Below are 72089 nucleotides of genomic sequence, written 5' to 3' on the forward strand. Positions count from 1 at the left end.
ATAATTTTTTTAAAAAAAACAGCGTGTAAGCTATAGGTTTGAATTCTGCATGTTCTCGTGTTTTGCATGGGGTCCCCCAGGTGCTCTTGTTTCCTCTCACAGTAAAAAAAAAATTGTTTCAAGGAAACTGGTGACAGTAAGAGATCCTTGGTATGTGTACAAGTGAATGAGTGTGTTGGTGTAAGTTAATGAGTGTATTTGTCCATTGATGGACTAGTGTCCTGTCCAGGGTGTACCATGCCGTAGGCTCAACGCTTCCAGAATAGACCCCGGACCACCGAAACCCTGCATTAGACAAAGACCACTTGATGATGGATAGATAACTAAAAGGCAGAGTGAATTTTGACAGAAGAGGGGTATAATGTTCCTGGTGCCTCCAAAGAACGTCACTGTCCTTTCATGTGACAGAGTAAAACCCCTGAATGTCATCCAGTGGCATACGACTGCTCTAAAAGGGGGGCAACTAAAGCGAGATGTGATTATTATCCATCAATCTACGGTAATATCACAGCAATCGGCAGTTCATTCAGAGCCACCCAGCCAACATTTTCAGAAGTGTAGCACATTAAACCAAAGTGTCTGCGATCATTTTCTCTTTTCTTGAAGAAGTTTGCCCCGAAATGCAGCAACAGCTCAAAAGGTTGAGCCGCAGTAGCACTGGGGTGAACACTACGACAGCGGTTTACGTGTTTGTGGATGGCGTGTGATCCTGCACCCCCCCGGCTGGGTTCCGTGGTGCCGGGTCAGGACAGGCAGACCACGCCGGATGGACATGTTCCACCGCGCTGAGCGCACTGTGCAGCGGCAGAGACAGTGATGGACAGTCCAGGAGAAAAAAAAAACAGACTGCTGGAGAATACAGATTGAGCCGTCACCACTGCACCTCCAACCTCCTACCCCCCATTGCCCACAAACCATGTTTAGGAAAAGCCAGTGTAGGAGTCTCCTGCTGTGTGTCTTGACAGGATTAATCCTACACTGTTTTCTTCTGTTAAGGAAAAGGGGACATATTTCTACTAACATTTTATGTTGTTATGCCGTGCTGAAGCTATTTGTTCAAGTCCTCCTCCATCCGGCGACTGAGCTCCGAACTGCCATAGGAAACGATGCAGTAAATATTGCCTTTTTTTTCTTGCTCAACTGATATACAGTGGAATGTTGCATAGCAATGTTCTCCATTCCCAGACCCTATGATTGGCTGTACTTTTTTTTTTTTTGCACGCATTAAAAATATTATTAGGGAAAATTCTGAACGTGTGCTGTGACGTGTGTCCGACCTTTTCGTTAAACCACCCCCACCGTAACCTCTACAAGGAGCGACAAACGCATTTTGTAAATTATCACATCGCAGAGGCATATAAACCACTTTTCTAACTCACTGTTACCAATTTACTGCACTTTTTATTCGCTCCAGCAGCCGTTAGTGTTTAGCCTCAGTTCACAAGGTTATGTCTCTTTACATGAACATCCTTGTCTACTCATTCATTATCGAATGTCCAATGCCAGTTTTGGTGGTCCTAAGCCTATCCCAGAAGCAATGGGTACAAACCAGGGTACACGAAGCAGGGTACACCCAGAACGGGATGCCAGTCCATCTTGCAATCACACACAGATACAAACACTACGGGCACTTTAGCGTCACCAGTTGACCTGAAACATGTGCTGGACTGAGAAGAAACCAGAGCACCATAAGGAAACCCACACAAACACAGGGAGAACATGAAAACCGGTGCCACCCGTCGTACCTCCACGCTGCTGCCCTTCCCCAGGCTAGTACCTTACAAATTTACCGCAGTAAATCAACCCCATTTTCCGCTCGCATTCACATCCACTCCAGTCATCTTTGACTCCAGTGAAAGAAAAAAGAAATGTACAGATGCTACATGTGTGAAAAATCAGAGCCCCAAAGAAAAATTCGGTTGAGGTTACATAAATATTAAAAAAGACATCATCAGCGACTTTGTTACAGGCACAGCAGGTCGGGACCTCCTGACTGGCCTCAGATGCTGGCAATCAGCACTGATGAGCTGCGTCCCGACTAGCTGAAGGAGGCTGATTACCTTGTCCTGATTGGCTGTCATCACCTGCCACCTATTTCCAGCCCTCTGAAAAGAGCATTGCTTACTTCGTACAGCTCTCCTGGAATAATGAGTGATCTGTTGACTCTGAAGGCCTGTAATTCATCCCCTTCTTTGTTCTGGTGGCATAGGGTACCTTGGCGTGCTCTCATGACAGGAGTGTAAACTACTAGGTAGGCAGGAAGTCTCGTTGCCTTTATCGCTCGCTTTTTGTTTAGCATCCTGTTCATTAGTGACCAAGAGGGTCTTGTCCTTTCCTCAACATTAGGTTTTGCCTTACGGAAAGCGCTGCTAGATGTCGCCCCCTGGAGATTCCACTTCCTGTAGAAACACCGACTTCACGCTGTGTTTCCTGTGCTTTTCTGGCTTTGGGTTTCTTTCCCCCCCTTAGAACTAATTTTATAGAACACCTCTGTATTTTCAGCATCTCTTGCAAACTTTTGTTTATCTTCTCATGTTAAGCCCTGAAGGCCCGTTTAATTGAGATTGCCAATGCTTTTTCCTTGAGCATTGCGGAGGTCAATAAGCCATGAGGTTTTCAGTGTTTTAAGGGAAGCAACTGTCACGCTGCTGACGCTTAGTGACTGACAGCACAATATTGCTGCCATTATGTGGAATGCGAAAGCTATACAACTGCCGATTTTCAATTATCAACACCTTCTGTTGTGTTTTCACTTGGAAAAATCCTCTCTGCTTATAATACATACAGTTATCCGCTTAGCTGACACCTTTGTCCAATGTCAGGGTTGTGTATTAAGCTACTTACACTGATTTACCCATTTATACAGGGGAGTAACATTTTTACTGGAGGTATGTCAAACATCTTGACCAGGAGTCCTACAGTGCCAGTGGAGATCTGAACCCAGGTCCTTTGATCAATGCAACACCATTAACCGCTACGCTACATGCTGCCCTCCCGTCTACTGTAACCCTAACACATCTTGACAAAAGCTGACCGTTGGATGATTTTCCCATTTTAAAATTGGAACATTGATCCCTGGCTGTGTGTTATACCATATGGTGGGTGTTCCATGGTGTCCGCTGTTCACTTGCACTGTTTGACAGAATGACTCCTACAGTTTGCTGCTGACATCCATGTTACACAATGTCTGCATGGCTGTAGACAATGAAACTGGTCCTCTTCCATTGATACAGTAACTGCCTCAGGATTTTGAAAGACCTTCCTTAAGGTTTCTGTGCTACACCCACAACTGAATGGAATAAGTTTGTACACCCCTTTATTTAAACTTTATTTCATCAGGACATCTGTCAGAAGAGATTGCTGTATTTTACCGTCACCTGTACTTCCTGATGAAGAACGGTCACTCAGACTATAATCACTTAATGCTCGCCAGGGAGATTAAGTTTGTCAACACCATGAGAGATCAATCCTGGAACACCTATGGCTGGGACCTACACTAGAGGATAGGTAGGACAGAAATGAAGATTACATTTTCTTGGAGTTGGGATACCGACACCTTGGATGATGCTTTTAGATGTTTATTGCTGAGATGAACCATTTCCAAAGCAGGCATTTCTACGTCATGGATTCCTAGTATGGGGATCTCTGCACATGGGTTGAACTTTTCCCAAAAGCTGCTATATTTACAGATGAGACTGATTTTTCTCACATCTGGGACACCTTCATACAGGATGAAAATTTCCCAAAGGGAGGATATCTGCCTGGAGAATGAACTTTTCCTAGCGTGAGGTCTCCTATATGTGGGAGGACGTTAGAGTCCATGCCAGATGTGATGGCACCTCTGTCTCACAGATAATTTGATGTTCTCCAGTCCCAGGAGAGGTCACAGACCACATGATGCTCAGAAAACTGCCGCTTTTTTTGGAGCGCACGCATCACCATGGTGAATTACAGCTCTCAATATCTTGCTCTCTTCCTTGCTCATACAGCAAGTGTACTTGGGCACAGGGAACCATAGATGCTAACTAATAGATGGAATCCACAGGCCCTGTGGCTCATTTTGTTCCAGAAAACCCAATTGTTTCCACTGAGGAAGTTCAAGGAACATTTTGCACAGGTTGTTCTGTAATGCTGATTTATCATGTACTGAGTCTAATGGGTTGTACGATGCGCCTTCTTTCTAGACACTGACATCGTCAGCTCAAAGAACGGAGCATTTTTAATAATGCAGTTTGTTTTTTTCTTGACTGTGTGTTTTGCTGCAGATCAAAACTGTACGTCCTTGCAACTCCATAGTTTGCATTTCCTCGCTCAAGATCAGGCGCACGCACCCGGTTTCAGAATAATATGCCCTTGATGTAATTTGTAGGTTCACTACGTGTGCCATATTTCCCTTGAGCAGTCACGGTAACAAAAGCGCTCACACAAGACACACTGAATCATCAGATTTTGGTGCATTACAGCAGCTTCCCTTGAAGGAGCGTGCCTGTTGCATAATTATAAATACCAGGCTAAAGAGAGCTTTCTGTCCACCACTGGGTTTAGCAATGAACTGTGCCGGACTGAAGGCTGAAGATGCTAATATATGAATTGCAGCAGTGCAAGCTGGTCACAGTCAATCCATGGACGACATAAAGTATGCATGTAGCATGTATAATAAATGTATAATCTGCAAATAATTCAGTGACTTATTTTTGTATGCTGCATAAGCACCCATGCAGCAGACCTGCTCTCAGTGCTGTTCTGTTTTAGCTTTGCAGCAGGCAGTGGATGGAGAGCGACAGTCTAGGTCGCCCTCCCCAGCGCTGCAATATTGATATAGTGCCACAATGGGTGAGGATATGTCTGGCACACATTTGCAAGATGGAGCATCCCAACCACGTCCTGGAGGATTCCCGTCACGCACACGGACAGCGAAGTGAATGCGTGTGGCACACACTGAGAAATCTGCCTGGGAGCAGCAGAGCCAGTGTGTATCCATCTGAGCTTGGAGATCCTCGTTGCGCTGCAACAGTGTGATTATACACTGAAACATATAGAATTGTGTTTGTATACAGATATCTAGAGCGTAACCAGGGTCTTAAAGCTCACATATGTCTCAGTTAAGCGTAACGAATGAATATGCCATTCGGGAGCTACGCTAAGCTGTACGTCATGCCTTTGCACTCTATTACAAATGGAATCGTAACACGTTAATAGAAAACATTGCGCAGTCTTTAAAATCCTTTTAAAAACAGTTCATGCATTTTATCACTGGCTGAAAGAGCAGTTGCAACGATGTCTTCATATATCTCCTTTTAACATCTTATTTTTACAAATAGAAATAACATCTCCGTTAGCCTTGAAGCTCAGCTTGATGAGGGCTGAAGAGTTTTAAAAGAGAAGAAAGGATGAAGAGATAACAAACGTCTTGTCAAGGCACTGCAGATGGCCTCGCTCATCTTGAGCAGTGGTCAGTATGTTACAGGAGCAAAGATGTAGGATTTTTAGAGGAAAATAAATGTGTTCTTCTCTTTTATGAACAAGATAGAGAGGATTCTGGAGCTCTCTTGTTGACGACCTACACCCCATGAGGGGGGATGGGGTCTATCTGACTAAACGTTCTTTTATGAGCTGTGGAACAGTTTATCACCCAGTGCCAGATATGGTTTCACTGGTAAACGCAGAATCTCAGACCTGCCACAAAGGACATTCACTTCCTGTGTCCGAATGATCCGCTGCACGTGGATCCGGCACACACACACACACACACACACACACACACACACACACACAGACACACACTGCTTGAGCTTCTCTTCTCACAGCGAACACGCGTGACACGACACAATAACCCACAGAATAACCGTGGAAACCCGCACTACTGGAAGCTAATTTCTAACGTCCCATCGACCTGCGTAAAAGTCATTCGAATGTGATAATTACCCCTCAACACCTGGAGCGGCTCGGCTGGAGGTGGATCTGTGCGTGATGGACCGCCAGGGGTCAACGGAGTCCTAGTGTCAGGCGGTGCTTGGCATCCGGAGACCGGAGTTGCTTTCGAGGTCACCTTGTTCCGGGCACGTGTCTGTGCTTGGCTGAATTTCTCCTCTCAGGATTGCAGACGGATGCTGCAGCAGAGAAGGGCGGCTGAGCGCAACCGACAATGACAAACTGCTTTATTTTCACAGGCACACGCAAACCGTCCGGCAACATGCGACAGAGCCCTTACTGTACATCTGCACGTGGTTTTTTTGTTGCCAGCACTGCACTGCATTCATTCAAGACATGAAGGACCAGCTGCTGTGACACTGCACTTGTCCCAGGATGTGGAACAAACAAGGGCTCCTGTCAGGTGTGCGCACTGCAATACCCTGTCCTGCACTGCCGCTCAGGATGCATCTAAACTAATGGTGTACACTGCATGACAGACAAATCAAGGTAACTTCACTTTGTGCTGCTATGTGAGGATCATCCGCACCCACTGCCCTTATTATCCCTTACTTTGCTGTCGCCTTTGCCAAATGGGAAGTTCGTATACTTCTGAACAAACAACGATGTGCCCATTTACACAGCAGGGTCATTTTTGCTGTATGAATTCAGGATTCCAGTAGGAGCAGAGATTCAAACCCAGGTCCTTCAGCTGATGGCGCCAACCACCATACTACCCGCCACGAACCGTGACTAGATCACATAAGACAGCAGCATGGTACCACAGCAGCTACACCAAAGTGCTAAAAACACCTTTAAAAGGCACCTCTGTGCACATATGGCTTTTACACCACGCTAAAAGGGCATTGAGGCAACGACCAAGGGAATCAATGTTTCAAACTAAAAAGACACAGGCAGAAGTCTTTTTGTGTTCAAGGTGGCCACATGGCTGCAACAAACAGACCAAAAAAAGCATCTTACATTGAACACCTTACCACAGGTTCCCCTAAATGTGTGCTAATGTGTCCAGACGTGCGTGGGTGAACCATCATGAATCATTTTGAACATGCCAATGAACCATGAGCAGCTGTGCTTCCCCCACACTTTGCATGAATTCACCATTTTTTTATTTTTTTTTTGTTTCTCTGCAGAGCGCTGTGTGTCGCTTGCCCGACAAACCAACCACTCCTGTCATGCCAATTACGGAAGGAGAAACAAGCCCGTGACTCACTAACAGTCAGCGGGTTCGCATAGCTGTGGACGATAACTTGCTCAGACAACATGTTTAGCTCATGCCGGTTGAGGATAATTGTCCGCGGTAAAGGCTGTGTCCGGCAGCTGCATCCCTGGGTGCGTGTCTGCAGGTTCGCTGGGTAGGAGTTACCCTGCCTTCACGCTCACATGCATGTCTTGAGGCTGCTGACGTCACGATCGTGGGCCATTACCACAAGTCACAGGAATCCCCCGTTTCGGGTCGCATTAAATTAAGTGATGCTGGGAGGCATGTTTTACAACAGACTTTCACAGCTACAGTTACCATGAACGCTTCATAATAATCCTTCAGCATTCAGCTTCTTCATAATACGTTTTATAAGTTCACACCCAACATGAGAGCGAAAATGGGTGCCTGCAGCTTCATGATGCATAAATTAAGTTTAAATTTTTTAATCAACACTTTATCGATGTCTTTATTGAGAACAGTCATTAATGTAAAGCCTTGTTTAATACACATGGTAATAAAACATAGTCAAAACCAGATTAGCGCGATTGGGCCTAATGTGAAATTCCTAATTCCTTTCCTATTAAAAGAATGCTTCCCATCCACTTTACAGAATTGTCAAAATCCGATTTCGAATCCGTCCACCTTGTACCGCTGTGCCTGATAGACACCTTCATCTGAAACTATATTAATAATCTACTTTTGTCTCTTGTTGCTCATTGTTTTAATATAACTAGTCAATAAGACTTTGAATCATACCACTGTTTCCTAAGGCAATAAATGTCTAAGACCTGTATAATTGAAAAGGCCAAGGCATTTGGAGTGGTTGGGTTGTGTACCTCCAAGGGTGCCCAATCAGCTGCCCGGCTGGGGGCTACTCCTCTGGGCCCTGTCACTACAGTCACCCGCCCATCACCACTCACCACGGCACTTGTACCGCGTTCCCGGTCGACCACACTTCCAGCTGCAGGGAAGCTGCTTTTGGGGTTGGGGGGGGAGCTAATGGAGGGGTGACGCAGCAACCAGCACTGCTTATCAGGAAGGGATGGGCTAATTTAGGTATTTAGCACTGCGGCAGATGCAGCCAGAGAGCTCCACAATGCAGGGCCTTTTTGGATTTATCATATCAATAAGTTAGGGGAATCCCCACACCGACAATATTTATTAATGTTAATAGTAACAGTGATTCACAGATACATTTATTCATTTAGCAACTGCTTTTCTCCAAAGCAACTTACAATGAATACTATGTAGTATCTAGCCAGACGTATTTTCACCCAAGGTCACTTACAATGAAAGATACAGTACAGTAGTATTAATAGGAATAATAATTAATAGTATTTGACTTGCTGGAACATATCATGTTCAAGGAGTGCTGCAGTGGTGGGTGAATTTATATCAAGTTTCATTCCTTCTTCCTGTAATCCTGTAATAGTGACTAAACACTGAAACCTCAAATAATACTTTCCACAATAACCAACAGCTTTTAAGGTTTTAACAGCTGTAGAAGTCAAAGGTCACCAACAGACACAACTTAAGGCAAACGTTAACACAGAGCTTCCCACGAGTGACATAGAATATCCCAGAATTAAACCTTGTACTCACAAATCAGTGTTCTCTCAGCCTCTCTCCACCAAAGAAACAATGCTCCTCTCCATTCTGTCGTTGAAAGTCCTCATCCTACAAATTGCCCATTTTTGGTTCTCGTTATGTCCTAACTAGTCTCCCCTGGTGCATCTGTGAGTCCAAGTAGGGCACGGACATGGACAGATATGTCTTCACCCCATAGTAATAGTAGCAATACTACTCACTCTCGTGAACCATTTATGCTTTTCAGGGTTGTGACAGTCTAGAGCCTTTCCCAGTATCACTGGGTATTAACCTAGACGGGGACACCCTGGACAGGACGCCATTCCATTCCAGTCACACATGCACACACTACAGGCAATTTAGTGTCGCCAATCCACCTGAAACACGTTGCATTGGACTGTGGGAGGAAAACAGAACATTCAAAGGAAACCCAGACAGACATAAGGAGAACATGAAACTCCACAGAAACTGAGCTGGATTCAAACCTATGCCTAAACAGCCTTGCTGCTGCGAGGCATCACAGCTACTTGCTGTGCCACCATGCTGCTTAGTAACGATAATAGTTTTTGCCAGCTTCAGAACACGTTGACATGAACACAACAGTTTCCCACCTATACACAGGTAATCCTGAACATGCAGTTAGCCTATTATCCCCACGACACACCAGCTCCCCATATTTATCGGGACAGTGACATCTACCTGAGCCCTCCATCCATCCATCCGTTGTCAACATCTGCTTGTCCCGAATGGAGCCTAACCCGGCAACACAGGGCACAAGACTGAAGGGGGAGGGGACACACTCAGGACGGGACGACACTTACCTGAGCCCTTAATTTGCTAATGCTACTTATTTTACATGTGTAGAGCAGTACTCTGAATCTCTCTTGGTTTACCAGAGGTTTTTCGAGATTCTGCCACATAACGGTGGAATGTAGCAACGGATTTCCATTGCAGTGAGCAGTATAAAAACTCCTCTTTGAATTGATATTGCTGCTTCCCAAACCTCCTTACGTCAGTTGCACCTTCACCAGTTGGAACTTGGCTTTGAATGCAACAGGAGAAATGAGGCACTAAACAGCACGCATTATGGGGATGACGTCAACGATTAAAATACACACTTTGCTAGAAAAAAATGGTCCTTACTGTACAGGTTGAGGAGTTATACTGTTATGACTTTATTACAATAATGACTGTCTGCATATTCTCATACCTTTTCACACATGAGTAAGAACTTGATTGCAGTCAGGTGATCAATACATTAATGGTCCCCAAGTGCTATTCTTGTATTTTTCTGACATGAGGAAATCTTATGTCACTTTTAATTTGATGCGTGGTGGGAGTTTTTAGACTGGCAGGTACAGTCATGTTTAGAGCCGCTGCCTTCCGAGTCAAAGCACCTGAGTTTGAATCTCATTCCTGGCGTAACATCCTTGATTGAGGTACTTACACTGAAATGGCACATTAAAAGTGACCCAACCTTATAAGTCACCTTGGAGAAAGGGGTCCAATAAATGATGATTAATACTAATAAAAATCTGACATATGATAGTCCATTAGCAAAAAAAAGAAGCAATACAACTGGTAACAAAACATACTGCTTTGGCCCTTATTACTGCGCAGACAAAAAACACATTGTATTCTTCAGATTTCTTTCTGTCTTCTTTGTCATGGAGGAGACAGCTTTTTTCCTTTCACCCAGAGCCAAGCGCTAAGTGCGCCTGGCTCTGCTGAGCCAAGGTGTCCAATTTCGACCCAGCAGAGGATGGGCAGCTTGTTATTTCAACTGCAGAGGGAGTAGCAGTCAGATTAGGGGGCCTTGTGTCTGAAAGTCCCATTCAGTTTGAAAAGAGTCTTGACGTCTCAACATTTTCCTTACTTACCGATGTTGACAGAGGAGCGACAGAGGTAATGGAGGAATTCAAATTCGGCGCATGATCTCCTGCTCAAACCAGGCCTGGGATGCATCATCCATAAATGGCAAAAGTTTGCTCAGCTCTGGGTGACAGCTGGATTTTTATAAGGGTTTTGATTCAGATTTTTTGCTGCAGTGGTTTCTTGCCCAGAGTTTTAAGCTGAAGACCAAGTACCTGGTGCAGTAGCATTTTTCCAGCTTTACAGTCCCTGGCAACTCTGACATAGCAGATCATACCTTGAGCGTGGTTGTCTCATGTGCACTTACAACATGGTTGGGTTTTAGTCACCCTGATTTGCAAGCTACTTGGATCTAATAAAGGGCTTTATGTACTTCTCACTTTCCAAAGGAGATGTGTGAAGACTCACAACGGGGTACTCATTGGGGTTGCTGTTTGCTGAAGCTTAGGGTGGGCAAATGTCCCAAAATGGCAAGAATCTGATTAAAATTTAATTTGACTGCGACACCCCCACCAGTCCACGGTCCACATCACCAACATACCTGGTGTTTCTGCATCCTGTTCTCCTTGAGATGGAGGAGAAGAGAAGGTGACTTTCAAAAAGAGTGGACCAAACAACCAAAACGGGATCACTTAGAGAACGGCACGGCCACTAGGTTCCAAAGATCGACTCCCACAGTAAGTTGTCCGTCTGTCAGTTCCTTCTTTTGATTCAGTACATGTTCAGTTTCACTGCAAAAAATAGTGAAATGAATCCATTCACCATCACTCGTTATCACCTTCCAGCGACAGGTGCCCCAGAACCTTCATGAATGGCTTTTCTTCCTGCTAAGTGAGAGATGTTTTTGTGCTTTTCACCAACTCATTCTGGCTCCACCGGTGATCGGGTGTGTTTTTCACAAAAGGTTCCGTTCCTCTTGGACTGCTGTTTTCTTGGCTGAAGTTTGAAATATACCTTTTACAACCTTTTCAAGCCCGAGGATACGAGTGGAGGACAAAACGTTCTGGAGGCAGTTTTTATTTTATTTATGTGGTCACAAAGAGTTGAAATTTACATTTACATTACAAATTTACTCAACAGTATCTGACAACAGCAACAGCAGGGGAAGACATCACCATTCGTTAGTGGATAAGGAACTTGATTTAAACCCCATAATACGTGAAATATGCGTTCGTGCATTAACGCTTTTATCGGTGAAGCACAGAACAAATTTCATCTTGTAATCCAATATTTTAAGGGGATCACATATTGTTATTACATTCACACAAAGTGTACGCTTCCAACAGAGAACCTAAGGGGCATTCAAGTAACCAAAAAAGTCTTCAAAGAGCTTACTGAAAGGGTTATACTCTACTAAAAAATATTTAGCACATAATGAGAAGATACAACACTACATTTTTACACACCAGATGACTTAATGTAATGGTCCATACCGTACACTGCCCACCACACTGAAACTCAAAACAAGTGCACAGAGGCAGTCAGAATCATGCACATATTTCGGTTTATCACTGGGTCCATATATTTTATGATTTCTAATGTTTTGCAGCAAAGCACCATTAATGGCTATAGCTTTAAGCCAAGTACAAGTTAGCAAAACAAACCTGTATTAAGAAGTCATTTTAGCTAACTATATTCTTATGGTCATTGAATAGAGCTCAGTCATAAATTGAAACACACAATCTACAGCCATAATAACACTTACAGACAACGAACCACAGAAATAGAATTCATTTTGTACAAAAACTCACAAGAATGCAAACCCCAGCGCATTGTGAAAAACATGATATTTCCATCATTACGGCACTGATGGGCTGGAATCAGACTCCTTTGATTGGTCTATCAATCAACTGAAAGAGGATTATTACAATGTAAATTCAAAATATATTCAATATAAATTCAAAAATTGTAATTCCATTTACAATCGACATGGGCTTTTGAGTGCTAGACATAATGGTCTGACAGTGTGTGTTGTACATTTTAATGATGGACTGTAATCTGAACAATTTCTTAATTTAATAGGGAGAATAGCCAACAGGTAATTTATCACCTCAATGGGATGGTTCCTCCATTGTCTGATGACATTATTAAGCAAAGCATGGTATTTTTTAGCTATACTAATTGTTTAAGGGAGCCACATCTAGCTCTTCCATTGTCTGTTCAAAATATGTGAATACAAAAAAGTGTATTACTAAGCTGGGAAAAATATAGCATTACTTCTCTGCATTCTGAAATGGAATTTGGGCTGTTGTGTTGGCAAATCACATGCTGAGGGGCACCTGGGGGCCACGAAACCCTGAGCAGTCACTTACTTTGCCAACGCCTAGGGCCAGCCTGGAGTGAAATCCTTTAATTGGTAACTGTCTAATTTAATGACTATTTAATAACACTCAATGTGCATTCACAGCACACAAAAAATATCTAGCTTCGTTTTGTATGTGTGTTTAATATTATTTTCCAGAGTGTTGCATAAGATCGAATGGTTTACAACATTTATGCTTGAATACTCACCGGTCAGGTCCATAATTAATGATAAACTGCCTTAAGGTAACGTGATTTTGTACCTCACTGAATCCCAGACAGAAATTTGGAGACTGACCTCCAAACACAGTGAAGGTCACCAAGATGCTGCACTGTGGCAGAAAGCAGATTAGTGACTGTTGCCTTGTAACCCAAATGTCTTGGGTTTGACTTGTACCGTGGATCAAGGTATAAAAGAGTAAATCAAGGGTTCGTTTCACACTGTTCATTTATCTATATTCTTCTTTCTGTTTTCATAAATTCCTCGAACCTTAATCTAATCATGTAATCACATGAGCGGCAGATGTGGACATCAATGCTTGTTCAGCAGGTTTAAATCTCAGATGATTTTTGTTTCTTCCTTTGATCCCTCCTGCATGCATTCATATGGATTTGTCAAGCTGTCAAGGAGGAAGAGGGATGGGTTCATGTGCAGTGCTGCTTTAAATGCACCGAGGATACAGCAAGATGCCGGAGAAGGAGCGCTGCAGAGGACTGAAGAGGAGTAAGGGGGAAAGAGAAGGACGGAGGAAGACTGTGTCAGGGCTGCCCGTTCCACAGAGGTCTGCCTCTTCACACCTAACCAGGAGAGGCAGGTACCCAGCAGAAGAAAAAGAGCTGATGCTGCATCTGAGGACAGAGAAGCCTTGAGCAGCAAGATCCAGCCTCCAACAAAGCACGCAGTCAGCTATGATTTTGCAGAGAAATAAATAAAAATAAACACATACGGACCAGAAGAGGATGAGACAGGATGCGGTTCTGTATCACAGGCAGGCGGTAGATGGTAGATGCGTGCTGGGCTCCAGAACGATGCTCTCCTGCGCAAAGGGAGAGAGGGAAGGAGGGAAGGAAATTCCATTGCAGCGAGATGGGGGGGCCGTGTGGGGGGGCGGCATTAATAATTGATCTCTCTCTCTCAGTCTCTCTTCCTCTCTCTCTGTCAGGACGTGGGACACGTCACAAGGTGGAACTCCGCTGTGATCCGCCGAGCCGCAGCTCCACGCCCCCCCTCCCTCCCCCTCCCCCTCCCCCTCCCCCCACCGCCCCGCAGCCGGCGTGCGGGAACCAGAGAGGAGAGAGGAGAGAGGACGAGGACGTCCTCCAGCCCGGCACGACGGAGGAGCGCCGTGCAAATACCAGGTTTTTACCGCAGCTCTGCCTGCTTTCGGAAGGTTGAACGGAGCGCTGCGCATCCTGCACGTCGGCACAGGTAACGTTATCATTATTATTATTATTGATCTTATTGCCGCTATTATGATGATCGCCGCGGCTGCCGACGGGGAGGGGAGGGGAGGGGAGGGGATAGGAGAGCTGTCCGACGTCGGCGGTGCTGAAACCTCCGGGCGCTCGGGAAAAGGCTCTCGATCCGTCCCCTGAAGGTGCAGGGGCATCACATACAGATGAAGGAGACTCCGGGATGCTGGAGGTCAGCGACTAGCAGCCGATGAGCCGCAGATGCGCTTCTTGCGTTCACGAGAAGCCGGCTGTCCCTCCTCTGCACACGGGGCTCAGAACACGGAGACAGGGAGGGAACATCATCACATGCCATGCATGGGATGTGTCTCACCTGGACGCTGAAAGTTTGCACGTTCGGCAGGATCGCCGGCGCTCCCGAAGTCCACACATCATGCGTTCCCACCCCCCGCGCTGAAACAAGTCCCGCAAAACTTGACGCCCTTCTTCGCCTCGGCGGGCAGAAGAGAAGGAAGGACGCCGCCGCGGACCGAGCGAGATAAAAACTCTCCTTCAGAGTGGAAAAAAGAGGAGCGCGTGCGCTGCTCACATGATAAAAGCATCTTTACCGCGAGTCCTGTTTGATAATCCATCGCCAGCCTCCGCAAAACCACCGCGTAACCACACCACAACGTTTTCATAACGGTATTTTAATATTCATTCTTCACGAGCGGATGCTGATGTTACGTAGAATGCAACATTTTTTTGAGTCAACTTAGCAAGTCGTGCCCTCGAATCTTCCCGTCACGTTTCGGATGTGTGACCTTGGGGGGAATGGTAGCGCAGAAATGACCTTTATGATCTGACAGAGTAAGAAAAAGGAAAAATACCCACTTAATATATTTAGCGTCTCGATGGTGGAAGTTAGGGGAGAAAAGCAGTGTTAAATCGTGTTTAGAAGTTTTACGCCAGACTGTTGGAGATGTTCATCTCTGCAGGGTCCCAGGGGTGAAGTATTTCACTGATGTTTTCAATGGCTGTGATTTTTAGCTGTGGCACCCAGGGACCCCATCCTCGCTCACCCTGAATGTGAAATCATCCAGAACCTGAAGGCAGGAACTCAAAGCCATCCACCACCATGGATTTTGTCATGAAACAAGCGCTGGGAGGTGAGTGTCTGAGAGACCGTGACCGCAGGTCGATTAAAGGGTTTTAAATTGCGCCGTGCAGCAGCACGGAGCAAATCCATCATTTGACACCTTAACAAAGGAAATTATTATAATCTGGGTTTCAGTATTTGTCGCCGTTTGAAGAAGCTAGCGATACCTGTGGGCTTGTGTGCTTCTGTCTCACACCGGAACTCACGAACATCCTTTATAGTTGTAATTTCTTCTCCTTCTTCTAAATATGCAACGCATCAACAATGGTTATATTAAATGCTTTTAAAAAATAAATGTTCAAATCTAAGATCATTGCGTGTTTAGAATTGTCTTGAACTTTTATGAGAAGTATTTCTGTGTGGTTTTATGTTAAAATTAAACGTGTTATACATTACCCTGAACTGAGGCAGCGTGCATCTGAAGCTTAACCCTGACTTCATAGCCCTAAACCTTCAGCACTACCCTCCCGATTCCAACCTCATAGCCTTAAAGCCAAATCTTAACCCTAACCCCCAAGCTCCTCGTCTAATTTTAATTTGTTAACCCTGAACTCCTAACCTTACCCTCCTCGTTGTAACCTGCCAACACCAAACCCCCAGCTCTAACTTCCTCAAGGGACAAATGTGCAATGAATGCAGTCCAAAGCGTTAAGTTCAGACTCAGCCAAGCATGAAACACGTTCACTTTATGATGAGCCCCCCCCTCCCAACTTATACCACAAATGTCTAGTGCTCAGTTCCACAACCGAAGCGTTTGAAAGAAAGAGTCTGGACATTAACCACGATCTTTCACCTCATATCTCCTTCCATCAGTCAGCTTCCTGTTTGCCTGCGTGCTGTGGCAGGGTATTATGATACGCTGCAGACACTTCACCTACGGGGGGGTGGCATTTTTGTACTGAACTTTAACGTTAGCACTCAAACGTCTGAGCACCAGTCCACTACTTCCAATGAAACGATGAACAAACAGGGTGATCTTCCTGGACGGGGGTTCTGTCTTCACTCAGTACACTCCGGCTGTCTCTAATTACGCCCCTATCATCCGCACCCGCCCCTGCTCCATCTTAATTGAAGATGACAGCTGCGCCCTGTGACAAGATGGATACCCGGTGGGGGGGTTTGCACAAACAGGAGGGATGGGATTTGATTCATTAAGCAGTCGTGAGATAACGCGGTGAATTGGGGTCCGCGGTCCGCGATCCACCACACGCAGCACATTGACGAAAAAAGCAACTGAAATCCACTGAACTGCGCGCGAAGGATTTTCTCACCCCGGAGAAAAGGGAGCCGCAACACGGTCAGCGCCCAAGGCCGTCGTTACATCTTTTCAGCCCCTCTTTTCTCTTTTTCTAAAACAATCAGTTTGCCATCCAAGGTGAACGTCTGATGACAGAGCAGCAGGATTCCCAGGACTGGGCTCCTCAAGGTTTTTGGCAGTGCGGCAGAGCCAGAGCGCGCGATTAGCATTCTGCATTGCCGCACATCCACCGCCCGCCCTGTCAGTACCTTAACATCTTAAAAGATGGATGTGGTTTTTCCAAGTGCCCTCTTTGCCCACTGTGAGGGATTTTCTTACATGGCTATTAGTCAAAATGAGCTGCCAATCAGCCAAGGGTCGCATTAACAATCTGCGGGTACACATCAAGCTTCCGATATGCATTATCCCAAAAGATGCATACGAAAGCATTTCAGGATGAATAGCTTTCTTTATTGCTGCAGTGATGGCTTCCCTTCCTGTTCCTTAAACAATATTCCACCTGCTGCTTTTTACTGGATTTACGGAGGCCAGAAATGAGCTCTAATGGCTTGGCTGCTGTGATGTGCACATCGCAGGAGAAGATACGGATTACGAACATGTAGCACACGGAACCATGAAGCCAAGTCTCGTATTTAAATCCAAGTATAAGATGGTCGAAACCTCCGTCTGCAGACCTTCCCATCAGAATTCCAGTTTCGCCCAAACCAGGGACAGTCCTTCTGCTAAGGACTGCCCCCCTTGCGTCCCAGCATCACCACCATGGAAAGTGAAAATGAGGCCTGGAGTCCGCAGCTCTGTGGTCGAGTGTGGACATGATGGCTTTATTTTTAGAGAGCCGGGAGAACAGGCCACCTCCAACGCTCTGGGTCTGGCCCATCGTCTGGCTTCTCCAAACGCGTGGAGTGGGAGATCTCGATAGCACAGATGAAGCAGCACGCACACGCAGACACACGCACACGTGCTCCCCCTTCTGCTGTAGCTCCTGTCCTCTGTTTGCACTCGTGCTGTTGCACCACCATGGCGTCGTACAGATCATTATACTTTCCGGATGCACTTTGCTGATTGTGGGAATGAAAGCGGCCCACCTGCGACTTGAGGGAGAGAGACTCGGCACCTCGTGTGACTTCATGCTTATTGATTTATGCACTGACCTAGAAACGGCTAATAGCTTTTGCTGAGCAGGCGTGATCTCGAGAGGACACTGAGAGCGAGACGGAGTCAAAGCAGCCGGATCGATACAGCGCCCAAGACATGCCGCGGTGGGGGTTGGGACTGGGCACTTTGATTCCCGCAGGGGTTATCGCTGCTTCGGGAAGCATTGGCATCGACTCTTGCTGGGATGTCTTTGACATATTTTCATTTTTAATGAGCGTCGGGTTTCTTCATCAGGACATGATAGGGTGACTCGCTCTTGATCGAGAGTGTATAGAGAACATGTATGTAAAGCACACAGTGTCATGTGCATACCTGACATGGCTAGCTGTATATGGAATTGGTAGAAAGAAAATATTTTAAGACAGATCAACATTAACTGTAACTTTAGTTAAGTAGCAGCATATAGGAAATACAAAGGTATTTGTGATAAATGAGAACATAGGAGATCCAGAAAGAAATGAGTCTGAAAGAGATGTTCTGAGACCATTCTTGATCATTTCGAGGGATTCAGCAACTCTGAGTGACAGAGGAAAAGTGAGCACATTTTGACACACTGGAATTATAACCTACAACTTGCGGGTTGTTGATTCTGGAGCTGTTGTGCATGGCAGCACGAAGCAGTCACAGATATACAATCAAAGACACACACACACTTGAACACAGACATGGCTAAGGGCACCACACAAACACACCAGACTCTTTCCTATAAAGCATCCCCTAAAAAGATGAGTGCAGGAAGGAGCTAGTATGAGTGGGCCGTCTCTGCAGATCAGCGAGCTGTACCCTGCGGGTCGAGCTGAGTGGAGCAAACACTGGGGCCAAGAGTCTGCCCCCTTCGGCACCGAGTTAGGGGTTGGTTTCAGCTCGGGGCACACACACACAGACACACACACACACACACCCTGCAGATGTGCTCGTGCTTCTCTGCTGCTGTGGATTAAATGTCTCAGCTGAACTGCAACTGGGATCTGCGCTGTGAAGCGGGGAGGCACTTGGAGCGCTGGCACTGCCGCTGTGCCATGTTGCAGAGCCCGGCTCTCATCTGCGCATGAGAGAGTCAGGGGTTTGCAGTCGAACAACAGGCCACTCCCTTCACAACCGCAGCAAACCTTACAAAGTCTTTTTGGTGCTCATTTCATACGGGTTTAACATCAGTGCAAAGGGAAAAGCTGAGTTAGTGAGAAGTACGCTACCAGTCAAAAGTTTGAGTACACTTGCTGGAAATTGATTTTTGTTCATGAGGCATTTGGTGAACATGTCATGTCATTGTCTGAACCGCTTGTCCCACCTGGGGTCACGGGGAGTGGGAGCCTAACCCGGCAACACAGGGCGTAAGGCTGGAGGGGGAGGGGACACACCCAGGACGGGACGCCAGTCCGTCACAAGGCACCCCAAGCGGGACTCGAACCCCAGACCCACCAGAGAGCAGGACCCGGTCCAACCCACTGTGCCACCGCACCCCCCTTGGTGAACATGTTTGGTGAGGAAATGAAGAGTCATGTCTTCCCACTCCTCTGCAGCAGGTCCCAGAAATGTAGGATGTGTGTATGCTGCTTTGCTTTTACTCTTCTGTCCAGTTTTTCCCACACAGATGTTGGTCTCAAGGTGCCCAGGTTCGCATACATTTTTCACCGGATTGTGCATTGTAACAAAGAATTTTGCTCTACATATTTGCATTTAATTTTTTTCAATTGGGATCGTGCAGTTATTGCTTTTAGTTCAGGCCTTGATAAGTCCATCACTGAGCTTTAGAAATGGTATCAGTTGGTGCCATTCCTGGCACACAGTTGTGCAGAGATGGATTATGGACACGGGTTTTCCTGTGGATTAGTGTTCCCCCCAGGACAGGTTCTTGTATGTCGAGTTGCCAAACACCACACAGAACAGGAGAGCCTGTGAACCGGACTTAAGCAACTTTCCGTTTAAGACCGACAAATATTTGCGCTCGGAAAGCCGAAGGTGTTCGTGAGTGAGTCATATACACAGAAGAGTTTTGTGGTTTTTATTTGAAGCACGTCGTTCCGGTCTGCGGTACCGCAGAGGACAAGATGAGAGATGCGGGGAAATTCTGCAAGTTCTGTCAGGGAGAGAGATGCATTTTTCATGGGGCGCTGCATCGCGGTCAGGAGGGAGGATGCTGCCACAACGAGGTCACCCGGCTGACGGGGAGAGCAGCCGCGGACGTCTTCACCATTCGCTGTCGCTGGGCAGACAGGCTGGTGCTGCGCTACGCCCCGGGACCCCCCTCCATCCGAGCAGAACGGCACGCCGTGTTCTGTCCCAAGACTCCTGGAAGGTCCCGGAGCTGAAGGTTGCCAGGTGGCACCGGAGTGAGCCGCCCGCTGCGTAAAACACGAAACTGGCTTCTCTCCAGCCCGTGACAGGCTGCATAAATGCCGAGTGCAATTCAGCAATCTTGTTGCTAAAGGGCAAAAAAGAAGCTGAATTTGGATGGTCATTATCCACATCACTGTCGCTGCCCTCTCAAGCACAAGCGACAATTGCCACATCACTACAGCTGGCATGAGCAGAAGATGGTCTTGAAGAGTGGTCTCTTTTGCAGGGTCTCACTTAGAGAACCTCAGCCATTTCTGCTTTAAAGCAGTTTAAGCGCTTGTTGGATTCCGGAGAGGTTTACACGCCCTTGCAGACATACCTGGGGTAACCTAACAGCGAGCCACCCGGACTTGAGAGTCTATTACTCGTGCCTTGCATGCCTTCCTCTCATTTTAATATGCTTGACATTTCATTAGTTTGACACGATTATCGTCTGCGGTTGTCTGCTGTTATCGCGGTTCTGCTGAGTTAATGGAAACACTTCAGGAAGCGGGAGTGACAGTCGGAGGAGGACATGTCGCAGGAATGCCTGTCGGGACATCAGCCACGTGCTATAATTGCATCCAGGGATGCAGAGAGGGGTTGCTGGGCTTAGGATTCCACAGATACACTCTTATACTGTACATTGTTACAGGTCTTCTGAATATTGATTCTCCAGTTCACATGACGCTTTAGGTTAAATGTCGATCCTCTTCCTTCGCTCAGCAGTCTAGAGGAAACCAAAGGAGCTCCATTGTGATGGGAAATTCAGCAAAGACAAGAGTAAGAATCAATCGATCAATAAAAATATAAAACCTTTGCCCTTTCGGAACTCCACAGCGCAGGAACCCACTGTGTTGGTTTCCTGTGGTGTTCACTACTGTACAGACAGTACTACTATACTAACATAGGACTGCCGCTGGCGTTGTAGGGGTTCGAGTCATCGCCTTACACCTCTTGGGTTCAAATCCCTGCTCCTGCTGTAGTACTCTTGAGAAAGCTTCTTACCTTGAACTGATACTGTAAAAATGACCCCCCCGTAGGTAAATAGGTAAATAACTGAGTATCTCACAAACCGAACATTTTACGTCACCTTGGACGGTTAAACAAATACATAATTAAAATAACAGAAGAATTGTTGACAAACTTGAGAGCAATGCGACCCATTTCAAGGAGGGTTACTCCATAAGTACAGCAACACAGAGCCTTTGGGGAGCAAACTGAGAAACTCCAAATGTCTCAGTGGAGCTGAAATGTGATTACCTTAATTAAAAGATGATTACCTACGTTAATCGTTTCTGATTTTATACATAACATATTTCATGTTTGGGCAAGACACTCTTTTCCAGAACAATTTGCTTACTTGGGAGGCACTCGATGAATATGATGTAAGCAGGCATTTGCAGTCTTGGCCAAGCATGGCTGGGGAATTGTTGTTGTTGTTATTCTTGAATCTGAATCCATTATAACTACTATGCTGTATACAGGATGCTTTAATCCAGTCTAATACTATTAATACAGTTCAGTATTTTTACCTGACCGATTCATGTAAAGTGCCTTCCTCAAGGGTACAACAGTATGGTCCCAGAAAAGGAAATCTTCAAGTTACCTGTTCTTCTCCCTCTTCAATCCAGCGCCTGCTCCACTAATACTTTAAACAGCCAACCGTTCTCTGCATTCAGTGATACCTGTGCTCACTTGCCTGGGGCGTAAGCATAGCAAGAAGAGACAAAGTGTGTGTGTTTGTGCTCTCTGAGCCTAGCGAGTGTCTGAAGAAGAGTGCTTTCTGTATGGAAATTGAGAGCAATTAAGGCGCTCTGGCAGCGTCTGGGAAACGGTTCCATCAGGACGAGGAGCACGGAGGGCTGACGGAGGTGACACAAAGGCGGGGGGGATGCACGTCGTTAGGCAACAGCAGGTCACCAGGGCGGAACCGCATTGCTGTCCTAGAGGAGAAGTGCGTCATCCCACTTGGCCGCCAAGCTCCTGCCCTTGACGCTCTCCAGACCGGAGTCCCAGGCGGCTGCCCCCCCCCCCCCCCCATTTTCCACCATCCTCATTCCCTTCAAGGCCAAATATGCCGTCCCTGAAAGTCAAAGCCCAGCTCCTGCAGAATTAATGCACCCCAAACCGCACTCCCTGGGATGTGCTCATCACTTTCTCCCTCTCCGTCATATAGCCGCAAATATTTACTGTCAGAGACGCAGCCTTTGCCTGAAGGTCAGTTGAACAGATCAATCCTGTTTACGTGACTGTTTACCATTGCAAGTGAATGGGTTGGGCTTTGGGGTCCAATGAACCGTGTGAGGCCAGTGGCAAGAGACCGGTCTTGGCTTCTTGGAGGAGGTAAAGAGATTAGTGCATTGTTTTGGGGAGCGTTGTCTTCTTGCATCAAAATCTCAATCAATCGGCATGAGTTTGATCTCCGCCTTAACCTGGATGTTGTCTCTGTGCCAGAAATGCAGTACTGTGTTGGCCATAGTTTGTGCTCTACGTCATTTGCCTAAAATTAATATGATTCCTTACAGCCCTTTTAATACTCATTGCTTTCGGCATCATTCAGCTTTTACATGCATTTTGAAATGTGAGTACATGTGAGCACTGTGGGCAACACCTGAATGGGACAAACTGAATAGAAGAGTGAAAGCAAAGCAACCCACGAGTGTCCCTCATCTTTAGGAACTGCTGCGGAAGAGCTGGGAACACATGGTACCTCATTCTCCTCATCAGACTCCTTCACCGAATGGCAGACCTGAACAGAAATCAGTTTCCAGCAGATCAGTTCAAATCTGTGACTCATCATGTAGGTTTTGAAACAAGATGACTACACTTTGACATTTGTTTGTCCACGGCCTAGCCCCTAAAATACATTACCGATATAGAGTATACTGTGCATACGAGCACTGTATAATCCAGCTTTTTGAGCAATTAATAACAACCATACACGCATACACCCCATGGCTGTGTGGATTTGCAGTGATGTCATCACGTGCCGCACAGCTAACTGCCATATGGCTCCCAGCTATAGCAGCACCTGGGCCAGCAGGTGGAATGCACGGATGACAGCCGGTTGCAGACTGGTTGTGGGGCTTTCATACCTGGCTGGGAAGCTCCTTCAGGGGTCCAGCCATACCTAGAGCCCACTCAGCCTGGCAGGGGATGTCACGAAAGACCCTTTGGACATCGAGTCATGAACACATCACTTGCCATCTGCTGCAGGGAAATTCCTTGAGCGTAAACCAGCTAAGGCAACCCATCCTTTTTGTGCTGAAGGGAACTGTCAAAGAGTGGATTTGTTGTAAAAATAAAAAATAAAGAATAAAAGGTTTCTGTCACAGAGGCAACGCCTTCGTGATGAGACACCGACAGGTTTTCCCAGGAGTCACCACCTGTTCCCTCTCAGGAAATCGGAGTGGGTGGTAATACTTGTTTAACCTTCTGCGCCGTGCTGAATTGCGATTCCTGTTTCGAGCTGCCTCCCGCATTTAGGGCAGGGGGAACAGATCTATTGTTGCACACTGGGTGAAAAACCCATCTCTGGACAAGATGACAGAGCTATAATGGAAACATTTTTAATACTACCTCCCAGACCGTGGTGAGAAGTACTTCAGCAGAAGTACTCGCTACACCTATAGACGGCTGCATTTGGACCAAGGACATGAGGAAAATCAGCTCTTGTGACTACAAATACACCTTTTCACCTCCATTACTCTTGGATAAGTATTTCTGAGTGTTTTTCTTTTTTGACCCAGAAATAACTGGAATCTCCAGCTATTGCTGTCCATCAGCAGAAACCGGATGACATTGCCAATAAGTAATATTAGACTTCAGCTGTGACTGATGCCAAATCCTACCTCAGGTCTATCTTGAACTTACCACCATGTTTTTCAGTTGTCTTGTTTCTGCTTCAAGTTTGGCAAGACCAGGAAGACAGCAAGATGACACTTCAGAGCCTGTGATGAAAGTTTCCAGTCTCTCGTTAAATTGGAAATCAGCCTCACTGATATTTCCATCTGATTCACTCTTGATGTGGTAAAAGTTTCCAGCCACCTGCTCTCAGAAAAGCAGCTTTCATGATACCATTCATAGCTTAAGATACTGCGTATCGTCATAGCTACTCTCATTACATATTTTCCTGAAATGTTCAGAATTTTGCCTTCAAGTGTCTGGTACATGGTGTCCTTGGCAACACAAACGGGAGAGACCACACCTACGCAATCCTCTTCATTTCAGTCAGTAATGTTGGGAACACCTGCGTCTCGTTTGGGTCTTCATTTAAAAACCATTTGCAGTGGGAATGAAGAGAGCAGTAAGGGCCCACAGCTACTGATGATCTGGAAGTAGGAAGGCCTCTTAAAAACTTTGTAAAGTCCTTTATTACTAGTGCTGGCTGATATATTTCATGGCATAGCTTTTGAGTTTCTTTCCCATGTCTTTGAGCTCATATTTACCCTATTTCTGTTGTTTTACATTTCTTTGAGTTCTACAGACACAGCATGTAAAAAAGGGGTTGCTGCTCTGGCTACGACTCCCACAAATAAAATCCAACTTGTTTTCCTTTATAGTGCATCTCTGTGATAAACAGAGGATGTGTTTTTGTCATAACAGATATTTGGGAAAGAGAACTTTCATTGAACTACCAACTGTTTTCACCACCTTGGGCAAACAACTATGCTGTACAGTACTTAATACCAGCAGGTCAAGGTTCCATCCTTGGTGATCTACTTTTCCTCCACGCCGTACCTTTTTAATAGTACATTTTATTGCACATGTGGGTTGTGTCATGATAAAAGTCTATAGAGCATTGCTTTCCCGGCAGTGAATGTTGATTAGTCTTTGGCCTTTGGCTCCCTGACTAAAGGAAAAGCGCCAACCATTTCTCCCACATTCCAAGAAGAATAATGGAGGCCCCAGAGAGAGTCGAAGGTCCTTGGTCTGTGCAAACAGGTTTTCTATTGGTGCCATTGAGGTATTCACTGTAGGATGTGGGAGTTTCTGTGGGAGTTACTGAGGGGAGATGTAGGCACCCCAGTGACACAACCAAGCTTTATGGATACTCCAGTTTCAAAATATGTGGTAAAAGCTATTACAGCAGGGGAATGGGGTAAAAATTCACCCAATCTTCCATTTGGTTAGTGCCTTAGATTCAGCAGCTGCACCGGTTCTTGTATCACCAAGAGATTTGGCAGGAAATCTTAATAATGTATGCAGCAAGGTGCATATTTTGGGCAAGCAGATGTAAAACTGCATGTCGTTTCAAGGCTCAAGAGGACAGTCTCATTTCAAGCAAAATGCAAGAATAAAACTCCAAACTCACGTTGTGAATAAGGTGAATAACAGATGGATTAAAATGGCAATGCATTCTCAAAGTGCCTTTTTTGTCATTTTTCAAATGACACACTCATTTTAATGAAAACACTCCGCTGTGACATCTCCGTGTTAAAATGGTCCAAATTGACTATTTCACTTTGACTGCTTAAAGTGAGTAATGAAGCATCTAACCAAATATATCTGAAACATATAAACAACAATTATTTTTCTTGACTTGCTTCAAGATTCGTTAAAAATTTCATGAAAGCAAAATCAGACAGAAATTGTTTTAATTAAAATAAAAAAGCAATTTTTGCAATTGGGTTTTCTGTCCTCGTTTAACGTGTTGCTCCAAAACCCCAAGAGTCTGGATCAACACTTGCTGGTGACCCCTTTACCTTCAACTCTGTTGCTGGATTCTACCACACAGCATACATGTTAACCATGTGATTTTTAATTATATGGGTATCAACTATAAATTAATAATTATGATCCTTATATGATATTGTTTAGCTGATTCTTTTATCCAAAGTGTCCTTTTCATGCCCGAATACTTATCTAGAAACACTTCACGGACTTATGTGACCCTTTGGGTTAGAGGTCAATTTGTTTATGTCCTGTGCTTCCTGCTACATGTATTAAATAAGATCAGCTCATCTTCATCCAAACAATTTTTTGCAGTGTTCGTGCTGGCAGGTCCCCAGTAGCCATGGAAATGAGACATTTTTATCACTGCTGCAGTTAACGGTTTGATATGAGTAATCACATGCGTGTTAAGTGGAGCCACTCGTGATTCAAAGGTGCGCAGAGTGATAAAAGCCCATGAAAACACTCCTGCTCAAAGGAGCGTTCAGAAGAGGCCAGCAACGTAAGTCAACAGCACCTTTTTTTTTAGGACAACCAAAGGAAGATGCCATCCCTGTTGGGGGCTCTGTTGCTCTGCTGGAGACCTGGCGGATGGCTGGTCTGCGTTTCCCTGCATGATCACACCTTATCTGAGTCCTGCTTCGTCACAAAGCATTCAGTCAGCTCGGTCGGATCACCTTGAAAACCTATTGACCGAATTCATGTGAAGGAAAAAACTGCAAATACACAACACTTCAGTTAGTCAAAGTTCCATGCTCACAGGTGCTTACACCCTTTTCTTTACACATTGTTTTCATTACTATTGTTACTTAGTTGAAACACACTTTTTATTGCTTGCTCAAGAATACAATACCAGAGCCCTTTGTGGAATTTGAACCAGCAACTGTCTGGTTACAAGGACAAGTCCTTAACCACCTATTCTACCAGCCTCCCACACTAAAAACATAATGGTACTTTGAATTTGTCAAACAGATTTGAGCGATGAAAACAATAAGCTGCCCGGTACCCTGGTGTTTGTGCTCGGATCACATTTTTTTCATTTAGAAATGCCAGTGAGATGACTCTCAGAGCAAAAACATTTTTAATTTGCAGGAATGAAAATTCAGAGATTTTGCAAAGACAGGGAGGGATGTTTTCAGGATTAAAGGAAGCTGGTGAGTGACTCATTTCTGGGCACACTGGTAATCTTTTTGTTTGGTCAGACTGGTTTCTTAGACTGACGGCTGTCAGCCAAAAATTGCACCGCAGCCAAGCAGCTCATTAGATGCCTTTCTGTGGCTGAGGGGCAGTTTTGGTAAATTGAAGTGGCACTATGACAGACATGCTAAATTAGACCATTTCATCACCGGCCCAGGTCCCAGTTCCTTAGTCTTACTGTCACAGCAGGCAAGAAGTTAAATATATTCAGAGAGGGGCTGCACAATTTGAATATAGACTTTCCCAGTCTGTTTCAGATGGCAGCAGCGGAATTGGAAATGGTGATTGAGAGAACAAAGAATCCATACACAGCAATACGCAGTATTTGAGGAAAAAAGCAAAGGAAAAATATGCACGACACAAAGGAACAGCAGGTTGAAAGAACGGCAAATACCAGGCAGATGGACTCCCTGGGGACATTTGTCACTGCAGAGGGCGTTTGTGCTATAAGTCAGTGACTGAAATTCGAGGCAGTGGCTCTAACTTTTTCGCTCAGAGTGCAGCGCAAGGAAGCTGCCCCATCTCCATGGACCGCTGCCTCCTTTCCAAAGTGCTTAAATTAATTGTCAAATCTTCACCACCATCCTGGACCTTAATTTAGCCATAGCAGCCAGGGAGCAGATTATGGCCATCTAATTCACAGATGCGACTGGAGTGTCGAAGGCCGAGGTGCGACCTGCGCTGCCTGCAACAGTGTGCCTTATCTCCGCTGCAGACTTTGCAAAAGTGTCGGTGTAATACAATTATCCCATGGAACTTAAAATATTCCTGTAAAAATGGATGGAAGCCAGTAATTTGAAATGGCAAATTGCTCGAAGAAAACATTAATTAATGCTATATGGATGAAAGAGGAACAGCCCACTTTCTGTATCCAAGTGATAAAAACGATCAATCGTTGGATCAATTGAGTACAGTAGTTCCATCTCAGAGTCTAATCTCAACAAAAAATATTAATCTGAGGGGCCAAACCAGGCCAATTTTGTGAAGATCAGACTGCTAATGTGCTTGTTTGCTGTGTACTCTCATAATTTACACTTTAGTACATCCTGGCAGCTTAAAGTCCAGCTCAGAGTTTCCTCCAACAACTTCTAAATGTGCCACATTAAATAACACCATTTAAAATAAGGAAAACTGTTTTGTATGGGGTGCGGTGGTGCAGTGGGTTGGACCACAGTCCTCCTCTCTGGTGGGTCTGGGGTTCGAGTCCTGCTTGGGGTGCCTTGTGATGGACTGGTGTCCCATCCTGGGTGTGTCCCCTCCCCTTCTGGCCTTATGCCCTGTGTTGCTGGGTTGGCTCTGGTTCCCTGTGACCCTGTATGGGACAAGTAGTTCAGAAAGTGTGGGTGTGTGTGTGTGTGCACAGCAGGCTTGGCTTGGTCCTGCTCTCTGGTGGGTCTGTGGCTCAAGTCTAGCTTGGGGTGCCTTGCAATGGACTGGTGTCCTGTCCTGGGTGTGTCCTCTCCCCCTGCACCCTGTGTTGCTGGGTTAGGCTCTGGTTCACTGTGACCCTGCTTGGGACAAGCAGTCTTAGACTGTGTGTGTGTCTTTTGTATAGAATTGCATGTACACCTACAATAAGTACTAAGTTTGTAATTTGCATTCACCAAAGATCTAGCAAAATTTACGGATAAACTATTAAATGTGCTATTATTGTATTTGCTAAATATTTAAAAGAAAGTGTGAAGTTTTTCGACAGAACTCATTCACCACTGATAACCATTGGGATGAGGGTTTGAAACCAGGTCTTATGAATAGGTGGCTTAGAGACAGTTTACTCATCCGAGTCCCTGAGAAGTGCTGGAATCCAACCAACAAAAGATGCCATTTAACCAGAAATCTTATATCATAACTGTATCACTTCCAGAACAGTGATGTGTCTTCCAGAATCGTAATGTCACTTTCACAATGACACTGTCTCAGTTAAACAACGTACACATTCAGTTAAACAACAAACCAACGTCTACAACCCAGCTTGTCAACCTCGCTTGCCAGAGCCTACCCGGCAACACAGGGGAAAGGGACACAGCCTGGCCAAGACACCAGTCCGTTGCAAGGCACCCCAGGCAGGGCTCGAACCCCAGACCCACCACATAGGGTGCACCTGCAAAATCTACCGCGTCAGTGTGCTACCGCACCCCCTCAGTTAAACATCTGTGGGTAAAATGTTCTGTGCTGCATTCAGCAACAGTTCGCCCAGGTTTTCGGTCAGATGTGATAACATGCTATTGTCAGCCTCTGTACTGGAAAAAACGAAAAATAATTTAGGCTTCTGTTATTTCCCAACAAGACGTGATTAATTATTTAAAAATGTTCTTTTGCACCAAGAGTATTAAAAATGCATGGGAAAAATATAGTGCATGATGAGCAGAATGCTCCAGGAGGGAAAACTGACATTACAAAGTGGCATCATTAGATCAACCGTGAAGCCTGAGCAAAAAATCACATGACTTTCCTCGCCATCAGCATCGCAAATCCCTAGCCTGCTCCGCGGGGGGCCCCGGTCATGTGACGCCCAGCTGGCTCACGTGGGCCTCAGTCGAGCTGGGACCGCTTTCTCGTCTCTTGAGTGAGAGTCTTGCTGAGATCCACTAATGAGGGCAAAGCAGAAGCGATATCCCAGCCTTTTAGGGTGCAAAAGCGCTCATTGGAATGCAAACGCCGGCATGCACTCGGAGCTGTTAATTACAAATGCTTCCTTCAGGCAGAAGAAAACGGAGAGAAGGCAATCTGCACCATGTTGATTAATTAGTGTTTGCTCGCTGTTGGCATGGGGTAGAAAGGTGGGGTAAAAGAGCGGCACTTTTACCCAAGAACGATGGAACGGGTAGGCAGGAGGAGTGGCCATTTTTGCCGCAGTACAGAGTTCCTCTTGTTTATGGCTCTGGTTGTCTGTCTGCGTGATGTAGGGAACTTTTACCACGAGCATGTGCTCTATAAATCCACACCTGGCATTTTTATGGCACCGGGAGCTTGCATCCTCTCTCTACGGAAGGCAGTAGAAGCGGATCTGCAGGCACGAGCGGGTGGCTCTGGCGGGCAGCTCAAAGGTTAATTTTCCGAGTGAGCTGCTCCTGTCAGCTGTGGTGACGCATCGATCCCTCTGCACAGGGGGGAGGCCATATGGACAGTACAATACTTCCACCCCACTGCCCCCCGAAAGCATCTCTGCTGTTCCCTCCACCATCTGCAGGAACCCCTGACTGGAATATTGTCCACTCAGGGGATCCACCCACACAAAAGTAGATCCACTTTAAGGTTCCAACGACTTCATCCCAGACTAAGATACTAACCATGCAGAGGCACCGTTCCCAAAAAAGAAACTGCGCACTGAAGGATAACACCCATTCACTGTAGCTTCATCCACCAGCTTTGGAAGTGTACCCTTGATGGCAGGAGATCGCTCTGCATACTATGGCAGCCTGCAGCACTCCAGAAGACAACATGGGCCCTGCTAATGGAACTGTGTGTCTGCAGAATTTACCGTAGACCGATCTCTGCCACTACTTCACTCCCTGGACCAGTATTTTCCTACCACTTCTGCCTCCATTACCAATCCACCCCATTATACCCACAGGAGCAGCAGGGAATTAGGACAGAGGGCTGAGCTATAAGCACTTCAGCCTTCCTTCTGCTGACGCCCACGTGCGCCGTCAGTTATTAACATCCTTCTGTAATGGACATGATGGCGTTAACAGGAACTAGCTAAACTCAAACTGTGGGGGAAATAGGGACCATCGTCATGGCGACTGCACCCAGCCGGAAAAACATCTCGTTTTGAAGAACTTGTGAGGGCGTGGCAACCAAGTTACACGAGGCTGTGTTCCGCTGTCGAGCAGATACTGAGCGCTGAGGTGTCATTTGGTGGGAATGCATAGTAATCAGAATTTCAGCGCTCATGAGCCCCTAAAAGACTCGTTCACCAGTAATATACAACACCAGACACTGCTTATGAAGAGGACACTTCACAGGAACATTCTTTTATGTTGATGGGGAAAGGTTACTCGTTGTGCCCTGCATTCGTTTAATGGTTTGGCACCTGTTCTGACCTAATTTTAGATGCATTATGGGTCACACTCATGAGTCGCAGAAGCAAGAACAGGAGCTCAGGGAAACTGTGAGATCTAAAATTTGCAGGACAACTGCACAGATAGCTGGTCCTGAAGAGCTGGACCTTGAGCGAGGTCAATTCACCAGATGATCAGAAGGACAGCGCTGACCATGAGTCAGCAAGTCAGGCTCTTGCTTTGGACTACTTGTTCTCACGTCATTTCACTCCCCCCCATCCGCACCTTTGTGACCGCTCTGAGATTTCTTGGTATTTGGAGCAGAATAGCCTCCAAGCAACAACAGCAAGCGTTACCAAATCTCAGCATCTCATCTTAGTGTGACCTTAGACTGCACCTTCCCAAAGAGCACCTTCAAAGGACAGCAGATATCTGGAGACTGATGGCACGGTTGAAAGATCCATTGTGTTCAGACAAAGGGGCCGCGGTGAAGGTGACATGTGCAAAGTCTTTTTATAGGACTCTTTTGTACAGACCCCATCTTGGGTGCAACGGGTCTTTCTAACACATGACAGTAAAAAGACTGCTGAATTTATTCACAGGCAGACTTGTGGAAACCTTTGAATGCAACATGGACCATTCCACTTGTCACGGTTTGGCCGTCTACAATACCGAATGAACTCGAGCTTTGTGTCGCTCCACTGTAATGAATTCTTATCATAATTCAAGAGGTTTCTCGCCTTTAAAACTGCTGGAGGGGTTACTTTCTCATATTGCAGGGGATCCCAGCGTTTCTTGAGCCAGCGGCTTTGTAACCGTGATTAGTGAGTAAACGGGTCTGTCACGCACACGCAACCCTCCGAGCTTGCCACCTTTCCCAGGCCCCCTCCCGTCAGAGAGGGAGTGATTAGTGTTCAATAAAATTGTTAATGGCTGAGCGACTTGCGTGACCTTGACTGCACTGCAGCGAATCGATGAGAAACAGTCCAGCCGCAAACACTGTAATTATTTCTTCTGCAGTCACGTTTCCCCAGCAGAGCGTCACAAACTGAAATGGTCGCTATGTGGAGCACAAGTTTGATTTAAATGAAGGTTTTGCCCAAGGCTGAGAGTTGCACTATTTTGCCTATCCTCCTGTTCACATTTGACAAAACATATATATAGGAAGCGGAGCATGATGAAGTTGGTTAACCAAAAATCAAGACCATTTTTATATTTGATCAGCATTCCGGTATGTATATATGCTTTTAACTTATAGTTTAATCTATATTCCACATTAACAGGGTGCATAGACAGAGACACAGAATTTTTGCCAGCCTGGTACTGTACTGGAGCAATCTTTAAGGGTACAGAGCAAGAACACACACTAGTGGATTACCTCGTTCACCATGCTATTTCCTGACATTCATTATTGATGGTCAGTGTTTACAATTCAACACATTTCTGCGATTTATCCACAATGCCGCTGAGTAAGAAGTCAATAAGTAAAGTTACTCTTGCTGGGACTGACAGTCCAGTGGTCTAGTAGTAGGTTTGTGTGCAGAAGTGAAGCTAGATCATGAATGCAGTCTCTGATTTGGCTGTGTAGAGGTGTTATTTTAAACAGTCATGGTTATTTTTAAAGTGGGTCAATTCCCTGAGTAATGAGCAGCCCAAAGGTGCCAGACTTGAGGGTTGAAAGTGTTTTTTTTTCTTTTTTTGCTACTGTGGAAAAACATTGCAAGTGAGCGTTTTCCTACAGCTGTTGAGCAGAAGGAAAATCCACGAGCCCAGAAATATACCATTAGTGGATCCCTGAAGCATAATTAATTTTTTATTGACAAATAAGGTCATATAATCCTATCTGGAAAAATCAGCTGCCATACCTCGACTTTCAGCAGATTAATTTGATACCAAACAGTTGTTTGCTTCATTTATTTTCTGTAAAACGTAAAGATAATTATGAGAATAATCTTAGCAGTGTAGGATGTTGAAAATTACTAATTGATCTTGTTTCCTTTTTGAAAACCTGATATGCAGAATATCAATAAATTTCCATTAACTAAATGGTTATGGCTCATGACTGATTTGATTCAATCTGGGCGAAAGCGTGTTATTAAATCCCTGTCCTTTAATTTACAGTGTTACCCCTGGGTTCAGTGCCATGGTACAGCCGTCATTTCCGTCAGTTCTTTACCCATTTCCAAAAGTCAGCCTGTGATCAGGTATTAGCCATTGTCACAGGGATCACTGGCTTGGCCTTTCACTTGTGGTTAGGCAACACTTTAAAAGAACACAAACCTGAAATGGAATCCAGGGCTTGCAGTGGAATTACCTCTGAAAGGGAACATGCTAAAAAGCTGCGTTAAAAATACACATTTGGTGTAATGTAATTTGTCAGAGGGTAATATGTCGAACCCGACGGACTGGCGTCCCATCCTGGGTGTGTCCCCTCCCCCTCCAGCCTTACGCCCTGTGTCGCCGGGTTAGGCTCCGGCTCGCCGCGACCCCGCTTGGGACAAGCGGCTTCGGCAAGTGTGTGTGTGATGCGGGTGTAATATGTCGAACCCAGATTGTATTCTGTTCCATATGAATCCCAACACAGCTTTCAGCTTTTATATTTTCCTATTATTTTTGCTTTTGTTGCTTTTGTTGCTCGTATCAAATATCAGTAAATCACTTTTAAAGTAACTTTTTTCTTGGAAAAATAAAACAACTCCAAGTTGTACGATGCTGCGGACACCATTTATTTTCAAAGTTACATTCGTTTATGCATGAAACATAAATGAACAGCAGAGACAGTGTAGCTGTTTGCCCTCGTAATTCTGTTGATTCAAGTCCCCATGACATTAGATCTCAGCTTCTTGGCATCCAAGGGTGAGAGATTACTGAAAACGTCTTTTAGGTGGAATACACCTACAGGCATGACACTAATTACTGTTTTCTTGGAAATCTTGATTTAAGCTTTTCATAAGCAAGTTTTCTTTCCCTGCAGAAATAAAGATATTGCCTGACCAGGAGAGGCAAATATTGACTACAGGCTTATTACAAGGGCTCCTTGCGCTTGTCCTCGCGGGTCAGATAGCCAGTTTTCCTCCATTTGCCCTTGAAAGCTACTTTGAATTTATTCTACTGCCAACATTGCACAAAGGCAAACTATTTTTGTACCAAGGGTCCAATAGAAGTCATAACATAGCTAGTAATGTCCCTTGGTGTCCTTGGTCCATACAATTAAATACTTTTTTTAATGTCATTTCCTTCTACATTTTCTCACGGAGAAATCTTTTTATGTGTTTTTTGTTATTATCCTTTACCTAGGTGATGGCTTTCGCCAAGGTCTTTACACTAAGCTACTAGAAGAGATTTACATTTGTTCATTTAGCTGACACTTTTCTCCAAGGAGACTTACTACCTACAACTAGTATTTACTCATTTATACAGCTGGGTAATTTTACTGGAGCAATTTAGGGTAAGTGAGTCGCTCATGGGTACTACAGCAGTTGGCAAGATTGAAACTAGCAACCTTCTGATCCAAAGGGAGCAGTTCTAACCACTATACAGCTACCTGGTTCAGCCATTTAAACAGTTGGGTGATTTTTACTGTATCAAGTTAGGGCAAGTACCTTGAACAAGGGTACTATAGCAGGAGTGAGGATTTGAATCCAAGAACATTACATCACCTGCTGTATATTTTGCCCAATGCATTCCAGCAGTTTTTTGCATTTTTTTCACAAAAAAGTGTTGTGATTGACATTTCTCATCTCCCAGTTAAAGTTCTAAGAATTTAAGAAGGAGACCAACATACAGAACTGGTTAGATGTCCTGTAGAGCGAAGCTGCGGATGGCTGGTCCTCAGCCGTTAATTGTTGGCAGAAGCTGAAGGCAGCTATTAAACATTTCAGGATTTCAGTCACAATGCAGGTCAATACCCTGGGAGATTAGAGCCAGAGAGGACTAATGGTTCTGTCGAGGAGCGCAGTGGCTGGCGTTTGTTTAGAGATCACATTATACCTGGGAATTTCCTTTCTTTAAATAGCTGCACTGGAGGAGGGATCATGCTGCTGCCAATGGAAACAGCATATATGGATGTAGTTCCAATTCAGTCAAAATTCCAAAACATGATTTTCCTCTAAATCCGCAAAGGAGTAATACATTTTTTTAGTCCCTGGATTCACTGCTCTTTCGTGTTCTGAGTTCTCAGTTCACCGTCAGCGCTGGCCCTTCGATCAAATCCCAACTTTGTCTTGACACTAAGAATAGGATTGTTTCATTTCTTCTGGGAGCTGCATGCCATCAAGACACTGAATTGTGGGTAATCATTTTTGAGCACCTGTAATGCTTTACCATGAGCCCTAACTGGAAACCAGAACCACTGGCCTGCCGGTGCAAGAAAGCCATTATTTTGCTAATGAAGGTGTAGGTTTGAGGAGCCAATGAGCCTCAAGCCAAAGCCCTATTATGGCCCATTTCCTTCCCTAACATCTACATTCAGATTCAGCCCTTGCTGGCCCCTTGACGTGTCCTGCTGCTCTAGGGATGGCACCCATTGTCCATCCAGGGCACAGAACTTCTACAGAATTTTCCCAGTTAATCTGTTCATGCTGGCCCTGTCCTGACGTGCCATTTCAAGGGTACCCGTGATGGGTGTGGACATCCGGTACTACTGGAAGGGGCTGATAGCCGATAGCACGGCCGCCGTCCTCCACGTGCAGTGCCAAAGCAGTGTATTGCGCCCGCTTGCTATCTCATCTCAGTGCCACCGTGGCCTGAAAAGCAAGGTAGCCTGCATTTGTGAGATAGCAGCAGAGAATGGGTCATTAAAAAGCGGTGGCGATGTGCCTACGGACAGCTTTGCCCTTATTTTCCAGGAGGCTGACATAGATACGAGCTTGTCTCTCAGCCCTGTCCTCCCTGCCACTTGGAAATCAGGTTAAATCCTTCTGCCTTTTGAGGGTTCCTGCAATACAAGGCTTCCCTTTTCTCATCCTGTCCCATAATTCAGCTACTTCCACTCTACCTCTCCCTGTTAGACGTGAAACCTTGAAGAAATCCAGGGGCTGGAGGGTGTCTAGGTTTCTCACCAATGGGGCCACTACTCTGTATGCATAATTTCATCATTGTCCTTGAGCAAGTGGAAACTTCTGAAGGGCAGACCTTTTCCATAATCAAGATCCATAAACATAAGCTTCTGAAAGGACACCGCTGCCTCAGGATAATAGTGTACACCGGTACAGCACCGGCATGTCTGGATCAACCATCCACGGATTACCATGTAGCAGAGAAGCAATAAATGGCGGCCAGCATTAAGATAACTACCTTCATACGGGACTGAAGGGCATGAGAATTGAGGGTACCAAGGGGGTTTTAGGACTCCATCTGTGAGAACACACGATCTTTGCTATGGTCACTCCTGGGAGATCAGTGACCTCTACATAGAGGGACAGAAAACAGAAACGTACACACAAATATGTACACATATAAACAAACACATAGGTATGTATTCTCTCCCTGCTGTCACTCACACACGCACGCATGCAGCCAGCTGCAAAAGATGCCAAAATGCACTTGGTAACACGCACAGCTGCTCTGCCTGTTCTTGTGAAATGCAGTGCATCTCAAACATGCATTCTGCCGTTTCCACCATCGGCACTTGTATTGGAGCTCCTGTTGTGAAAAGACAGGCAAAGCTCCCATTGGTGGGGACAGTTCTGAACGTCAGCCAAGACATAGCAGTACCGTATTCCATTAAACTTGTCCTTTAAGGCCGCATGCAGTTGGGTCATACATGGCACATACAGACCATTTTGGCCTCTCTGACCCAACAATCAACCTGGGGATCTTTCATGGGCCAAAACTGAAGGTAGTTGTGTTTGCATGAATGCAAATCCAGGAGAGGTGGTCTATCAACCAGAAGGTTGTAGGTTCAAAACTTAGACATGGCTTCAATATGTTGGTCCTGAAGTGGTCATCTAACAGATGACTGAAAGGTGAAAACCTGCATGAGATTTCGGCATGCTGTCCCTATAAAAGTTTTTTCAATGTAAATGAGTAGTTTTTTGTGAGTTATATAATATGCTGAGTACTCATAACGCAACACAGAGCTTATGATGCTTTCAAACATAAACACCCTAACAGAGCACTGCTGTGTCATAGCTGCGTTGCAGTCTTTATGATCAGATTTAATTACCCATGAGTGTAACTATAGAAGAGTTGTGGTAGAATACAAGCCATCAAATTGGATAAATGATTTAAAAGGGCTACTTATTTTAGCACTGTAAGCCTCATGCTGTAATGCAAGATCCAGCCCACGGGACATGATTGTTGCTTTAACCACAAATGACTTGGTCATTTCCCATAAGCTACAGAAACACTTGTTTTCTCCCAAAGTCACAGGAAACTAAAGCTCAAGCTCATCAGTACCTACGACCGAGTCATTTGTCATAGGTCAAGATGTTGTTATAGCATGTATAGCATATATAGCCAAGACAGCTTATGGCACAGTCCACTAAACACATTCCGCAGTTATGGCAGTAGGTGGTGTAATGCCCAAGTGGCAGATTCAGCTAAAATGAACAAATAACAGGAATTCAGCAAAGTGCTTAAGTCTAAAAATATATAGGTAAGGTAAGGTAAAAGTGTACTGTAACGACCTGAGTGGGAAATGTGTTTATTGTAATTGGTTGGATTTGTGTGACGTATGGGGAATATGACTGCATCTGCCAGGAGGAGAAAGAAAATAAAGCCTGGGGGCGCTAAGCAGGCTGGGAAGGCTGGCTTGAGGCGCAGGTCCTTGAGGAAACGGGGTCCTCGGACCAAGAGCATTATTTCCCTGTGTGCCGGTGTCTTAATAAAACCTTCATTATGAATGCTGCCTGTGCATCCTTCTTCGCCCTATCCAAACCCAGAGCGCTGTGCACCACAATACCATAATGTTAAAACTAGACTATTTTATAAATGAATGAATCAAATAAATAAAATGTTTCACAGGTAGCAGACTGACAATTAGTAAGTGCAGACTTACGGGCTCATTCAAGTTTAAAAGAAATGAAAAGGCCCATCAGCTCAATTAATTAACTAATTGATCTATACTGTATAGAGTGTGGGGGCGTGGTGGCGCAGCAGTTTGGCCTGGTCCCGCTCTCTAGCAGGTCTGGGGTTCGAGTCCCGGTTGGGGTGCCTTGCTACGGACTGGCGTCCCATCCTGGGTGTGCTCCCTCCCCCTCTTGCCTTGCACCCTGTGCTGCCGGATTAGGCTCTGGCTCGCCACAACCTCGCTCATGACAAGCGGTTTCAGAAACTGTGTGTCTATATATAAATTTAGAATAAGCCCAGAGAGAAATTGACCACAGTCAAAACCCCCTGCCCATTTCTCAAACTGAGTCTCTTCTTAAAGGAACTGTCCTCTAGGGATAAATGGCCATACCTGACACCTAATGAAACCTTGAAACGTGCTGCGCACCTTTCAACAGACAAGGTGTGTTCTGAGATAATGCCTGCTGCATACTTGTTTTTCCATCCAGTAAAATATGAATAGACAAGATGTAACACTCTAAGTGTTAATTGCAATGTAAACAAGCTTTATGACCATATTTGTGTGAGTCAAAACCGTCAGGAAAAGGTATTTATGTCTACATTTCCATAAGGCATGCACCAACGCTGAAATGATGTAATCGTATCTCATGCTTGCTTTATTGCAGCATTGTACTCATATGTAATACATTTGTGATGAGGATAACACAGCTTTAAGGTTTTCAAGTTCATCTGCCATTTGAGTAACTGCAGCATCACAACTTCATTATTTCTTCTTCCTCAGAGTACCACTCCAAAAGCATCAAACTTATACTGGAAACGTCTGGGGAGCAGTAGCTCTCAGCCATACACTGAAGAACATGCTGATGCTGAACCGAAATGTGAATTTTTACATGTCTCAATACCCATTATGCGCATCCTTTAATTGCATTTTTTCCCAATTAGTGGCATTTTCCGGCTTTGTGAACTTAATCAATCGGTTCGTACTTTTTTTCCCTCCTTCGGTGGGCTGGACAGATGTGGCATGCTTAAGACTGAACTTCAATGAAATTTCAGGAAATGAGAACATCTGGTTAGTTATTAAAGTTTACAAATTAATCATTTATAAAAAATCATTAATGTTAAGTGTTTTTAGTTATCTTAGAGTCCCAGGGTGTACTGAGTCATGGGTTTGAATGTTGTATCAGAAGTCTGTCTGCCGTGAGTTTATTCTTCATGCCATAGGGTTTCAAAGGGCTCTTTTGAAGGATGAGCTCATACATTGTCTGTAGTAAGGATAAATTCTCAGCCCAGTGTCTGCATGGCACAAATCTGCACGCAGCCCCATCAGCAACCCCAGGGGTATTATGGGCTCCGATGGCCCAGATGGCCATGTCCTTGGTATGTTTCTCATGAGCGAGGCAAGAAATTCAGTCTTCTTGCCCTCTGTGTGACTGTAAAGTGATGGAGCTCAAGGACCATGTGGGTGGGACCTTAGAAGGACTGATTGGTTGAGGGGACCAGGGGCTCATTTGAATAAACTAACCATAAAGTAAGCGCTGCCAAGGGTAGCGGTTGTGTATGTACCATTGATGGATGGAAGGAGAAAGTGCTGAACTAGAGAATTAATTCTTGGATGATTGGCGTGTCTGTCCGTGTGTGTGCACACATTATGTGGCTGAGCGCCGGAGAAATTGGACCGTTCATGCATTGCAGACCTGTTATCGCCGTAACAAAACTGGTGCGCAACGTAAAAGCCATGTTCATATATTAGAGTCATCTGAAGAAAGAATATTAATTCATCTTTCTTTCTGGGAAATATTTTGATCTCTTTTCAGTTTTAAGAATATTTAAGTAGTGCTTTTTTAAACACTGAGCAATATTGTACACACTTCCTGCAGCAGATGCCAAGATTTATTACATGTTTAAATTGCTGGTACCATTGAGAGTTGAAAACTGAACCCCAGTGATGAAATTCCTGCCCCCAAACCTCTGTCTTTCCCACCTGTTCATATCAAGGGGCCACCAAGGACATGGGGAAGATGCTGGGTGGCGAAGAGGAGAAGGACCCCGATGCCCAAAAGAAGGAGGAGGAACGGCAGGAGGCCCTGAGGCAGCAGGAGGAGGAGCGAAAGGCCAAATACGCCAGGATGGAGGCGGAGAGGGAGTCGATTCGACAAGGCATCAGAGACAAGGTAAAGATCTCATGGCGGTGGTAGACTGCCTGCAAGAAGATGGCAAGTCAACCTGTTTCTATGGGTCTGGGCTACTGTGACATTACTGAGTAATGGTATAAAACAGATGTGGACTGATCTCACTGATGGGACCGATTCCTGAGGCCAGCAGAGAGATGACTCCCCACTTAATATGAGTAACATCGCTAATAATGGTAGCACTAATCGTTCTGTTGACAATATTACTAATACCGGTAAAAAGTGTTGAAAATGATAAATCTCCTTCCTTCCCTGTGCAGCTTTATCCAGACCTTCCTTCCAGAACATGTATAATTTCTCTTTAAAGTCATATTGTACATGTATGTCTCCTGCACAAGACCTTGAATTTCTCTTTGAGGTAGAGAAGCTGCATCTTCTTTAGTGAAGAAATACTTTCTATTTTTTATAGAAAACTTTTGTACAATGAGAAGAAAAACAGGCCACCTAGTTTGCCAATTTGCTCAAATGCAACTCTGTTGATGCTCAAAACGGGTAGAACGCTTGTCTAATGTGTGCTTCTGAAAGCGAAAATTTGCTTAGCTGGCAATTTATGCATCTTTATGTACCGTGATATGTGTCAATAAGTGGGGTGAAGAAGTTTAGAGTTGGTATTTTTAACGAGTTTATGTTAGCCAGATCCATGGATTTCATCTGTCTGTCAGTCATCTGAAGTTTAAAAATACGGAACATTGAAATCATAACTGGCCACACTGAGCCCAAAGGGAGGACTTCCCCTCGCTCAGGTTATGATCGTTCACTACACACACAGGTATAGCTGGTCTGTGATATCTTTAGTGATAGAGTACTTACATTACCTTTAAACTGATTTTAAAATTGGTAACACAACTGGATCACGGTAAAATGGAAACATCAGCTTACCGTACAAAGCAGGGATGATCATGTAAAGCTCTATAAGAAGTTCCACAAAGGAGACCAAATCTCCTACAATTCACTACAATTATCATGTAGGTCAGACATTAACTTTTCTAGCAGAAGTTAGACAACTTGTGTCAACCACAGGTATAAAATGTATATTATTGGATGATGGATCATGGAGGATAATCAATATATATCCCATGTGTTCATCAAAAGCAAACTCAGACTTGTGTAACAGGTATAGGAGGCAAACAGGTGTGTGTAACAGGTATATAGGAAGCAAATCAAACTCTTTGTTAATAATCTTTTTAATAGTTGACTGAACACTGCACAGGTAAGTTCGTATTTTACTTTACTTCCCCAAAAACGAGCGATATTATGAACCTTAATGGTAGGTAGGTAGATTTGTATAAATCCTCAACACTCAAGAAAGTTTCTCCAGTCTTCTCTGTGAAGAAGAAAGAGAAGAAACACAAATAAGTTATTATAAATAGAATTATTTGTCTTGCTTGATTGGACTTTTGAAATGGTGATGGTGTCTAAGCCAATTAATTATTCCCAGATTTATTTGGAAGTCTTACTTTGATAACTTTTTCCACACTGCTAATGGCAAGAACACGCCGATTAATTAAATCGCTCAAGGCCTGGCAGGATCCTGTCACTTTAAAGGGACGTGCACCGAGGATGTGTCTGGGATACTAATTCCCACACCGAAATTAATTGATTTACACCGTCTGAGGAAGGTCAGAATTAAGACGCCGTGGGAAGATGTGGGTTGTTCTCACACTCAGCTGATTGATCGTGTCGTGTACAATAACGCTCAGCCTACGGTTTTTAACGCCGTTTCTTGTGCTGCTCGAGCCGCTTTATGAGACAGTACAGGGCCCCAGGCTTGCTGCCTCTCCGTCCTCCTCCTTCCCACCGGGGTCGTGCTGTCGGACCCGGCGTCGGCGGAGCTCTTTGACCGGGAGAAAGGATCAGAACCAGGTTTCTCCCTGCAGAATCAATTTCCCTCACAGCGATGTGGGAGCGCCAGTTTCCCTTCTGGTTTTATTTACTGCGCGGCAACTCGGCGAGCGGCTACCCGCCTCCACCCGGTTCAAAGGGCACCGCTTCCACAGGGTACTGCCCTAGGCGCTCCTCGGGCGCCGCGCATCCACACACCATTTCTTGTTCCGGCATCGGCCACAAGCGATTCTGCCTTGTTATCGCTATTAAAACTGATCCGAGGAGTGAAATTAAACAGAGGGCTTCAGCTTAACAAAAGGTGCTCTGTATAAACATGGAAGATGCTCTGAAAATCATTTCGGAGAGCTGAGGCACTGACGCGCAAACAAAGGAACGCGTTCAGGGGGCATTACCCACAATGCAGCTCAACGGAGAAAGACAGGAAAAGAACGGAGCCTATTTAAAGCGGGGCTCGGTGAATGTGCTCTGGTGTAACCTAGAGAAACTTGCTCAAAGTTGGGAGATTGGCAGCGCGCCGACGCCATCCTGAGGGTTCGTTTCTGGGCCGGGAGCATAGAGCCGCAACAGCGCCGCTTCCACGAGCCTTTGATTCGGGCGACTTCTGAGGGCCCGAGACTGACGCCGCTCCGGGATTCTGCGCTTCGCTGACCTACGCATGGAAAACGGCGCTTCGAAATGGGGCAGAAACAAACAAGAGCCACTCGGCACCCAGAGGAGATCCCGCTATTCTTCATGTTTCTTTCAGCCGTTCTCGTCAAACTGTCAACCCGTCCTCGATATTTATACACAACAAAGTTCGCCAAGGACACGTGTCGTATTGCAGAGACACTTCTGGACTTAAAAAAAAAAAGCACAGCAGAGTTGATGCTCACAGATTGCTGCACAATGGCATCATTCGCCACTTTATGTAAAATTATTTCTTTGGACAGTTAAAATTGCACGAAGCTTTACTACTTTGACGTACATTAAACATGGTGTTTTTTTTATATAACCCACAAAAGGTTAAGAAATGAGCACAGCGGTAAGGTGGTTCAGTCAAAAGGCTTTTTGTTGGTTTCATTATTTCGACGCCCAAGGAGCGATTGTGACCTTTGCAGTGTGACAGATGGCAGGTCCAGCCCCATCAATCTGCTTCGCTCTCACTGCTGGGTCACGAAAACAGCTCTTAACGCTGACCTCGGCACTTTTTTTCCCGAGACGTTTCCCAAGGAATTTGCTCGATTCGCAATTCGTTGCCGTTTATAAATCTGTTCACGTACGTTTATGCGCAAGCATTTGAGGCCTGGCAGCTGCTCCTGCATCTAATTTCTGAGGGGGGGGAAAAAAAAAAAAAAAATCAGAGAAAACCTCACAAGAAGTCAACTTTCTATGTGAGTATCTAATAGTAGGATCTGTCGTAGGTTAGTTGAAGGTGTGCCCTTCCACTTGAAGAACCTGGGTTTGAATCCCAACTCCTTCTGCAGTACTCTTGATCAAGGTACTTATCCTAAACTGACATAGTAAAAATTAGTAAATCAGTGTAAGTACCTTAGTGTACGAATTTGAAGCTGTAAACAGACTTAGATGAAACTCCCAGATAAATTAAGTAAATAAATATTCAAGCTAAGTACTTCACTCAGAGATGTAATAGCTTCTCCTCATAGGGGTGTAAAACTTGCAATGTCATTGTGGAGTTGGGTTATTTTATTACACAACTGAAATATTGTTATGTAACACACTGAGATAGGCAGCTGCAAGTAAAAAAAATTTATATATAAAAATAGAGGTAGAAGAATTTTAAATGCTGAATGTCTTGTAGCATACAGGATTCACTGTGGGTGGGAAATGGTGTGAAAAGCAGGATTATAACTCTGGGTTACTCTAGCAGAGCTGAACGGAGATCAGCGTTTTCTAGAGGCAATCGTGCTCCATGAACAGAGATGCCGGAAAGTGATGATGATGAGAGATGCTTTAGAGAGATGAAGTATGAGGCTGAAAAAAGACTCAGAGAAGTGATGTTGAAGAGTGATGCTGGAGAGTTAGGATGAAGGCTGATGAAGGGAGGTGCAGGCACCTGGTCCCGCAGGGCAGATCTGATGATGCAGCGCCCGACTTTCGCGTTCTCTTTCGCAGCGTCATCAAAATACCGCCCCCCACGATTCTCATTTTGTTTCTATGTGTGCAGAGTGGATGGGATTTGCACGGTGTGCCCCCAGCCAAAGTCATTATGACATTATTTGCCTAATTCCCTGGTTTCAGCAGCGCATGACGCTTCCAGAAGGTGCTGCAAGCTCGACATTAACCTTCAGAGTCTACGAGAGCAGAAAAAAGTTTGCTGGGGGGGCCACACCGGTGAGATCAGCTCACGGGTCCCAGAGCCCACAGGCTTTGGGAGGGTCACAATCTTACCACCCAATCCCAATGCTCAACCTGCCCCCCCCACACTATGCTCCTGGGAGGCACTTAGAGTCAGATTGCATCTATCCATTATGAGAAGGGCAGCGAAAGCTCTCTGCTGTTCAGCGGGCTGCCTTTCATTTTCCACTCGGCTACGCCAGGATCTACTGCCCGCACCGGCGGGTCTCTCCATCACGGCTCCCCTCCCCCCACACCAGGCTCCAAAGCCGGCAGGCGGGCCTGTTTCCAGGTGCGCAGGCCCGCCCCCCAGCAGCCTTCCCGGATGAGCACAGACAGACCGCCTGACGCTTGCTGGCTGTGTTCAGAGAGACGTGTCACACGGCCGCACCCTTCATCAGCCAGAAAGAACACGCAGCACAGCAGGGGTTGCAGTGGTAAGAATGTCCAAAGGACCCAGGTTGAAATCCCACCTCCTAGTACTATTGATCAAGGTAATTGACCTCAGCTGATACAGTAAAAACTACCGCCTTCTGCAGATGGGTAAATCATTGTAAGTAGCTTATTGCTGTAAGTGATTTTGGAGAAAAGCGTCAGCTACATCAATAAATAATAACAGTACAGTCTGTTCTTGGTTAATGGAAGGGTTAGAGACCACAAACCCCCCTGTTGACTGCACTTGCCTGCTAACCAAGCGATTGGGGGACATGCCTCATGTTATCCGGTACCGTTTGGAATTGCAGTATATAGTCATTTTTCACATAAAATTTGAAAAATATACAAGTAATTCCCTCACGCTACTTTCTCGTCTGGGATTTTAGTCAAAATTTTAAAAAGGATTTGAAAAGATCGGTTTAAATAAAGGTGGACTCATTCAGCAAACGGAATGCAAATGATTGCTGAAAACTTTAGTTCTCTCTTTTGATCCCAACGTGCTGGAACAAACTCCCTGTGTCCCTCAGAGCTGCTGAATCCCTCCTAGCATTCAAGAAGGGTCTCAAACCCATCTCCCTCAGAGCCATTTCTCTCCTGATCTCCTGACAGTTACATAAATGAGTCCAACACCTTCTGCCCTGATTATGCATGCATTTGCAATTTACATGTCGCTTCTATAGGCAGTGACTTGAGAGATGTGAACCAGCAATATGGTGGTATGAGACAGACAAGCTGTGCTTCGATTATTCTGTGTCTGTGTCTACAGATCTTCATGTATTTTTGATGCACTTTTCTTTACTCTGAGCTTGATGTCACTTTGGAGAAAAAGGTCTGTTAAATGAATGAATGTAAATATAAGAGCAATGGTTTGCTCAAATAAGATTTTGTCGCTTTTTCGCTCCCCCCAGTATGGGATCAAAAAGAAGGAGGAGCGCGAGGCAGAGGCACAGGCGGCCATGGAGCAGGCCTCCGAGGGCAGTCTCACCCGTCCCAAGAAGGCCGTGCCCGCAGGTTGCGGAAATGATGAGGAGGAGGAAGAGGGCATCATGGACACCGTGATGAAATACCTCCCCGGGCCACTCCAGGACATGTTCAATAAGAAGTAACAGAGTTACTCATCCATATCAGAGTGGTGCCCCTTCGTTTATATACCATCATCCCCACCCCCCTGCTCCCCCCAGAGACTTAGATTATAGCTGAACATTAATCATGCACCCACCTATTTCATTTGTAAATAGCCTCTGGTTTAAAATTATTAAAAAAAGGAAGATATATAAGTTACTAAATGATACTAAAATTACTAAGAGTATAAGCCATAATTTTACCTATGAAGAAATTCTCAGAATCCTATCACTGCGGTGTTAGTGCTTTTCGTTGTGTTAATTTCCGCTACACATATATACATGCAGAATGTATGTATGTTCATATATTTCATAAACATTCTCCGTGTGAATGTACACATATGTTGTCATTCATTCCATGAGCATAGATGTGACCCCACAATGTCAAGAAACGAACAACGTATTCAAAATATAGTTTCCAAGCATGCTGGCGATGATATTTTTTTGCGAATATACAGTATACTTAAAAGTCTACGTTTAGTTGGCCTTTTCTGGTGAGTTACATAAAGATTTGACGCAATAATTATGGTTTTTGTCCTCACACGTACACTTCAGCCGCCATTTGACATATGAGATATACACGTTAGTTTTGAATATTTAGTCGTTGACATTATCTTTGAATGGACACCCATCCTGCTTCGTGAAGCATCCATTACACATACAGCTGGAGCTACGGGCCAGTTAGTCTCGGTGCTTTTTACCCTGCTGAAAAAGCTCTGTGGACTTTTAAGTTTAAACATCGTGCAAGAGTGAAAATATGCTGACAGCATGCAAGCTACTACACAAACAATTGGAAATAGAGGGCTATATATATTTCGTTTTTCATAAATGTAAATATAGAGGTGTTCGGTGGTGCATAGAAGATTTCTGTTTCTGGTCAAAATCATGATGTGCATATAAGTTTATTTGGGAGAGAAAAAAAAAAAAAAAAAAAAACAGACTATGACAACGGTGCAATATTGTCCTTAATGAGGCTGTCCTGTATCGCTTGTTTAATTGACGGGACTGCGATCCCAGATCAGCAATAACAGACAGCCCTCGGTGTTGTGTGCGTTGCTTAATATGTAGAATCCGTGTTCACATACAGTCTTCTTTCTCCTGCTGCTTGCGACACATCGATGTGGCCGTGAGGATGCGAGACTAGCTTAGATCGTGCACATGTTGGATTGTGTTCATCAGAACATAATTGAAAGGATGTTGTTGCTTTTGACAAGAGCACATTAGTGCAACATTATGTACATAAATTAGCGTAAGTCCACGTGTGATTTTCTGTTTTGCAAAAAAAAAAAAATAAAAAATTATTTAGACAATGGTCTAACCTTAAAAAACATCAGTTTGACTAATACTAGAGGAAGGCTGTGCCTGTGGGCTAGTAGTGAAGAAATAGCAAAAACTAATTTTCTAGGATAATTAGTTGTGATGTTAAAAAATTAAAAGTCATCTTTTGAAGAGCCTTGGATGGGTTTGTATACACTCAAAGTAAGACAAAAGTTTTGTGACCATGTCTTACTTCTAAACACTGTAAATTATGAAGGGGGGTATGAAAGTAATGCGAGGCATTAGATTTAAGCGTATTTGTCTTATAGCAGTCATTTATGTTGTCTTTCATGTTAAGTGATCGATACGATATTCAAGTTCAGTTGTTGACAGACTTTGGACAGAACTGTAGAGCTGCACCCAAGAAACCTGAGTTTGAAGCTTTTAGGCGTTTGTTGTCTTGTCTATTTGTTTTATTGTTAGCCTTTTCCCGAATATTCGAGACATACTCGTAGTCTTGTAGTGTTGTATATAGTATAAACGAAAATTTTCAACTAGCCACATATAACCTAACTGGGAACATGCAAAAGTTATATGTCATGTATTCATTCTTAAATTATTTAAATTAAATTTAACGTTTAAAAAAAGAAGAAGATTCCAAAACATTCCAGATATTCAGAACATTCCACCTGGTTTCTGCTGGATACAAAAAAGTATTTTGCAGAATCTGCGAAGAAAGTTGCCAGAATCAGCGAATAAGGAATGACCATTAGGTTGGGACGGGAGATATAAACACTCCATAAATAAATGTGGTAAAATCACAGTAACACTCTGCGCTAATAAATTATTCTTTTCCTATTAATAACCAAGAGACATTCTTGGAGAACTCCTTTTGAATGCCTTCAGCCAGTGTTGAAACCACAAACCGAAGGCAAGTGACAGGAATTGCCTAGCCAGGTCATTTTTATCTGTCGTTTGTCTAAACGGTTTAATTGTTTTATCTGAACAGCTACGTACACGTGTGGGATGAGCTGTTTGACTGTCATCATCCGGCAGCGGATGATGATTGTTTTAAGGATTGTTTCTGTATGTACGTCGCCCCTGGGGCGCACGAACACAGTCAACATTTTGTGATGTAAAACCTGCACAGATGCTTTATAGAAAATCCGAATGTTGCGTACAGTAACACCATCACCCATAAATTGGTTAACTTAGTAAGATCCTGCGTGATGATCACGTTTCATAAGTACAACAGTAAACAAAGACGTAAAAACAAAGTAGAGAAACGGGCACTATTTACATTTCATTTTCTGCTTTAATGAAATTCCTTTTTTCTTAAAGCAGGGCTAAATCAAGGGAACCACCGAAGACGACAATTTGCGAATATATTTATATACCCGTACAGGCAATGAAGTGCAAGACAGTTCTGCTGGCACTTTTTACTTCAGCCGACGTGTCTGATGCTTCTGATCTTTTTGTGTGGTTTAACTCTGCTATATATTAAAGCACACCAAAAAAATCCAGTATAGAAGGTCAAAGTATTTTTGTCACAGTAACAGTAATAAATTTACTTTACATTGTAATATATATCCATACGTGTGATTTTTACAGAATCGTGTAAAACAGCTCATCGGCCTTAGGTGACGTGACAATAATGGACTATAAGACAACTAATATCATGTTCTGCAACCTTCCCACACTATTCTGTGCGAAGTGATCAGTAAACAAATTATTAAACATCCCAGGATTTTATTTTTGGGCACATTGGGTAGACGTCTCCTTTGAGGACCTATTTGTGTCCGAGGGAGGTACGCATTAAAACACTAACCATGTGTCATTTTTACACCATTTATGTAGTTGTTAACATTTACCAGCTGACACTTTACGTATACAAACATTTCAATTAAACCAAAGAGTGTTTTTTTTTTTTTTTTTTTACATATTTCATGCATCTTTTTTGTGTGTCACATGTTCATGCATTGCAGAAGATTTAATACAATCTCAGGTGTTGTTATTTGTGCATGATCCACATCTTATTTTTCTTGTGCTCATGTTTCTTTTTTTTTCGCATGCATGCGGTTTCCTCATGTGACAGTTAAAGAATTGTTAGAAACCCATAAAAGTTATTGAACCACGTCTTTCCCCGTGAGTATCGGCAAATGTTCGGCGATCTGGCCCTTTGGATGCCCTTTGAGCATCTTCGACCGCAGCGCTCAGCCCTAAAATCCCCGCAGTGGCGCCGGCCGCTGACTTCTCCGCATCTTTTCTCGTCAAATCCCTGACGCCCATAAAGACTTTGCGACTCTTGCCCAGAGAAGTTAGAGTCTCAACTGCTCACTGCCTTTTGTACTGCAGATCTGCCAGTTTCCAGTGTCTTTATTTGAGGCTTTTGTGTACGATATTCCATATATTACTATGACAATTATTATTAGACTGTGATTCATAAATATTAGCAACTAGGTCAAACGTGACTAGAAATATGTGTGTGTGTCATATGATCCGTTGTAGTGCAGGAAGAGTCGCTGTGTATCTGTCTGCCGCCGTCTGCTGTTGGCGGCTCCACTCAGCCCACATGCACCACACCTTTACAGATATGCTCAGAAAACTCTATCAGCGTAATAACTGCCTGACAAATAAAAGATTAAAAAAAAGAAAAAGCTGAAAATAATCCTTTCGGTGTGACCTGAATGTGACTGTTAAATGTTGCTCTGCGTCCCTTGTCTTCCAGCGTGTTCCAGGAGATGTTGATCCTGCTGTTTTTTTCCACGTGTGTAAATGTACCTGTTCGTGTCCCCTGGTGCTCGTACTCGACTGTATTTGGGTGTAATCGCTGTACTGGGTGCACTCTCCCGTGTTTGTGGTGCGTCCCTCCCTCCCTGTCTGTGGACGCCGTGTGCATGCGCTCAGCCCACGGTCGCCACCGGGGCCTTTGTGACACTCGTACACTGCCCTCTATGTTTGACCTCTCGCTGCATGACGCCCGGACGCCTTCGCCGCTGTAACGTTTTTCCCTCCGAAATGGAATCACAGCACAACGCAAATAAAGTGATTTCATACGACTGCTCGTCCTCCGCCTGTCTTTTAACGCGCGAACGTGGAAATCTGCTCTTGGGTGAAATGTTGCTTCTGTGGTGTTAAAATTTAATTGTTAGAGAAATTGTCCTTAAGAGAAATTGAATTATTATTAAACTTCTTTTCATTTAAATAGAGGCAGGCCTGCAACATTATGTACTGTCATATTACTACTATAATATGGTAATACACACACACACACACACACCATCTGATACCACCTATTCCATATGGAGTTGCAGGAGGCTAGCCCAGCAACACAGGGCGGAAGGCTGAAGAGGGAGGGGACACACCCAGTACAGGACGCCAGTCCATTGCAAGGTGCCCCAGGCGGGACTTGAGCTCCAGACCCACTGGAGAGGAGGACCCGGTCCAACCCACAGTGCCACCATGCCCCCTCTCTGATAATATATTTATTATATTATTCATGCATTTGCCTTACACTTTTATCTAAAGCCACTTATGTTTTTAAGTCAATACACTAAGCTACTTACTATTATCTACCAATTTGAACAGCTGTTTTTTAATATTTAGTATTAAGGGTTAAGAGCTTCATCAAGTGTACTACAGCAGGGGGTGGGATTTACACCTGTGTACATTTACATTTACTCATTTAGCAGAAGCTTTTCTCCAAAGCAACATACATCTCATTGAAAATACAGTGTGTGTCTATTCTCTTCAAGGCAATAGCACTATCCACTATGCCACCTATTCTTAAAAATGTCCCATCATTCTTCCGAAACAGCAAAATGTATAATTGTCTGTGATGAGTCAGTTAAAGAAGCATCAAAGTCATGCAAATAGCATCCCTCTGAAAATTAGCTCAATCATAACTGGATTCTCAGCATCACACCAACTATCTTTACACATAAAAGGTTGCTGGTGGCGGATGATGGAAGAGCTCCCTGCAAGGATTACACATTAAATCATTTTTAGATGGTATTAAATTCCAGGGCAGCGACGCAAGACAGCAGATCTGCATTCATCAGTTGTGACAGCTTGTCATTTGCAAGCATTTCTTAACAGTGAGTTTGTGGCACGAGGTTGAAATTCCCAGCCGCGTGGCACCCGGGGAAAAGGTCAAGATTTGCAAATCAATTCCCCGCACCTCACACAAACACGGTCTTCCCCATTTCTGAAAATAACTTTAAAAAGATGTCTGCAACAGAGTGCACCTTAGTCCTCTTTTTGCCTGTAGAGCAGAATACAGACACACACACACACACACACACACACAGACCCACTGAAGATACTGTCAAGTCCTATTTCAACACTTATCACCTTGTTTCAAAAGGTCTTTGTTTGACGAGTACACCGCTGTGCTAATGTCTATCGTTTAATTGTTTCTGCACTTCACTTTGAATTCCTTTCATGAAGTCATGTTTTTAATTTAGGAGCATTAATTAATTTCACAGGCAGCCAGCAGCCAACTGAATTACACCACTCATAATTATATGTCCTCATCATTATGTTGGCAATAAATGAAGATAAATGAATTTTTGTGTTTAGCAGACCCAGTTCTTTCAGTGATGCATCAAACTTTTGCTCCGTCTCCTCTATAAATTCATAATGGTAAACAACTGCAATTTTCAAGTCTCCTTTACTGTTTGGAATAGGAATATTTATGTTTATTTTAAAAATTACAATAAAAATAACATTATTTCATGTAGTGTCTTCTTAAAGAGCTTACATAAATAAGAAAGGGTACAATGATGAAACAAAAACAATATAAAGATCAGCAAAATAAAAAACGAGGGGACAGAATCATATAAAGAAACAGTAAAACAAATGATGGGGGAGGAAGGAAAAAAGGGAGGAAACGAATGCCGTGTTTGAAGGCGCTTATGAACATGCAGGTATTAAGCCCGGATGTTAAAAAAAAAAGAATCTCAGATATTCTTGAAGGGAATTCCGCAGTTTGATGTAGCTGACATTTATATCGAAGTCGACTGACAATGTTTGTTCTTTTGACCAAGCTCCTTACAATGATTTACCCCTTTACCCAGCTGGGTAACTTTTCCTTTTTAAACAATAGTACTGTTCTCAAACACTCTTCGCTGGTTCCTTTCCTGCAGATGCGATGGAAAGTGATAGCTGCTTTTCAGTGGCTGTTGTACACTGCAAGGCACAGACTGCACACACACACACGCACACACACATACACACACACACACACACGCACACACACACACACACACACTCATTTTGGCTGCCTGATGTAACCATGAGCTCGACTGGGTAACGGGGAGGATGGCCCGCTGTGCCGAAGTGTTGCCACTGCTGGCGAACGCAGCGTACACACTGGGATGTGCGCTCCACTCCGAGCAAACAGCAATCTCCGCTGCGTCTAAGATCGATACCATTAGCATGTCGACCCAGGGGTGACGCTTCCAGGTCCCAGCGGCTCACGACTCTCAGAACACCCTCCGAGCCGCAGGACGGCCGCTTCTGTGCCAGATTCCCACCGACAAACAGAATCGATGGAAATTAAGTGTTCTCTGTCAGACACCGAATGAGATGTTTGCCGGAAAAGGCACCTGAATTGACTGACGCTCCAAAGGAGCCGTTCAACTGTTATTATGATTCATTATATCAGAAATTGTTATTCAGAGTGATTTATGCATTTGCATAGCAAAGCAGCAGGTGCCTTCCTGGGACTTATACCTGCAAACTTTTCAGTCACAAGGCCATGATTAAAGCAGTGTTACCTCTCAAGATTATTCTTATTACCCCCTTGACTTAGTTCTCATCATTATGGCTGCTATTATGCAACGGAAGCTTTAACTGGTATATTTGTGTGCAGACAAAGTGCAAACAAGGCAAAGGGACCAAGTTTCATGGAAATTCACCGCTCCACGGGGAATTCTTGGCACACGTCCTAAGAGCTGCTTATGTGGTGCAGTCAGGTTAGCGTCCGTGCGGCTTGGCATCGCTTGGGCCGACAATCACCTTGGCCCGGGATCCATCCTGCGGAAGCCTCTCGGAGTAACCGGTTATGGTCCAGTTTAAGCAGCTGTCAAGGGAGCACCCCAGCCTGACGCTGTCCCAGAGGCCCACAGCCTACAAGAACGATGGGCTGTCTCATTTCCGCCAGGCACCCAAGAGAGCTCCTCCATTTGCCAGCACCAAAAAGAGTGGCGGCGAGATTAAAATAGGCCCATAGGAGAGGTCATCCGCTGACCTCAATTAGCGAGAGTCCCCTTGTGAGACCCTGTTCCGTCTACACACACCGCGCACTGACAGGTCCTGTCATGGATCAGCACAAAGGACAGCGACGGTCTTATTTTAACCGCATGGCCAAGAGCATCACAGGCCATCAATCCTTCATAAATACAAAGAATTTATGGACGTTTTCTCCCCCCCCCCCATTGGGCACTGACATCTGTTTGACACTCCAGCAATTAAACGTTGGCCGTTGTGGAGACTGAATGACCAGGAAGATCCCAGTTTGTTCCTTGCCCACATTAAAAGTAGATGCTAAAACTCTGCAGCTGACATAATAGGACCATTGTATGCAGAACCAATTTAATGACACCATTAATAACGGCAACATGCATTTTGTTGTAAGTTTTTTATTAGCACTGAACCAGGCCAAATGATGAAACCCCGTACGTTTTTTCCCCTCCGGTTATTTCCACCGCTCTTCTATCAAAGAGCAGCTCTCAGAATTAAGCTCTGCTGAGCTGCAAAATTGAACTGCCAGCCATGTATAAGAATTTGATAACTGGAGGTAATGCCCTGGACCTAACATCTGAATTCCCACAAGACAGCAATGCTGTGGAGGGCTGAGTAAATCACCCTTCCATGGTTATTAGGCTGGCAGCATATTAAAAAAAATTAAGCTTAAGAAGCATTTGTAATCAAAAGAAGCATCTTTGTCCCCTAGGAGTCCTTTGATATCTGTAATCCAAGGGATCGATGAAAGACCTTCAACCCCCTGTAACCTCCAGCCCTCAGAGTCCTGCTTTAATCCACCAGCTGCACATTGCGGAAGTCAAATTTCCGAGATTTAAAGCACAACACGAAGAATATTTTCACCAAAGTCAAGTGGCTGTAACTAATGAAGAGGAATGGGGAATTAAACAGGTCCAGCGGAAAAGGCCGTGAAACGACTTTTTGGGTTTGAGCTGTTGGGCAGTTAGAACGATGATATTAAAATGAACGGTAGAATCACCCTGCTGTGGATTTATCGGCAGCACAGACCTCTGCGGTTTTGCTGCTGTACTTCAATGGCTTTAAAAAGTTAATTCTGCTCGATTTTATTGAGCAATGTTGCAGGAACAGCTTCCTGAGACTCTTCCTGCCTCGGGTTTTGTCTTTCTAAAGCTGCTGTGCAGCAACTGTGGCATAAAATTATTTCTATACTGAGCTACTTAATGTATTTCTGGTTTACCAAGGAAATCATATTTCTCGCTTCCTGCTGGAATCAACGTTCACATGAGCAATAACACTCGGATCATATTTCAGAAGCTGCGTGGCGGTTTTTTCTGTGATCACAAAGTGCTTTAAGATACCCCGATTTACCATATCTACACCTGGAGAATTACATGTAAAATATTCTTTTGACAAAAAGAATTCTCCTTAATCTGTGGTTCCAGCCTCCTCTATTTTGAAGAAAGAAACAGATGTGCATTACTTCTCATGGCTTATCACAGGCTTTTAATGAAAGACGGCTTTAAAAATAACCTGGTAATTGTACTTTACACATTTTGCCCGTGCAGGTTATGAAAAAAGATCACATGGAATTCCGCAAGATGTTTTACACTGACAGCCTGGCTCACAGTAATTCCTTCTGTTGACAATAAGCGTTATATTGCCACAATGTTTGCAACAGCATTCATGCGGCGTTCTGACACGCAGGAATGTTTGTTTTCTGAAAGGCAAACTTGTTGAGCCAAAAAGAAACTGTAGATGTCCAATCTTTCAAGAGAACTCCAGGAGTAAACAATTTGGCCGTTATTCAGTGACACCGAAAAGATATCTCGCCCCACCAAACAGATTCTTTAAGAGGAGCACAAGGTGTACGTGACTGGAGACGTGATGACCTCCGTGTTGGTATGTGCACCGAGGATGACAGGACTGTGTGTGAGCAAGGTGTGGTGGGAGGTGGGAAAGCGTGTTTGCCTTATTACTGGAGAACCGTGTCAGTCAGGGCTACACATCTGAGCAAAGAAAGGACAGAGATGATGACAAAAGTCGGGACGTGGTGCTTTGAGCTCCTTGGTAGCTACAGAGAGAATAAATGAGAGAAGACATACCTTGAGAAAATTTAACACTGCATACCAGACCAGAGATCAGGAGGCGGATCTCAATGTGCTAATAGGGTGCTGCTGCAGAGGTGGCCTCCCACTCAACCAGCAAATCATCTGTGTGCTGATGGCCACGACACATTTCCTAACAAGAGTCACAGAAAACGGAGTACAGCAGCTGTGAGGCTGATACAGTGACGAAAAAAACCACAAACAAGCCCAGAAACTATGCAGTGGAGTCACTCTGAATAGGATTGTTGCAAAGCTTTCCTAATGCTGCTCAGACAGCCTTGACTTGTGAATGCAAAAAGAAAAAGTGTGCAGAATAACACACTCCAAACACACACTTCCTTCTACTGGTAAGCAACAACATTTCGACCACAGTACTGATATTCAGTTGAAAGTTTCCTCACCCAACATCATTTCTGCTTATTGGTGTCAGAAAGAGGATTAAATGGAGCAGAGGTCCTGATTTACATCTATACAAATTGTGTGTGTAACAGATTTTCTGTCCCAGTAGGGCAACGTATATTCAGCCACAGGAAAACACACACGCAGTGTTTGGCTACGTGGCTGACAGTTTCCATTATTCAGCCTTTGTCTAAAAAGTCACTTGCTGTTTTTGTAACAATTAGTATTACCTTTGCCTTTACCACATAACTTTAAATGCTGCTGTTTGTTTAATCACATTGCCCCTTTGTGGGTATTACATCCAAGGTCTTTGCTGCCAAACAGAGGAAATGGGTTCAAAGTGGCTTTACAGAGCCTCATGGGAATAGCCTGCAGCCCTCGCCTTGTGGATGTATCATTATTGAAGGGGTGTTAAATATTTGTTGGCAGTTGAGATGTGAATTGCTTATATATAACTGTTTCTATATCTTTTAACTATACTATATGTGCTGAATGAATGTCTAAGTGTCTTGGTATGGCCATGTTGTGGGGGGGGGTGCGGTGGTGCAGCGGATTTGGCCTGTGCCTGCTCTCTGGTGGGTCTGGGGTCCAGTCCTGCTTGGGGTGCCTTGTGACGAACTGGCGTCCTGTCCTGGGTGTGTCCCCTCCCCCTCCAGCCTTGCGCCCTGCGTTGCAGGATTAGGCTCTGGTTTGCCGCGACCCTGCTTGGGACAAGCAGTTTCAGACTGTGTGTGTGTGTGTGTGGTATGGCCATGATTTGTAATCGTGGAACTTTCGAATGTGGTATCACCTAAAAGGGGTGCGGCTTGTGGTTTAAGAAGCCTCTCAGTAGAACTGATGAATGAATGCTTTATTAATTCCAGAGGCAAATTCTGTTTGATTGCAGCACCATGCAATATGCAGAATATCTATACAGAAGCATGCATACACTGAAAGAGATAAATTAACAGATATGTTATCTATATAAATATCTGAAGTTGAATGCTGGCAATTGTATAGCCCTGGTACTCAGTACTTATTTTTCTTTCGTATACTTGTTTAGGCCTATAATGTTGTAAATAGCCCAGCACTCTTCATGAGAATATGAAAACATTTCATCTGCACTGCAATTCTGTCTGACTTGGCCAGCCAGGTTATCTGCTCTCTTTTCTGGGAACACTATTTTCAATTTGGAATATATGCACTACATGTATGTAGCAAAAATGGCATTTGCATGACCCCATAAAGGTGTAAAGGTGCTGTTACCTGGTTGTCAAATTATTCAAGTTACTGTGTGCTTTTAGGTAGGTTGTCATCCAATGAACTTACCAGTTTAGCAGCATTGAGGTCAACAACCCAAAGTATTTGGTGAAAGGCAGCAAATGAAGGAAACACACACACACACAGACACACACACCTGGTGTTTGTACCCTGAGACATGCAATCACTACCTTTGCACTGCGCCGTTATTTCAATCCCTCATCATCTTTTCACCTTGAGTCGGCACACAAAGGCCAACAAGACTGAGGAGCTATACAGGAGGATTTGGCATTATTTCTCTTTGTGATTGATCTCGCAAATACTGTACCACAGTACAAAACAGGAACATGGCCTACCCACAATCCCCCTCTTACTGTTTGTCTCTTTATCTCTTCCATTATAATTGGATTTTTTTGTTAGGATTTCAGAGCTACTGCACCTTCCCACCTGTTTTCAACCTGAAGGCAAGATCACAGAGCAACGCTCCAGCCATCGTCCATCACGTCAAGGCCAGTTTTGATCGATTCCAGCCCATAATGCTCAAGTGAGAGTGGAAAGTCTACAAAGAAGATCTGTGGAGGGTGCTTAGCAAGAGCACTGTGTAAAGTGGCTCCTCTCTGCAGCCTTCCCATTGAGTATATCCAGTAAATAAATCCTATGGCAAATGGCCCAATACATCAACAGCAAACATTTACAATGTCATCACTCCATTGTTCCACACTCAACACCAACCATCTCTTCTTCACCGGAACGCAGACTTTGAAGTCATCTGCTGTGTCTGAAGTATTTCAGATTTTTTTTAAATCCAACTATAACAGCATTGCCATAACCCAACACTGTGCTCAAGGGTACAATAGCAGGACTCCTCAAAGGGGATGAACAGGTAAATTCATGCTGTGAATAACTGCGCTGTGTCACAAGCTTAAAATTATGTTTGAACTCACAAGTAGCAGGTACGGCAACCTGCATCTTTTCTGAAAGATTCAGTCTTTGCACAGATTTTGTTTAGCCTAAGCGCCAGTGGCACCATAAAACTAATTTCCCATCTGATCCATGTCATCCTCTTCATGAAGAGTGAATGAGTCTTTAATTATATACATGGTTATTGTAATGGTGTTTCAAATATCATTAGCTTTACAGTCATTGTGCATTCTTGATTTCCGAGTATAATTACATTTACCTTTCATAATACAGATTCATTGTGCAAATCAAAAAAAAAATTGTCTGGGATATGTAACTTTCGGAAAATTATCTTGATTATAATTATGTCTTAACATCAGATTTAATTAACGGTACAGGGGGTTCTCATTCTTAATTTTAGTGTACCCGAAGTAGAGCTGATGCTGTGCTCCCCATTCAGCAAACTGAACAATAATGTCCCACCGACAAAGCATTACACACCTATTTGAGAGGCTCATTTAATAAACAAGACATTTTAGAAAAGGAAGTAGGAACTAGTCATGCTGGAACATAATAGTGTTACTGTTATAATGTGCTTGTATTCAAACTTATTTTTACCAGAGTCTCTAGACTAATAAAAGGAAGCGATCTCGCCTCACCACTACTGGGCTGTGTGTTCAGACGTGGGTTGGAATCCTGCTCAGTCTGTGGCGTTACCCTGTTCTCCCCATATTCACGTGGGTTTCCCCTGGGTGCTCTGGTCCCCCACCTCCCCCAAGTCCAAAGACATGCATTTCAAGTGACTCCAAATTGCTCATTGAGTGTGTGTGTGTGTGAGAGAGAGAGACATTGCTGTGGTGCATAGATGGGTAGGTAGTTTAGTGCAGTGTAAGTCACCTTTAAATGTGTCAGCTAAATAGTGCATAGTAATCACTGTACGTCGCTTTGGAGAAAAGCATCTGCTAAAGGAGTAACTAAATAATCTGAACACAGGATACTGTTTCAAACACCATACACAAAAATACAAAATTTCCAAGCTTTGTCTAGAATTAAAATTTTGTGACTCATTAACTTCTCACCTGTTTAACTCCTCTTTATATATTTCACAATTTAAAAAGCTAAAGCCGTGCAACACAGCCAGCCCTGCGGCTGCAGTCGCCCGTATCACATGCGGGAGCTATGATCGGCACGGACAACGTCCAGGACGCCAACTGCAGTCACCCTGTGAGGATGTGCCGGTCCCAGGGCGCTGCTTACTGCAGACCGTGATTCCGTTATGAAGAGAAGCACACGGCGAGACACGTGTCACGGCGCATTTCGAGAGACGAGGGGAGAAAGAAAACCCAGCAGTACTTTGCTGCTGCCCAGGTGGCGTGTGCGGCCGTGTGCCCGACGCGAGCTGGTCTGCTTCTGCAAGCGCACCCTCCCACTGCAGGCCTCTGCGGCTCTTTTCAAATTCAGATGCAGAGATGCCCGCCGGCAACACGACTGCTTTCTCCGCGCACCGGAAGTAACATGGAGCAGCAGAACGAGTGCACACCCTGGGACGATCACACAGGCGGCTTGGAGTTTTCCAGAAAAGAGGAAGACGTAATGAGCCTCTCCCGTGACTAAAACAGCCAATAACCCCTCGTGCGGACTTGGACGCGAACGGTCGGCCGCATTTCGCACTCTCTGTCAAGAACGCACGGTGTGTTTGTGCTCCGAGATCTGCTGCGAGGCTTGAGGAGCACTCACCTTTTTGGTGGAAAGACAGCAGCGAGCTGGCAGCCTCGCGGAGCAGGTGACACTCTGCTCGAGCGGCATGGCAAGCACCGGAAAGGCGACCAGTGGATCACGTGGAATTTCAGCGTGTCAACGAACAGACAAGAAGAGGGGATAAATCTGAGCAGAGCTAGGGGAATGTAGCGTGTGGTCCACGGTTCAGGGTAGGCCAAGGGTGCGGTGTGGTGTGGTGAGGTGAGGTGCTTCCTAGCAAAACTTGACCTTATCTCCTGAATCTTGATCCCAGGGACTAGACCATACTTCAAACTACATGTGTTTGGCCCAGGCAGAAAACTCAAAACTCCACCCAGTCCAAGTCCCTCCTAAGACTCATTTAAATACCCTGCTTTTCATTGGCCGCACCTGGTGGTCATTTTTTTCACCTCTACCTTCCTCCCCCCGGGTGCGCGATCCAGTCTGAGAGATTGTGGTGTGGTCCGTGCTTCTGCCTGCCACACGCGCATTTAATATTTCCGTGTAACGGGGAAATAACATGGCTCGTTCGGTTTACTGCTGCGTGCAACCAAAGTGGACATTTCTATGGGAAACCAGGAGACTGGAGGTCATTCAAGTAACACACTGTGATCAGTCTCATCGAGCTGCTGATGTGTTGAGGGCATGGTTTCCTCTGAGCTCTGTAAAGTTCTCACTCAACGGGCAGGAGAGGCAAGAGAAGTGTCACTTCACCAAAACGCCCCCGAAGTAGGCCCTCTAAGCCTAGTGGTCTGTCATCTTAAATGTGTCAGGCAGAAGCCAGGGAAACATCCCACTTCTGCTTCCTCACCCGGCCAAGAGAATGTAGAAATAATCCCGCAATAATCCTGTTATTTATAGGACCACATTCGCAGGCGCTCGTACATCGTGAAGTGTGACGCGAAGTCGATTTCGAGTGCAGTCATAACAAAAGTTTTGCCAGTATTATCCTTCAGTTGTCCTGTCCCTCTGAAGCAAACGTTATATTAACTGTACATCCCGGAGCAGAGACCCCGGTCTCTTACGGTCACACTGTGGTAAACTAACTCATGTGAGTAGTAGAAAGTGGTGTAGTGTCTGCAGCTATTGTCTTGCAGTCAAGCACCACCTTCAAATACCTGCACCTAGAGCCTGCCCTGAATTGGTACAGTAATTATAAAAAGGATGTATAAATGAGTAAACAACTGTAAGTGGCTTACTGTAGAAACTTTATGTTATAAGTGACTTTGTACAGAAGCACTAGCTAAATGAATAATACACACACACACACACACACAACATCTACAATCATTTGTTCCAAGCAGGGTCATGGCAAACTGGAGCCTAGTCTGGCAGCTCAGGGTGGGACACACCCAGGGCAGAGTGCCAGTCCATCGCAGGGCACCCCAGGCGGGACGCGAACCACAGACCCCCTAGAGAGCAGGACCCTGTCAAGCCAGCTGCGCCACCGCACCCACCCCACCGATGAATAAGTCCAATGCAATATATTTTTGTAGAATACTCTTCTCATCAGAACGACAGAGTGTTGAACAAGGTTAGAGGGGTTGTTGATAAGGTTACTGAAAGTGATCCAAACTTACAGTTATATAGTCAAGTAGTATACGATATAACTGTAAGCAGACAGTATATAGTACAGTTATATAGTAAATAAAGTAAGCCAGCTGGCAACAGTGGAGAGGAAAATAAAAACTCCCAGTCACAGCCAAAGGGGGGAAAAATCTCTGGTGGTCCTGCTGTGTGGATAGGTAATATAGAAAAAAATATAGAGCAGTAATAAGCAACGATAATACTGAAAAAAACATTATATTTAATTTGTCTCAATACTGTACATATACTTTAAACATTTTTAAATGTTTAAATAAGAGATACAGAAGTCCAGGTCTGTTTTGAGAGGCTACTGATGTGCTCCTTCACTCAGTAAGATGGATGTCTTCAGAGCTCAGGGTCTTTGCTTCTCCTTGCGGGACTCCTGGGAATTGGTTTATTTATTTAACACACGTCTGACATCCATCATTTCTTCCAGGCAGTTGTTTTCTCTGATTTAGCTCATCTTCAAAGAAACTTTAGAAGGCCTCTATTTTCGCAGCTGAGTTTGGAGTCCACACATTTATTCAGTCCGGGATGCATTAAAAGGGAAACAAATATTTAAGCACTTTGTAATGTATGACAAATTACATCGATTTGTTTATAAATACATGGTTGGTTCTCATAATCAAATGGCTGAATATCAATTAGGAATTCGAAATGTGTTCGCACGAGTTCTTGATCTCATTTTGTCATACATAATGTATTTGCGATGCATGTATAAATATGTATGCAATGCCGATATTTAAAGAGCATATTTTGCTTACATGTTTACAACTAACTGGAAATTTGCAGAAAGAGGTACAACAGTATCAAGGTCGCGAGGTAAATGTACATCTCTGTGGTTCTGCTCCTCCTGGCCTTGACTGTGGATAAAAGGCACAATCCAGTGTGCTCAGCCTCCACTGCTATCTTTCCATTACACAAGAGTTAAGATTTTAAGTCTGATGGCTAAAATACATAAGTGAGCCAGTTCAAATGGTAAGTCTTGAGAAGACTGTTGATGCATGAGAGTTTTATCGCAAAAGTGGACACCTACTATCCCAACACACACACCAGTTAATACCGTTTGCCCTTCGGCCATTATGTTCTCCCACTGCTCCAGTGAAGGCATTGCCAGAACCTTTGCTGATAACCTGCAAATTAAGAGGTTGCTTCTTTACATATATTGTGAAGTTTGAAGTCTGGTGCACAAACCAACTTTTGTCTCCAAGAATGTAGAGGCGGATGCATCCCTTTGTAGACGGTGTGTCTTCATAGGATCAAATCTGATGACTGTATGGGTTTTGTGCAATTAAAACTGCACATTGTATTAATTTCCACTTTTTGTAAAAACGATTAATCTCGCTGGGAAGCGAAAACATCTAAAAAGGATACTGAAAATACAGTCTGAAGCAGAAGAGCAGCATAAAAAAGAAAAAGCACCACTGCAGGATGCCTTGGTGATGTTAAAAAAAAAAAAAAAAAACGCATTACTAATTGGATTTTGCAGAGAGGAAAATGTTGGTGATGTTGAAGAAAATATTTTCTCTTTAGTGATACAGACCCAGAAGAGTAACCGGAAAGTACAACAGAATGCTTTAGTGGGTTAAACGACATTTCAAAAGCTCTACAGCAGACACAGACAAATCCGCAAACTGAACACTATTCTTTATTCCATCCCTTCTAAGTGCCCCATTCAGGGAGCAGAAGCGTTTCCTCAGATGTGATGGAACACGAGAGATTAGACAGTCTTTGATTTCCTCCCAGTTTTGGCTCCATGGAAACGTGTGTTTATGAAATGATGCCATTTCTGTGAGAATAGTGCCCTTTACCCACTTGCAGATTTAAAAAAAATTGTTCTGAAACTTCGCATAAACAAGAAAGCATCTTCACTGAATAATCACTGATTTCTTTGATCAGCTGGAATCAGGCGTCTGATGGAGGTACACCATCAAAATCCAAGGAGCTTCAGAAAGGAAGAGAACATGTTGCACTGGATCGTAAAAATGTGAAAAATCAGTTATGGCTGCAGAGCATGTTGAACAAGTACCTTGACTGCAGATCTTCTCCAGGTGATACCTCAACTGTGGATGAACTACAGGAGAATCTCTAGCCATCAACATGACCAGAGAGCATCTCCAGCCAGCACCTTCACTGCAAAGAAACCCCAGCCGACATTTCGACCGCAGAGCATCTCCAACTGATGTCTCAGCTGCAGAGCATCTCCAACCATCACCACAACTGCAAAGCATCTCCAGCCATCACCACAACTGCAGAGCATCTCCAGCCATCACCACAACTGCAGAGCATTTCCATTCATGACAACAACTGTAAACCATCCGCAACCATCATCCCACCTGCAGGGAACCAAGAACCAGCAGCTCAACTGCAACACAGATGGGATCAGCATAAGAAAGAACATTTTTAAACAGCAGCAATATGGGAAGCCAAATTATTCATCGAGATCAGAACAGAAATGTGAAAAGCGGGTAATAAATAATTTTCAGCTGCCTTTCCCTGAATGCGTCAGTTTGTTTTGTCCTGTGCGGTTCAGGTCGTCCCTGCAGAGCTCTGTGAAGCCTGCGTGTGGGAGACTTGAAAGAGAAGGAGCAGACAGAGAGGTGGCAGGAAAGCATCTGAACGGTAACATTTGCGTGACAAAAGAAAATCGAGAACAAAGTCCTCCCGAAAAGCTTTTTTTTCTCAACAGTGAGAGAGATGCTAAAATAGAGACGGTTTTTGTGTTGGGTTTTTAAAGTAATGGCTCACCTGTGGGGAGTCGTGAGCACTCAGACGGGAAGCAGGCGGCTGCTGGGGTGAAGAGTTAGCAAGCAAAGTTCACTTTTGGGCTAATAACACACACCAGAGGAGGGAAAAAGGTAGGCATGCAATAAATAAGACAGGAAGGAATGGTATCAAGGTGTTTTTGTGTTCAAACGGCTGCGGATGGTGCCCCCCCCCCCCCCCCCCCATTATTTTCTTCCTGTTGGCACATAAACATCTTTGAGCTCAGTTTTGTACTTATATGTTTTGCAATGAAAAATTTAAGTTCTTCTTGCCTGTCTACGAACTACTTCACCGAAAGTGCAAAAAAAGTGATTTTAATCTGATTTAACATGCAGGTCATCTTGAATTTATCATGACACCGGGGCAACATCACAGGAATGTCAAAAAAGGCTGTTATTATTTACAATATTTATTGCACTGCCCCAGCCCTTTCTCCGTAAAAATGATGCATAAATTCCAAAACTATTGAAGTATTTTTTTATTCTACTGGAATCCTGTCTAATTTTCCTATTCAGAAACACTGGGACTGGAAAGTCTGCATCCGCTGCTCCATTCCGAATGTAATTTATTCATACCCTCCGGTGAGAATGCTTGACTGAGATGAAGCCTCGTGATTAAAGCGTCTGCCAAGCGCAAGCCAGCAGTGATGCAATGGAAAAGTTTGAGACCCTCCTCGAGAACCTGTTTATGAGCCAATCAGACTTGTTCTCCGCAGACCCCCAGGGGCCCAGGGAGTCTGGCTGGCTGCTTACAAACATCAAGCCATACTTACCTGGTGTCACAGAGAATGAATCAGGGTACACCTACTGAGCGGGTGTCTGAGGGCAGTGTGGTACACGTGACACGTGAAGGGCCTCTGGGAAACTGCCCAGGATGTGGGTCTCATCACAATCTACTGAAGGACCGAAGGGAAAGAAGCCAAAGATGAGGAGAGGGGAAAAAAAAAAAAAAAAATCAAAGCAAGCTGTTTCATCAACCTTTGAACATCTTTCTTTTCCCTGATCCATTAATTCCTAAATGTTTACAGTTCTTTTCAATTGTACTGTAGCTACTCAAAGATAAAAAAATGAATCCATATAACGCTTTACCCCAACTTGCTTCTCTGATACTATTATATATTCATGTAGCTGATACTTTTCTCCAAGGCGACGTAGAGCAGGAGGAACGACATACTAAGCTACCTGAAAAGTTTTATTCATTTACACAGGTGGGTAACTTTTACGGAAATGCCGCGGGATCAGGTATTCAAACCTAGTACTTTCACATACAATGCTACCTGCTGCTACACCAGCAAGGTTCATTTAAAAAATAAATCTGAATTGAAGAGACCGCGGGTGGCACAGCAGTTAAGGACACGGAATTGAAACCTGACAGTTGCCATTTTAAGCTCCATTTCCCCCCACTGTTGTAGTACCCTTGAGCAAGGTACTTACCTTGAATTACTCTAGTACATGTACCTAGCTGTACATAATACTTTGGATAAAAGCATAACCTAAGCAATAAGTACATTCTATTTTTGTCCTTCAAGGGTAGCAGGTAGCACAGCGGATAAGGACACAACCTGACTGTGGCTGGTTCACGTTCTAGGAGCAGCACTACATTTGTATCCTTGAATAACATGTTTCACTGAAATTGCTGTACAAGGGAGCAAAATAGCTTGAAATAACACAACTCGCCCTGTGTAATGGTATCGCCTGTGCATCATGTTGTTAAAAACAAAAACTTTACATGAACATGAAGTCAATCAGTGTTGACATTCAGTGTGTCTTGCTGTTGGAAATGGATGCGATGGCTGTGAAGATCTCTCCTGAACACATCACCTCAAGCACTTTCTTTTCCGCAGACTCTGACAGGCCCCCTCCCAGCCTTGCTGACCCCCTCCATGTCACGCGATGCCTGCTCAGCATCCGCACATCCGGTGCCATTAAATTGGCCCGTTGTCAGCGCTTTAATATTCTACTGCTGCTCCCATGGAAGAAGGTTGGGGTGGGAGTGAGGGAACATGAAGGAATTGAGGATGTGCCCTCATCCCTTCCGGTCAACCCCCATCCATCCAGTGATGGGAGAAAACCCTGGATCCCCGGTGTGCAACACGAATACTAAAAAGGCATCCTCGTGAATGTGGCTGAAACCCTCGGCTGAATCTCCCCGTGGTCCATCAGTCATGTGAACGTACGCTGAGGATGCAGATTGTTGTTTCAGGCCCCTTTTGTTGTGAAAAAATATTTCAAAGTCTGATAGGAAATCCATTAAATACAGCAGAAGCATCATTACCCCATCCAGAAAGATAAATAATGAGCCTTTTAATTATAGTTAAGCAAGTTAGGTGGTGCGGGACTCGCCGGAGTGACTGATAATTGGGTTTTTCCAAGATATGCATTCGGCTGGGGGGGTGCGGTGGCGCAGTGGGTTGGACCGCAGTCCTGCTGTCCGGTGGGTCTGGGGTTTGAGTCCCGCTTGGGGTACCTTGCGACGGACTGGCGTCCCGTCCTGGGTGTGTCCCCTTCCCCCTCAGGCCTTACGCCCTGTGTTGCCGGGTAGGCTCTGGTTCCCCGTGACCCCGTACGGGACAAGCGGTTCTGAAAATGTGTGTGTGTGTGTGTGTGTGTGTGCATTTGGCTGTACAAAGAATGCTTTTCGCAGCCTGAGAAGAAAGGAGGAAACGACGACGCGTCTATTTTGACCGAACCCCGCTACACGTGAATTCATCCTTCGAGATGATCTGCCCACATCTGATCCATCCCAGCCGACAGGGCGGTGATGAGGGACCTCATCCAACGTGGTGTCATTCTAAACCTTGAGGGGTCTGTGAGCGGACTTCAGACAGTTCGTGGCACACAGGCCTGCACTGAAAATACAAACAACAAAAAAAAAACAGTGTAAAAGAGGGCAGTATTTTCTCACAATATATTTTATGCCAAGGGGGGCACGGTGGTGCAGTGGGTTGGACCGGGTCCTGCTCTCCAGTGGGTCTGGGGTTCGGGTCCTGCTGGGGGTGCCTTGCGACGGACTGGCGTCCCGTACTGGGTGTGTCCCCTCCCCCTCCGGCCTTACGCCCTGAGTTGCCGGGTTAGGCTCCGGTTCCCCCCGACCCCGTATGGGACAAGCGGTTCAGAAAGTGTGTGTGTGTGTGTGTGTGTGTGTGTATTTTATGCCAATTTTTCTATCAGGAGTCCTTGCATCAGATTCTTATAGGGGTGCGTGGCCTAGAAGAGGTTCAGAATCTCCGTTCTGTGGGTTTGGAGACCCTGAACAGACATGTTTTCCGTCGTCGAAATTCTGCGGAAAAGATGTAGCCGAGATAAAGGATGTTTCGGGGACATTTAGAGGAAGCCACAGTTTCAAAGAGAACTTCAGCACATCATTAGCTCACTTCAGCCATCGCTCATTAAGGAACGATCGCCGCAGTCAGAGGAAATCTAATCAGCTGACCGAGAAATGGAAAAATGCCGTAAATGACCCATTTTGAGACTCGCCTTTTTTGTGTACGACGCGCGGTGGAAAAACCAAAGGCCCTCTGGAACATACGACACGAATGCAGCGAGATTGAATGGAAGAGCCCGAGTGGTGTCAGCTCAGCTGCGATCAACAGCGAGCTTTTCACCAGCTCATATGCATGTCAATGGTCGCATCCTTGTCTCCCGAAAGCGATTCCTCTCAATGGGCCCCGAATCTAATCAGGCTCATCAATGGGGGTTTTCATCCCAGTTTGTCAAGTTCATTCAGTCTCTGCCAGCAGACACTCGAGCAGCTGACACCACAAAGGCGGGAGAGATGAGTCGTACTGTCGGACGGGTCCATCGCAGCGCGGTGCAGCATTGTGGAGTCGCGGTTAAGGAACCGTGCTGGTCATCAGAAGGTTGCAGGGTCAAGTGCCCAGCTGGGTACTCACTCATGCAAAGGGATTCATATTGCTCTTCCCACCCACCCTGGCCGTTACACCTTCTAAGCCCTCCTTTCAGGGAAGTGAAACATGATAATGTTTTCCCAAACAACAAGGCATTAAAGCAGCTTTCCTTTCAAACTGTGTCCCTTAACCTCTAAAGTGCATATTATGATCCATTTGGATATACACATCCACTGTAATTGTGCTGCTTGTAGAGTACTGAATTTACGTATTGCACTTTTTTTAAATTTTCTTACTATATGGTTGCCTCGCCATGTCGTTCTGTATGTTGAATGTGTCTGAATGGTTATCCATCATGTCAGATTTATTGCAAGTGCAAATGTACTTGGCTACAAACGCACAATCTCTTCCAGAAGTAAGGAAGGGTCATGAATGGCAGAAACGTGGTGTTTGGCTACACTCCAATGGAGGTAATGTGAAGATACTGATATTTTTCCTAATTCTTTTGCGGATTTTGTACATTTCTACAGACTGATAAATAGGCATATGACGATCCCAGATGGGTGCTGAAATATACAGCATCTCCTACCTCCTACCTCCAAAATACGGTGTGCTGTGCGTGTATTTAACTGTATGTTTGTTAGTATGAGAGTGTGTGTGTGTGTGTGTGTGTGTGTGTGTGCGTGCGTGCGCATGCTTGGCAGCTCCATGGGGTACCTTCTGCCCAGACAGCAGCGCACGATTTGGAACTCAACTCGAAGCGAAGCTGGTGCGAGAGGTGGTGGGGGTGGGTGTTGATGTCAAGCAGGGGGTTCTTCCACAGCGAGACCTCCTGCCTCCTGCACTCACCCTACCAACCTCCTCTCAGCAACAAGCGATGGGAGTGACACGTTTCCACAAAATCGCCCTGACACACAGCTCTTCCGAAAAGTCACGGCGCCATCCCAAATTGGCTTTCAGATCGAACCCCGACAGGGCCGGCACCAACGTTCGGCGACGCACCGGGGGATGAGGTGAGCCGGGATCCGTGCTGTTCTTCACCCAAACTGATGAGGAAGGGAAGAGGCTAAACTCAACGGCCGTCACGGCAACAAGACAGCAGATGTCGAGATAAATCCTGGCCACAGCGGTGGCAAATGCCACGCAGACGATAGGATAAGAATAGTTTTCCCTTTTCCGTGGCAAAATGACAGACAGGACAGCAGAACAGCATCAGGTTCAGTCTGATTACCCCGGTAAATAGAATCAGACCATTATATAGGTAGGAGAATGGGTATTACAAAGTGCTTCTCGCTCACGAGAGAACCTGGTAGAATAGGGCGTTGTGAGTGGAGACCTCGGGGCCTGCAGCTTTGAGGAAACACTCGGGCAGAAGATTTACACCGGTGCTTTAACTGATAACACTCGGGATGGCCTTAATCCCCAGTAGAGTGAAGGGGAGAAAAGTAGTCCACGAAAGAGACAGCAAATTTCTAACAGGTGATGTTGTCAGGGTGGCAGCGGTCGGCGTGGTAACAGCATCGCGGTCTGGTTGTCGCTACCTGTAAGATGGGGAGTGTGTCAAGCTCCCCGAGAGGCTTCTTCTCTCCCTCTCCTCTGGGCCGGATGCCTTTTTTGAGGTTCGGACCTACTGGGGGTTCTGCCGCAGCTGTGGAATGCCATTAGCGCTGGATGGCGTTTGTCCTGATGGTGAAGGCGAGACCTCTCGGTGTGGCTCTGGCCGTCATCCTGACATCATTAACTCTGTATCGCTTTTCCAGCATCCAGGTTGGTGCTCTCCAGCTACAGCAACCTTGAAACAGCACAGGTGGGCAGCTGGTGATTTGAGCCATCTCATTACCATGGAAGGACACGGGTTCAAATCCCTCCCCGTGCTGTTTTACCTTTGATCAAGGTACTGTGGTAGGAAGAAAAGACTCGGTTCGGCAAGACACTCAGATTGCAGAAAACTTCATTTATTCGTGTGCGCACACGGGTGAGCCTCCTAGAGTGAGTCACACACAGCAACTAAGCAAGCAGATATTTATACATACTCTAGGGAGGATCTTCGGGAGCATGGGTAAGATATACGTTTTGTTTCAACATTCCAAGCATGGCACGGTGCCCCTCAATCTCTTATCTTCTCGTAAACCACTTCCAACAGTCACCAGTTTATCTCCTTTATCTCCCTTCCTACAAAAAAACAGTCCTCCGGGTTTTTCGTAAATCTGCATTCCTCGGATATCTCATTGACACCGAAAAGGGGCAAACCGACACCGAACCGCTGCCCGGAATGCGGCACTTTGTTGCATAGGCCGTTCAGCAGCTGAACGTTCTTAAACATTATAGCAGCATGTAGGCATAGCAAAGCTTTGTAAAATCAAATTTTCATTCCACAGTGCTTACCCTGAATTGATGCAGTAAAAGCTACCCAGATGCATTAAAGGGCGGATGATTGCAACGAGCTTAAAAAAGACCAGTCACTTTGGACTAAAGTCTCAGATAGAAGAGTAAATGTAAAGATGTTATTGTTTCATGTCAGAATGACACTGAAATTATGTGCGATGAAAATGATCTGTCAGCTGTAGCCCTTCACATCATCATTGAGATGTTCTGTTTGCTGAGAATGGAAAAGGTAAGACAGAAAGCCAGTTTCTTTCCCCTTTTGCGAACAGCAGGATATATTTTGCTAATTTTCTCTAAAATACTTAGCGCAATGCTCCCGGACACTTACGGAGAAACGACGTGAGGGCTCAGCAGCTCCGCTAACTGCGGCGGCGAGCCGAAGGTCCGACTCATACTTCCCGCTTTCTTTTCTCTCTTTTCTCTCCCCCGCAGCCTCCGCATCCATCAATATAAGAGGTCAACACTGATCTCCCATCCACCTCTATTCAAAGATAAATAGCCATAATAAACCCTTTCCAGGAGTAATACTGTAAAAAATTAAATGTAATTAATGTATTTATTTGTAATTTAACTTTGAGCGGCATACCTTTCCAGCATCTGGGGCTCTAGCTGCGGTTCCTCACCTGGATGGCGCCCTCGGTACCTCACCTCCCAGTTCCAGCCCCACTGATCTCAGTGTCCTCAAGATATGGACGTCACTCCTGGAGATAATAAACTTAACGTAGAGACGTAATTAAGATCTTCCATCCCTGCGAGGGGAGGAGGGTGGCTTTTAAAATTAAATTTTGCTTTGTTCCACCTAGACTCTGTAATTGCGTTTCGTACGTGCGCATTAAAAGCACATTTACCTGTACAGTAACGATCATTCTTATCACGCAATTTCCGACTGATCCGCGTCCGCTGAAAAACACCGCAGAGACAACGTGACGAAAACTGGGATTAAAAAGAAATAAAGGGGCTCCCGAGTGGCTCGTCCACTAAAGGTATTTATTCCAAGTGTTGAAAAAGCTCATTCACGCCCATAAAGGACATGAGGCATGAAAATGGCAGGAATCACCAGCACCGTCTTACAGATAAGTGCTGCCTGTTTGCAGTGTATCTGAATATCAGAGACCTATTAGGGCAGTAAAAGGAAGGAAGTTGCCCACTGGGACTGGAAACTGTTTCAGTTGTCAAAAATGAAAGCTGAAAAGTGAAGGCACAAACAAATATCACAAAATATTGTAATTTCACATTTAAGTTCTGTGACTCATTGTGTGACTCATGTTCATAAGCCTGTGCAACTGGAAGAATGAAATCATTACCGTGTTTACACTGTAATCTGTCCTAGTATGCGTTTATATTCAGACATTTCTTTCTGGATTTAAAGTTGACGTTTATTCTGTTAATAAAATATTGAACACATTGTTTGATGCCATTAAAAATACATAATTTATCAGTTCGACTGCAGCTGCTGTGTGTTTTCCGGTTCGCTACCGGTGTTCAGCGCTCTAATAAGCGGCGATGAAGTTTCATACAGCTGATGTTTGTTTGACGCTCTAATGATAAAATATGACCACGGAGTTTCCACATTGTGCGTGGGTGTAATTACAACAGCTTTTCAGAATCAGTTAAAAAAAAAAAAAAAAAAAAAAACTTAAGTTTTACATACGTAT

General features: G+C 44.7%; 1 protein-coding gene across 2 annotated transcripts; it reads left to right on the top strand.

The window, feature by feature from the left end:
• Positions 1-14153: 14153 nt before the first annotated feature.
• On the top strand, positions 14154-50095 carry cplx1 (complexin 1). Of its 2 annotated transcripts, none has more exons than XM_018759661.2 (4): positions 14154-14321; positions 15335-15453; positions 40056-40231; positions 45772-50095. In XM_018759661.2, the coding sequence occupies exons 2-4, from the start codon at positions 15423-15425 to the stop codon at positions 45967-45969; spliced, it is 405 nt and encodes a 134-aa protein (XP_018615177.1). In that variant the 5' UTR covers positions 14154-14321; positions 15335-15422; the 3' UTR covers positions 45970-50095. The 2 variants fall into 2 exon arrangements, with proteins under 2 accessions (XP_018615177.1, XP_018615178.1); XM_018759662.2 differs by lacking the exon at positions 14154-14321 and adding an exon at positions 14665-14989.
• Positions 50096-72089: the final 21994 nt, after the last annotated feature.

Source organism: Scleropages formosus, chromosome 5 (genome assembly GCF_900964775.1).
Source record: "Scleropages formosus chromosome 5, fSclFor1.1, whole genome shotgun sequence".
Classification (NCBI taxonomy): domain Eukaryota; kingdom Metazoa; phylum Chordata; class Actinopteri; order Osteoglossiformes; family Osteoglossidae; genus Scleropages; species Scleropages formosus.

Excerpts from the sequence above, each read along its gene's own strand:
- cplx1 (XM_018759661.2), top strand. The coding sequence starts at position 15,423 with ATGGATTTTGTCATGAAACAAGCGCTGGGAG. Across the intron at positions 15,454-40,055 it reads CATGAAACAAGCGCTGGGAG|GGGCCACCAAGGACATGGGG; the intron begins GTGAGTGTCTGA and ends GTTCATATCAAG. Across the intron at positions 40,232-45,771 it reads GACAAGGCATCAGAGACAAG|TATGGGATCAAAAAGAAGGA; the intron begins GTAAAGATCTCA and ends CGCTCCCCCCAG.